This window comes from Xiphophorus hellerii, chromosome 15 (assembly GCF_003331165.1).
Source record: "Xiphophorus hellerii strain 12219 chromosome 15, Xiphophorus_hellerii-4.1, whole genome shotgun sequence".
NCBI lineage: Eukaryota > Metazoa > Chordata > Actinopteri > Cyprinodontiformes > Poeciliidae > Xiphophorus > Xiphophorus hellerii.
In genome coordinates this window covers 16,049,732-16,117,763 of record NC_045686.1, presented here as the reverse complement: position 1 = coordinate 16,117,763, position 68,032 = coordinate 16,049,732, and the positions used below count along the sequence as shown (strand labels likewise).

Here is a 68,032-nt window from a genome sequence, read left to right as displayed (position 1 = left end):
AGGATGGAGAGATGCAAAGAGTGAAAACAAATATTTTCTCATGCACCATTTCCCTTTTCCATACAGAGGCTATAGACCTTGACGGGCCATCCCGATTTTAACTCCCATCCTCGACGCCTTTGCTGCATGTCTTTCCCCACTTCTCTCTGCCTGTAATCTACCGTAATCAGACAGGGATGGCCCTGTCTGATTACGGTCAAATAAAAGCCAATAGTACCCAAAAAATTCTTTAAAGACAAGACAAAACAACAGAAAACAAACACAGAATTTAAATTCTATCTTGCAACTTTTAGATCCATCTCCTCTCCAACACATTTGAATCAAATAGCTGAATTTTCTCATCAGAACATCATTCAGTTGCATCATTCATATAATCTTAGTCATATTAACGGAAGGAAATGAGGCCATTAATATGATTCAGGTGTGTTGGAGAAAGGAAAGTGTAGTGGAGAAACTACACTTCCCTGGCATTAATGTATTGACTTTTAGAACTAAAACTAATTATGCTTAAGCCAACACTAAATGCCCATTCATAGCGTCGGGGCGTAGGCTTTAGGGCTGCATTCACAGTAAAAACTTGTTGTTGTTACAGTTCTACAGTTGCTACAGTGAGTATGAGGCAGTCTGAAGTTTTCAGGGTACAATGATTGGGTAAAAATACCACAGCTTTATGGACTCATCATATTTACAAATGCAACTAGTAATAATCCAATTCATTTATTTTAAAACAGAGAAGAAACACATATTCCTTGTTCTGCTAAATTAGCAAAGCATAAATTATCATATTTTTTATAATATGCACACCATTTATTATTCTAATACTAGACAACAATCTAACAAACAAGCTGCTCTTGGCTTTTTCAATTACTGCTTTAACATAATGTCACCTTAGTTAGAGTGATTGGGGACATCTCCACAGCATGATGCTGCCACCTGCATGCTTTTGTTTGTTTCAATAGCATCACTATCAGGGTATCGGGGTCTTTGCAGCCAAAAATATTGAGAGACACTTTTTTTTCTTGTATGCAAAGACAAAGTATAGTGACCACTGTGTTGTGAGACATTTAGTAATCCGGGAACCATAAGTTTTTAAAACCTGGTATTCCTCGATACAGGAAACCAGCACATGCCTACTTGATTGGACATTATTTGTAATGACCGAAAACAGCAAATCCTTTTATTCACAGACAGATTAAGACTGTCTGTGAATAAAAGGTTAGGAATACAAGTAACAGCTATACTTTCACAGAAATTTAAGATCATAATGGCAAGCATATAAACAAAACAGCAAAATTTACAAAATTGATTTATTGCCTTTTATTCGTTTTAACTTCTCATACTTCTCAATTTATATGTTTATAAATTGTTTATTTTGTTGCCAAAATACTGCACTAATAGTTAAAAATAGAAATTGACTGAAAGTGATTCATGCTGTAAAATGACACGCTAATCTTCATTTGTAAATCCGTCCAAACAGAAAAAAGTCATGACACAACACACGACGGAAGACAGAACAATGACAAATCCCAGTCATGGAGTCACAGCAGGTAGTACACTAACAATAGATAACAAGCACCTGCTCAATCCCTATTAGACTGAGGGGTGTGGCTACATGTGGGGGGGAAAGTTTCTCTCTTATTTAGTTTCAAGTAATAAGAGATAAACGTTCAACAGAACTTCTTTCCTATAAACTAAAATTCACTCACACGAGCAATTATTTATACTTTGATTAATCTTTTGGTGTAATGCTACTAATAGATGCTAAAAGAAAATAGTTACACCGGACTAAGGAACAATTTCATGTCATTTCATTTCTCAGACAGTGGTAAGTTTATCAATAAGCCAAATTTAAAGTTGTTTTTTTTTTCTACATCAAGTCTCCAGAATAACAAACCTCCGTTTATCCATTAATCCACCTGTCACACATCGAGGGAAGAAGCCCTGACGGAGACCAGCTGACAAAATGTCAGCAACAGGTGTTTGTCAAGAGGGACTCACAATGTCGTTCAACAGCAAAGACAAATGAACAACTAAAGAGTGGTGTGAAGAAAAGCGGCTCGAGTTAAAGGCAAGCAAAAATAAAGTAAAGCAACCGGTTGGGTGAGTTGGTTGACAGATAATCCCATACCCGTGACGGACCGGCGGGGAACCCGAGTTTGTTTATAAATTAGAGTTTAAATCAACGAGGGGAAAAACACCAGAGGGGCTCAAGTGAGCGCCGCGTCACAGCTCAGACGGAATGTCTGCAAGTTAAAATTATTCATAGGAATTAAGAGTCGCCTCGGCATTAGAGCTCACCTTGGGACTCCGGAGGAGAGGTGTCGCTGCCATCCTGCTCCGCCATTTCTCCTGACGTCAGCTGAGAGGGATCAGCAGCAGGAACCAGAGGGACCTGATCCCTACACAGGGCTGCGGTGACTGGGGCCCCTCCCACGGACAGGTACGGGCTCATCATTCCAACTCTACCCCACCAAGAAAAACTGTGCTTCTTAGAAATAATAAATACACATAAAAACCATTACAGTTTTGCTTTATGTAGAGAAAAATATTTGAAATGGTTTATGTTATTGCGCTTGTACGCTTTCTGACACTTGGTGAGACGTATACACGATTTACTGTAAATGAAGAAAAATCTAAGGGACATCATCTTTACCCAGGGGGTTTGCAGACATTTTTATAAGAAAAAGGGCCTGGTGACATAGTTCTGGATTAAACGCACAATGCACAAGGGCGCCATCTGGTGACTAGTAGAAGTGATTTCAGAAAACAGTTCGAATTTAACATGGGGAAACCATGTTAAATTTCAGTTTGTTTCAGTTGTGGTTCATACAGATGATACCCATCTGTTTGAATCCGTGAACAAACCACATTCACGGATTCAGAGGCCGAAAGCAGCCATGTTGTCAACACACCTTACCTGCGTGCTTCTTGATATGGGCTGCAGGAAGAGTTTGAGCCCATGTCGCACGAAATCCTAACAAAATACATAACATACTGTTTGTGGTCGTAACTTTTCAAAATTAGGAAAAGTTTCCTGTGATGGTAAACCTCAATAATCCATGTTGCAAGTGTTTACAATTGAAGTTCGCGATAGTACCAGCAGAGGGAGCCCTGTTCTCAATTTAGAAACACTTCATTCATCAAAACAACATTTTGAGTCTTTTGTTGCTTCTGTATCTTTGTTATTTTGGTTTTTTCATAAAGTCGATCCGTACAGTACAGGAGGGAGATGGTACAGATTTTGTTTAGATATGGAAAAATGCTTGAGGTCATTACAGTCCAAAACATGTCAAAGACATAACAAAGGGACATTGCAATTAGACACAATGAGGCCCAATATCACAAACACGTGTCTGTTAATTTAGTCTGCGATATTGGCAAAAATGTTTTACTGTTCCTGGATGAACGCAGTCTAATCTCTCTTAATATCCCTGCTTTTTAACCAGCTAATCAGACTGTGCTGGTGTAGCCCCTTCTCTTTGCCCTCAGCAAAACAGGATTTGATTGGTGCACAGAAATCTGGAGCCATGGCAACCAGCTGTTTGGCGATTTCTCAGATGGAGGAGGTGGAAGGAGGAGATTGGCCTGTAGATATATACTCGGATACTGGCAGACAGATAAACATGTTGTCTGACAGGGTGGGAGATGCAGAGAGCAAACGACTAGGAATAAAAAAGGACTGTACTCATTCAGCTCCCCTGTGTTTTTATTTCAAGGGGTTTGATCTATCTGAGACTGTCAACCCCCCAGCTGTTGTTTCACACAGATCCCCTCCAGACAAAGACGTCCCATTTCTTTCAGCTCCTCAGGTTTTGTGTATGGTCTATTTTTTCCCCTGTTTTACGTTTGTTTAAATTGCATGTCTCAGAATCCCAGAACAAGATTAACTCGGTAGGCTGGTTAAGCAAAAGGTGAGATCAAGGTTTTATGAATCTGGCTGTGTTCAAATGTTTTGATGAAAGGCTGATTGACCTGTCATTAACTGGAGAAAAACAAATATAGTAAAAGACCCCAAACAGATAAATCTTGATATTTATCGCCCACAGAATGCTTGTTTTACTTTTATTCCATGTACTAAAAGGGAAGACCCTTTAAAAAACATATATACATATATTTCTTTGACTTGAATTACAGTTGGACTGCTTGCCAGACATTTCCCACCCGAGGATGCAGATCCCCTGATTAATTCTAGGGTTCTTCATTGAAGGCTGCACTCGGCTGAGGGTGGGGGGTGGTCTGTCAGGGAATAAGCCGATTGAAGAACTGATTGATTTCTAGAGCAAGTCTCTTCATAGGGTCACTTGGATTAGCGTCTATTTTGTTCACTAGGAAATCAACAAGCTTTTAGGCCTTTGAACATCAGGATAGAGATCAAATATGTTTCAAAAACAAGTGAATTCGTTGCAGATAATCAACCAAGAATCCAGATATTTAAAAAAATCTATTTTTACAGGCTACAACACTAATAAAATAAGTCCTTTTTTATCAAGACTTATGTAGGTAACAGTATTCTGTAAATTATCTCTTATTGGTAAAAAAATATTCTTCTACATGTGCACCAAATATGTCCTCTGTTTTGATATGTGTGGTAAAAATATCCTCTTTAATTATCTAAATAATTTGCTAGAAACAGATGGCATTGAAGAGACTGATCTGAGCAGACAAAGATCCCCCAGCAGGATTCTTCCCATGTTGTCTAAACAGACTTACCCTTCCTGTGCACAGTCACATTCACAAACATACACACACACACACATTAAGCAGTGTACAAGTGGTAAAACCAGTCTCATTCCTTTGTGTTTGCCAACAAAACGCCAATCGCAATGAAGTAAAGGTCTCAAAAACAAGTGGCTCATGCTCCAAACAGGTCAGCAAGCACATGGCTCTGTGCTTGTAATGGTGTCATTAATTGTAAATTCCTGATTTAATCCTTTTTCCGGCTGCAGAGGTATTCTAGTCTGTTTATAGTGTGAGACTACCAATGTATTGTTTTGATAATAAGCAAAGAGGCTATTTCAACTATAAACCATTACATAAACATCTAAATAGTATATGTACCGACTGAGTCATCACGGCCCGTTGCAGGACTAAATCACCAAATGTTTGGGTTGCCAGTCACTCAAAACTGTTGCCATTTTCGGACAACTTTCATGCTGTGTCATGTGTTGCTGAAACATCCTGTTCAAGTGTTTCTGCAGCTGTGGCTGATTCTCCTGTTCATCAGTTCGTACCCCAGTTCCTACCCATTCATTTCATCCCAGCCTTTTTTACATTGTGTCTGTTTACAAACCATTTCATAGCTGTTTCCTTTGGTTATGTATTCCAATAGTTACTGTGCTAGAGATACAAAAATCTCATGTACTCCGTATTTCCATTGACAGATACAGTAGTTCATGTCTGTGTTGGGTTTGATCGACTCTTGTGAAATGTGGAAGATTATGATCCCTATTCCAAACAAAGAACTCTTAGCAAACTCCTGCTAGTTGATATTGTTTTTGTCTTGCAATTCCTTACGATACACTTAAGCGGATTGTAAGAAGCTCTTGTGAGTCACCAGGCAGGTAGGAACTGAAGCATGATTTTAAAGTGTCCTGTAGCCAAAGTTCCTTTTTCATACCTGGAAAAAAATCAGGTAGTATTCAAATGGAAGGGTGCAAAATGACTTGGGGGGGACTTGGACACACTGCTTGACTTTTAGTTCTTTACAAATCTTGATCCTTTCTTTTTTTTCTACCTGTACAAATATCTACAAATGGTGAGTAAGGAATTTTCCCATTGTAAGTCAGTATGTCATATACTATTCATATACTATTCTTGTCCTTTGAAAGAGATAACCAGGATAAAGTAGAAATTGTTTCACTGTCAGTTCGAACCTAAACAGGTACAGTTTGTAGTTCTTGTAAGTAAACCAAAACATTAGCTATCAAGCACAACATTCTCAAAGTTAAGAATCAGAATGGATCATGCTACTCTTGCCATTTGCCACTGAATGAAATGTGTTGAAATACTCAAGAAAAGAAGACAATCTCTTAAATACAGAGTAAATATTCAGAAGGGAAGATTTGCAAAGACCTGGACATTTCAGGCTTGGAGTGATTTAAATCTCAGTGGAAACATGCAAAAAGGTCTGCATGCAAATCTAAACACATCTTGATTTCAGGGCCTGGAGTCTATTAAAATATTTTACAGGCCTATTATCACTTGTCTATCTCATTAAAGAAAAACCTTTGGTCAGACAAAAAGCTTAGAATTTAATGAAATTTGACGTGAACATATACGAGGCGGGTTTGGATTCATTGTTTCATTAATTTAGCATGAAAACGTGCTGTCCTGTGCTCTAAGTGCATTTTTATGGTTACAACTTTACTGCGAAGTGAAACTTCAGTGATTTTTCAGGACGACATACAGTACTTCCCTGTTTCTGTGATGTTCATAAAGTATCCCATCCATTCCATCATAAAATCATGAATCTACTTTAACCTGCTTTTACTAAAGTGGCTTTAAATCGGTTCTAAACACAGCAGCCGTACTAATAAAGGTAAAGCAGAAAATGATTTAGCAGACTGTGATGTTGAACGTGCCTACATTTTTTCATGCTTGGAGTTGGAACATTTATGTGTAGAGTAAAAAATAGAATGGGTTCATTGTAGTGAAATTAAAAGGATTTCCCTTGAGATTTCAACCAACCCTCTCAATCCCCCACCAACACACACACACACAGAGATATACACAGGGTCTGTAGAAGTAGAACACGTGTATGTAGTATTTATAATGTAGAGGAAAGAGGACGTCGTTTTAAGTGGTTTGCTGGAGTAAATGTCACGGTCGAGTAGAAATAGAGTAGTAGTAAGTAAGTATCCAGATCTCGTAATGCTACTGGAAATATAACTGTAATCCACTTTGTAATCCACAACTACCTATTTCCTGCTACTTAGTGTTGATCTATCCTTTAAAATGGACTTAAAACACATCAAAGTTTGTGCTTGTAATGTGACAAAATACGTAAAGGTTGAGGGTTATTGGTTAATTTTCAAGGCACTGTATCACAGTGTGTAGCTTAAATGCATAGAATGTCTCAGAGGTAATAGACAGTGAATTGCCTGTCATGTGAATGATGAAGCAGGCCCACAGCAGCATGAAGAATCGTCTCATTTATGTGATGTTGTGCGAGTTCCACAGTGGTGGACATGGATGGTTTGTCCTTCAACTGGGGACCGTTTGGAGATGTTGTCAGTGCCACTCTCCATCTCTCGCTATTTGTCAACTCTCTCTGCGCTGCCCCTGTCAAAAAGCATCTTTTTAATCTTCATTCCCCCGCTTCTCTGTTTCTGTCTCTGTACAGTACTGTCATGATGGATCACCTTATCTACGAGGGAGATGATGGGGAAAACAGGAAAGTAATCTGTAGCAGTAGAAAATGTAGTATTGAAGGAGAGACTGTAAACTGGAAGAGGGGAAAGGACTATATGCAAAAAATTATATTGAGTTCATTTGGGATATTTTGCTTGGGGATGTATCCGTTTCTGTTTCGTTCCCGAGAAATGCTCAGCTCTGACAGTACAGTCTGCCAGCAGCTATCAATAAGGGCACATTTGTCCTTTCACATTATGTCATGGACCCAGACAGGCTCCAATCTTCTGCCAAACAGCTATCATCTTTTCACATCGGCTTTACCCCACGTGAGCACCATGACCGAGCGTGCTGGTCCAGTGCTCGTTGGTGTGCAGCCAGCTTACTGAAGCGAGCCCTCCGAGTGGTGAGGGAGGCTCCTGTCTTTAGCTATTCTCCTCACATTCACCTTGCAGTCCCAATTATTCAAGGCGGCACGCATGCATGAGCGCTGCCTGCCAGGCCCAGCTGTGAAAAGTGGGTCATGAAATTTAAAGGCACAAGCAGCCCCCTTTTCAGCGCTTGATTGTGACGGCACCAGTCTGGCACCGGTCTGGGACAACATTGGTCTCACCACCCCAGTAACATTCAGCAGTGTGTTTGTGTGCAGGTGTGAGGCCCTGTCTGTTTCACAGAAGGTTTTCTTCTTAAAGAATAAATCGGTAAAGATGCAAAATCATCACTTTCACTTTCTCTTGGTGGGAAAATAAGTGGCCACATTTTAACGTTCTATAAACTGATCCATATCCACTATAAACTATACTTCTGTTTTGGTCTCTCTTTGAACATAAGACTTCAATGAACATTTCTACCCAGCAACAGGGTACAGTAGGCCAGTAGGCTAGCCCATATGGGGGGTAGACGTCTCACTGAGGAAAGCTACTCATGCACACACTGAGCAATAATGTCATACCCGGATGAGCTCTTTACAGAACCAGACAGCGTATGGGGGTGTCCTACTAATCTACTGCCAACTATAAAGATGTAATGTGCTCCTTGTGCTACAACACACTCATGTGGAAGAATATCCCACTCCTAAAGCTGCAAATGGATGCATTATGAGTATTCATGAGTACAGTAGTCTGACATTTATACCTTTTAGTATAAATAAATACCAACAGGCCAGAATCGCATTCCTCTGTAAGAAAATTGCACACACAGGAATTTTTTTTTCAAACAATACACAAGTATTCTGCATTTTTTATTTATTTTCATTATCAGCAAAAAACAAACCACACACCACATTACATTTTATAAACAGGAATACTCATTGTGGATGTATGAAATAAAAGTTCAGCTTAAAACCTGAATAGGTTATTCCTAGCATCAGTGATAAAAGCAATAGCATTAATCATTGTAAATGTATAAAAAGGAAAGTGTTTAAATTTATGAAATAATAAAAAAAACACAACTTTGGGCAAAAAAAATTTCCTCTCAACATGCTACTTTAAAAATTCATGCAAATGTAAAGCTTTCTAAAACAGTCACTTTCAAAACACTCTCCACATGAAATCCAATAACTTAGAAAATATCAGCCTCTTGTCCCTGAACTGATCCTTGAGAGAAAATAGTTTAGATGACCTCAACAAAAACCCGAAATGTTTCCCAGTTTCCATTAATGGCTTCATCTGGCAAACATACGATCTTTGTTACACGTTATACCCGGGCCAGTACCCACTGAGAAAAAAAAAAGATAAAATCCAGTTTTAAACAGACATGTTTCTTTCAAACACATTTCTCTGGCATCATTCAACAGTGAAAATGCTTTTGTATACACAACTAATTTCTGGGAAGAACATCAAAAACAGCACCATTTAAATTTTTCCTGGATTCTTTCCAACGTGACACTCACGTTGACTCCACAGTAATTGATCTACAAAGTCATACATCTTAGGCAAGTCAAAAAAAGATTTATTTTTTTTTGCTTAAATATAAGGTTATATTATACTCTCTATGAATCTCTGCTGTTAGCATGCAAATGGGTGTCTCTCTTATGTTTTAATCCAATATTGTTCTGCTTTTTTCTTTAGAAGTTGATGGATCCTGTGGCAGGTGTAAGCCTGGCCTGATCTAACTGGTACATCTACTTTGAAAATTACTGAGCCCAAAGCCATAATGGATGATTGTATCAGAGTCTACAGGTTTGTTAGTGTTGTTGGTGTAGTAAAAGGCCACCATCATTAATTGATACCTTCACCCATTCTTTAAACCTGGTTGCAGTTGCAACATTCTCTGCAAAATGCAAAGGTTTAAACGCCTTAAAGTTTGTATTCACTTAGTTTTAACCTAAAAACAGTCTGTTTTAAAATTCAGTATGAAAATTATGACTCATGACATATGACATTTTGGATGTGATACATTTGGCACATCCTCAATTACAGAACATGACTGATTGGAGTGTTGCCTTTCAAATGGATCTAAAAAGTTACCACACCCCTGTTTGAATGGGAGATTTTTGTGATGCTTAAACTTTTCCACCTTTAATATGACCTTTAAACATCTCAGTCAAAAAAAACAAAAAAAACTTTTGCATTTTAGGGAAATTTTGGTGTTAATCGAAGTGCCTCTGATTAACACTAAATAATATTCAACAATTGCAGTAGGTTTTTCCATGTCACAGAGAAAGCCATGGATTACGTAGAGCTTTTAAATCATCAGAGGGATCTCGATGTCAAAAAGTGTCAATCAGAAGAACACAAAAGACAACTTCACAATTTTGAAGGGCAGTCGGCAAACTTTGCCAGGTCTGCAAATAATGACGGGTGGTGTGATAATAAAACCCAAAGGAGCTGCGATAAAGCATTACCTTGTGGATGTGCAACCACATTATTGTTGTTTTTTTTCTTTTAAACCCAAAAGATTTCAATATTTAAAAGTTGTGTTGCATGTGTTATTGGACACATTGAAGGTGGAAAACACTCTGAAATCATTTATCTTATTCTCATTTTTTTACATCACATAACTGGTGTTTGATTAGGGTGTGTGAACTCTTTACAACCAATGTACTGCATGTTGGCTTCAGGGTTTGACCTCATGACATTTACCCTTCAGCTGTCGGTAGCTGAGGCTTGGTGCTGCCAAAAATCGGAACTCATCCTGAATGTCCTTAAAGGCAACATTATCCGCTATCAGAAAAAAACATGTTAGCAGAGGTAAATGAAGCCAATGAGAATAACCTACAATGTTGGAGCATAAATGGTCACATCAGCTCTCAGACGGAGCACGAAGAACAAGATCAATGAAAGGCTGCCAATCATACAGGTTTTTGCAGTCTCGAACAGAGAACTGCAACACCCATCATGCCTTGCTGAGATGAAAAGTACAACATTAAATAACTAGCAAAAATATTGGTAGTGTTTTGTTAAATATGTCGCCACTCCATTCAGAGGTTTTACATAAAACAATGGACTGAACAGATTCATTATGTATAATTATAATGCTCTTAAAAATCAAAAGAACAGCTTTCTTTCACAACTGATAGCACTGACGTGATGTGGACAAAAATGGTGGACGAAAACAAACGGCTGAAAACCACTTTTGACTCAAGAACAAGTTTTTTTTTAATGTTTTTTTTGACGTAACAGCAGACACTCCAGTAAAAGAAGACAAAACTTAATAATGAAGACTTGTGTTTGTATAGAGCTTCAGCTAATTGTGCACCTATAGTAACTATTTTTTTAACCACCTCCTTTGATTAATTTCGTTCTTGTTTTGTTTTGAAGGTTTTTTTTATTATTCTTTGGAAGGTTGGTTTTTAAAATGTGTGAACTGAACATGTAGATTTAGGTGGTGATATTCTTGTTTTAAACATACTCGCAGTCCGGGCACATTCCTGGTCTTGACATTTTATCCATCACTCAAAACACACACTGTTTTTTCTTTATTTTATTTTATTTTTTTGCGTAAGTAACTGTCAACAGTCTTATGTTATCATGACTTGTAATCCTCTGTGCTTTAAAATGAATGACGGGTGCCAGATTATGGATATTGTAGTGAATGTTGGCAGATTGAGGGGTGTTTCCTAGAGTTTTGATAAACAATTCTGTATTATGACAGTTCATGTTGGGTGAGTAAAGTGGGTGAAGCTGTAGTGACATAGTTTATGGTTGGTAGATACTGGACAAGTAAGCCATTATAGGCCCTTCTTGGTCGGAGCGCTGAGTTTCCTCATCCCCCTTATCCTGCACAGCAACTCACTGACAAAGTTCTGAAGAAGAAAAGTAAAATAAAGTTAGACTGTTCAGAGATACACATTAAATTCAGTGAGGTGACTAAGGAGTCATTTAAATGCTTCCATGAAAATTAATTCTTTGGAGTCTTCAACCTTTGTTCTGTGCTGGTTGGACTTCGCAAAGCAGATCAGACAATTCCTCATTTTGATTAGTAGAAAACTGCCAAATTTCCCAAAATGAGTACCTTAAAGTCATTTTCAGATGCACAAGAATCAACATAATCTGTGTACTTTAATGGACTACAAAGTTAGAAAAACTAAATGAGCTAAAATTATTTCAGATTAAAACACATTAGTACATTTAATTATTTAATGTAATTGATCAAACATTAACTTATTACATTTTTCTCAAAAGAGAACAAAAAATACCTAGAAGACATCTAAAGGATGCTATGCAATGCCAACGCAGAAGCAATCAAAACACCAAATACATTTTTTGTTTTCATGGTTATTTTGTAGCTAGTGCTTCAGAACGTAGGAGCATGTAAGTCCAGATTTGAAACCCTGTGAGTATTTGATGAAATTAGCTTTTTGTGAAGTGCATAATTTTGTAAGGAACAAAGTAAAACTAGATCCTAAGTAAAGATTATTGTGACATGCACTCTCAGAATCAAGCAAGAGGTTATATCAAGGTCTGGTTTCAGTATTAACTACCTTATTATACAGGACAGTGCTCATGATCCAATTCCAGATGTCTCCCCCTTCCTACCTGCATTCATCTTTTACCCAGCAGGTGTTTTTTCATTTAACCCGAACAACCCTCTCAGCCTCATCACTCCCCCTCTCACCTCATGTCTTTAATCTCCTGTTATCTTCCCCACTCTGCCTTCAAGAAGCAATCTCACAGTCCTTTCACCTTTCGTTCACATTCATCTTGTATATCAATTACCCCATGTCTTTCACTTCTTATTTCCACTTGACGGAGAGGAAGGGTGTAAGGGTAGCTGTGTGCACCATTTTTAACCCTGAGAGTGGGTAGGTACAGCCGAAATGTTACGGAAAACACATTTAAATAAAGTCCAAATGGGTACAGAATTGTTTTGAGCATCAAACATTGGTTGTAGGGTTTGTTGTAGATTACAGTAAAGCTAAATATAATTAATGAGTATATAAAAATGTGTACTCTTGTGGAGGTATGTAGTTGAGGGTGTGTAGGTTGCATATCTCAACAACTGTTACTGTAGCTAAACAGCAATGACCTTGTAATAAAACCACACACAGTGATGATGACAGATGGGGGGAAAATTTACCATGTGTGGAATTAATGTGATTGGTTTTTAAAAGCTTTAATCATGCAAATAGCCTAATGCAACCTCATCTAAACCCAGACTCTTATCTCTCTGAACACGTCAGTGTGAATACTGCAAGTAATGAATATTATGAAGTCCCACATCAGGTAGCTTATTTGTGCTTGTGCACGCATAGTTAATTAGGTATTCATTAGCCTACTAGAACATGGTGGATGCAGGCTTTGGCTCTAATGGTTTTTGGGCTCCAAAGAAGCTCACCTCTGTGGGTTTGTAGCAGTCTGTTAGGGATTCCTGTGAAAAGAAGAGGGGGAAAACAGTTGTTAGGAGGAAATAATTTACCGCTGTTTTTAAAATCTCAGCAGATTCTGCACTTTTAACTTTTCTTAACAGAAACTCATATTCTCCATTGGTTGTTGGAGTCTAGCCTTTATTCATATGAGCATATATGTATTTAAATAAATGTTCAAAAGGTTCTGAGATTTTAAGAATAAATTGCTAATTAGCAGACTTGAGGAATGTTCACAAGTCATGTCTCTCAAGTTAAGTCTCAAGTCTTTAGGGACTGAAGGAAGCATCAAATGCATGGCATCTCATCTGCCAATAATATGGTACATATAGCATAATGAGGCCCAAAATGATTTACACCCTTGGCAGATTGAAGTTTAAACTACTATTTTAATTAACCACCATGGTTCTTCTGATTAGAAGTAATATTATTGTTTTGAAGTGACTCAGCTGATAGAAAATCTGCGAAGAGGACAAAACAAGGAACTCATCGCTAAAGAGAAACCATGCAAATCCCAGTAGAAAAAACTGGTCAGTAATTTTTAAGGGTTTGATTGCTGTTAGTATATTTTGAGGGATTCATGTCTCATTAGCTACCAGAAACAAACTTTCTGGCAACGTCTAATTACTCCGGGGGTTTGAAAAAATGTACATCCTGTAAGGATTCTGTTTTAACACAGAGATTTATCAGTGATCTTCTATAAACCAGACAATATCACCTCAAAAACATCACATATTCTGCACAGTAGGCACTTTTGCTTTAAAACTGATACAACATGTTTCAAGTACGTATTTTACATTTTTTGTCTATGAACAGAAATAGTTTATTATACTATTCTTGTCTAAGGAAAATTTCTAACTTTGCTTAGGCAAGACAGCAAAGTTTACACAAAGCCTTACACAGCAACTCTTGAAACAAACTAATAATATCCACATTTTATCTATGGGTATTTAAGTTATTACAACATGTTTATTTTTACCAATAGCCTTTATATTCACATGATATTAACAGTTATATCTTTACTGAATATCCAGACAGCTTAAGAACCAATCAACCACCACATCTCTATAAAGGATTTCTCATTCGCTCTGTGACCAATCATCTCTGCTAAAGACTTGTATGCACACACAACCACATACACACATATACACACACATTTACCTGTAGTTTGCTGGCTCTCTCATCATCACTGTTGACCTCCAGCAAGTCATCAATGTCAATCTCTACCTCTGGCATCTCGTCCTCCTGAAACACAAGAGAACCCTTTGTTAGAGAACAGATGGAAAGGCTTTAAATGCGCAAACAAAATAAGAAAGTAGAACATTTCATTTAAAAAAAATTGCAACTGGAATATTTGTGTTGGCAAGAGGCTTATAAACACCCAAACCACTCTGTGTGCCCGCCTGCTAGGGACATACATCATTTGGAAATGTCATTGTACTGGGGTTGGGCCGTTTAGTGGCTCAACGGTTGGAGGCTGCCTTCAGCTCAACACCACATCAAAGCCCCAATGGTTCATTTTATTTCGCCACAAGGTTTTTGCAGAGGAAGCAAGCAGGGAGGATAAACCTTTCCCTCCCAGACACTGCATGACGTGTTCTACAAATGCTGTCCTTTTGGGAAGCATCAAGCTAAGGCTCTTAAAGGAACTGAGCCTGAGAATCCAGTTATTTTTCCACCTTTGTTTGCTTGACATTTACAACAAACACTTAAGCATCTGCTGCTGTCAAACAAGTCAACGGAGATATTTGATCACCTTCTGCTATCTTCCAAGTGGGTGGCCAGGTTTTTGTGAGCAACCCAGGCAAAACTCTCTGGGGTTATTTTTTGCACGTTGTTCTCTTCATTACTTTGAAACAAAAGCTCTGTGCTCAGAATATGCTCAACTTACTGAAAGCATTATTTCTCTGTCATTTTAATGCATTAGCTCACTGAAGATTTACTAAACATTTTGAACAATTGTGTTTGTAAATTTTTCAAATGCTCATTCATTTTCTTTAAATTTGATGAGAACATATTCATTATATATTTTTTTCTATTCTGCCGTTTGACATTTAAATCCATTTGCCAAAAAGAAAGAAAATGTTTTTTTAAGCTAAAAGGCCATATTTCCATCTTTGTTTCACAAAGATTAAAATGAACCCCCTTACTGAAGCCCACGAGGTTCAATCAAACGTACAGCGGGACGGGAATGTTGCTCACAGCTACTTGCTAACCATCGTTTCATAACAATGCCCGTGAGATAGTTCCTCATCTCTACTGCTAACACAGCAACAGGGATGTTATCCAGGGCTTATGTGTGTGTGTCTATCATACAGCCAGGAGCACAGCGTGGTATTAAGACAAAGAGCATTAAAGCAGGGATGATATTAGCTCCCAGAATTATAGTCAGTCGGCTTCGTTCTGTGTGGGCAGGGTAATAAGAACACACTGAAATCAGTGCAAACCATAATCATTCAAGTAACAATGCAAAAAACATGCATTCTTAAAGTCTAATGCTAAAACCTCGCAAATGCAAATTAATATGACAGAACTATTGATGAGAAAACAAGTAAGCCTGTGGAGCAAATCTCCATAAAACTTGGGTTTAATGGTTAATAGATTAAATATCAGTTGAAACCAGATTTTTGCGTACACTGCATTATCTTTTTTGTCACTGTCTGACATAAAATTCCCTACTTTGCCCTAGTCTTTGTCTAAAATTATTTGTTTGCTAAATGCCAGATTAATAAGAGTTGATTTTGATTTTTATATGTTTTAACCTTTATATTCTGAAGTTTACTTATGATTTCTTAGTACTTGGTAGATTTAACTTTTAAAACATGTTTGATATCCTTTGGCAAGCTTCTCGCAGTAGTTTGCTGGAATGTTGGACCATTCCTCCAGGTGAGCAAAAAACTCTGCCCTTGTAACCGACTTTGGTCTGGAGATTTAAGTAAATATTAAACAAAACTATGTCCATTCATAGTTCAGGCCTTTGAGAAACAATCAGGGAAGATCTTGCTTAAACTAAATCTTCTCATAGGTTTTTAATTGAATTAAGCTTTGAACTTCTACTGGTTCAATTTCTAAGGTGAACTTTTACCCTGGTCAGAAGTGTTCTGCAGCTTTAACAGGTTTCCTTCCAGGACTGCCCTCCTGCTATCTTTCTGTCAACTGAGTCCATTATCTAAATCCGACAGATGATCTAGAGTGAGTTGATGACTCCACAAAGTTTCTCCCGTGGAGTTTCAGGACAGGAAGCAAAGGTCAGTCCCCTCAGTCTTTCTCTCTATCAGTCTGTGGGGTCATCACTCACTCACTGACTTCTGTGAGTCTGATTGTTTCACTTGTCAGCAGGCAGTCATCACCCTACATCCCTGTGATTGGTGATAACATCACACATGGCTGGAATGTGACGCATGGCCGTGAGCAATTGCCAGGCTACATAAAAAATCTTGATATTCAAAGAAACTGTTAAGGAAGACATTGCACATATTTAGTCCTTCACAGTGGAGTGTGAGTAATTATAGTAGTGTGAACCCATACAACTAATCCCAAGTAGATCATTTTCAGTGCCTGCAGCAGGTAAAGTTAATAGTAACTGCAGACAACACAAGTAAATAAGGCAGGCAAACATTTTAAGATGAAGAAGCAATTGATAAAAGTGCACTTCAAACCTTATTTGCTACACGTAGAAGTAGCAGTTGGTTATTTTTTTTTTGCATTTGCATTTGCAAATGAGAGAAATAATGATGAAAGACATGGTGTGTTCAGAGGATATGTGCACAAGGAGCAGTGTTATTTGTAATCAAGGCAACTTTGTGAAGACTGTGCACGAGAACCAGCAAAGAACTGAAAGCCTGATAGAAAAACACAAAGCTGGACTGTCAGCCTGTGAGCCTGGCAATGTGTGCAGACAGCTGAGAGCGCATCTGTGTCAGGCTTGTTTTCACCGTCAGCTCAGCCGCCGGCAGCATTTTCAGTCTGGTTCAGCTGCGGTGAGGTGAATCCAAGCTAATGCGAGCAGCCCAACCCTGTGAGTCAACACAAACTCCATTTAGACTTCATTTAAACAGTGTCTATGAACAAAGGTGTGAGCAATTGCTTTACTTGAATGAATAATTCACTGACATCCCTATTCATAACCCTCCTACGTGAACCAGACCGGCTGGTTTCATATAATTACAGTTCTAAAGTAGATGATTATCCACAAGCTAATACACTCATGTTGATGGTTTCAGTCCATAAATATCCCCAGGTCAAATGGACAGTCTTTATTTCATCAGCTTATTAAAAATTATGTTTGGATTCAGGTGTTTACAGATACGCCTATCTTCAGTGACATAGTTGTTATATGAGCAAATGTTTGTCACTGTGGATTCAAGATTCTGTTTTTTAATCTTTCTGCAGGTGTACAAGCAGACTTCTAGCACGTCCTCTTGTCTTGTCTTTCTGCTTCTTTACATTTTCACTTTTAACCCCATCTCACTCCCTTTCTTCTTCTGAAAGTGGTTGCTCTGTCACATACACTCCCAGAAAAAAGACATAGAAGTTTGTGACTCTGACTTTACAAATATGAACAAAGTTCAAGAGGCATGAATACTTTTTCACCTCACTGAAGGTAAAAGGCAAGGAAATAAGCAAAAGAATGTGGTTCAAAAGAAGCAAACATACGGAATCTAATATTAAATCCTAAAATTGTGATTGGTATAGAACACACAGAGAAGCAAAACAACAATCGGTAAAAGCTAAAAGATTAACTAGAATAAGAAAGACATACAACTCAGATACAGTGAGATGAAGCGAGCACCGATAAGTGGGTCATTGTGATGATGATGATGAGGTGAAGGAAGAGGAGGATTGTGCAACGCTGTAAAATCTCCCAGCTCAGCTTTCTTCCTCTATATTCTGCCACACTGTGTCACATCAAAGTGCCGGGGAGCTCAAGGTGGGCTGAAATCATCCCCTGAAATTAAGTTATTAAGGGTGGAGGAAGTAAAAACACAGAGAATTGACAGTGTGTGATGGGAAAATTACTCTGAAGATTCAAAATGAGGGAAACAGACAAACACTACAAGCAGTTCGGAAGATGAGAGAGACTTTGCCAAGGTTACTGTTAAGACCCTCGTGGATTACTTAGCTCTTGGCCCTCCCCCACTTTCAAACACCTCCCTGTTGTCGTTTGGTGCAGCAGTTTGCTGAAACCATAGAGCGAGAAGGATGTGACTTTACTGGGTGATGCTAGCAGCTGCAGTCACAGCTCTTTCTCACGCTGATTCAGCTACTCCAGAGGACACTACATCAAATAGGAGAACTGCTAGAAAACATAGGATTGGGGTAGAAAAATCCTAAAATTAAGGTTGAAAATATAATTAATTAGCACGACAGTGACCCTCTAAACTTCTGTATTCATAAAATTCAAAGCATTTACACCCTGACTGTGAACTATTAGTGTAGTAACACCAGTTTTCAAGTGGATCTCTAATATTATCTTTTACGTAAAGCATTTCTGTTTTGTGCGCTGTTGCCACTGACATTTAGATACACTATTTCATAAAGTTCCTACCGTCCGACATCAAGTTAGATTGCTTAGTCAGTCAGTTACCGGTTGAGATAAAGCTGCCAACACTTAAACCATTTCTCTCTCCTACTTTTTACTTTTTATTAGAATAGAAAGTACACCTATGTCAGTTCTTTTGTTTCAAACTACCAGTCAGTTGAGATGGCCGCTCATACTGAGGCAGGTTCTTCCTGTTTATGAGGAGTTTTTACTATCCACTGTTGCAAACTGTGACTCAATGCAAGTGATTGTTTACTGTCATTCCGTGCTGAATGACAGCATGGCTTGTTAACCTAATTTCAATAATGAACTGAACTTAATGAACTTCGTTAACTAGGATCAGTTGGAATGGACACGTTTTTTAATTGAAATTAAATTTTTTTGTAATGTGCCTTGAGATGGCATGTTGTGAATTGGCGCTATATAAATAAACTAAATTAAAATTGAACTAAACATTTCCTGTTTTAGGACAGCAACAATCATCAAAAATATTTTGATTGGAGAATTTCCCGAATGAGGTTTTTTTTAGAGAACCTTTATTTCCTTTCTTCATATCTTCATGCATGTATTTTATAGTGCATGTAAATATCTGGTTTCACTTTTTTGTTTCTTTAGCACACACAGCATGCACTCTACTAAGCTTTTATGAAACATTTTTCTGTATGAGCTCAGAGGCAGTTTGATGGATGTTTCACAATTCACAGTTAATTATTCTTAGTGTCTTCTATGTTGTAACTAATCCCCCTCTTAGAGCTCTTCATAAACATCTTCCATCAGCAGCCTCACCAACAGCTCACATCTACACACAGTGACATGCTGTTGCCAGACAGAATCACCTCTGGTTAAAATCCTTGTATCTACTTAAGAGTTAAATATTCCTATTTCATTCTCAATCAGGAATATATCAGACCTGGACATGTAAGGCAGATAGATATAATGTTACTGTACTCGAAATCCAGACAGTTCTTCCCTGAGGCAAATCAATCGACAGCTGAAGCCAATGCAGACCTTTGCCCTCAACACAAAGCAAATGCTCGGCATGAAAACATAGATAGCATTGAGGTCAAAAGCAGCCAGCCATGCAGCAAACAGAACAGAGTGCTAAAGAATGTATTTAAATGAAAGGTTTCTCCGTTTTTGAAAACTGTAATGTAGGTGAAAATAAACCAAACTAGCTGGAAATAAGACCCAGATTTGTTTGAAAAATGAAAGCACTTCCTTACTGAACCCATACAATTTAGTTTTTGCATGAGTCATTTTGCACATGCAAAGGTGGATAAACAACAAATGCACTCTTGAAAAGGAGCTCATCCGTCTGGCTTTTGAGAGTCAAAACAACCATCAGCCTCTTTCTCTTTGAGGCAAATGCAGATGCTGTTTTGCATCTCCTCCTCCAAGCTGGGAGCGCACAGAGTGCGAGTCAATGTTTTTATACAGCCTGTTTATAGACCTCCTGACAGAGAAACCAGTAGTTAACCAGATCTAGTAGGGATGAGGATAAAATGACTGAGAAATGAACAGATTTTAAAAGCGAATTATCGATCAATCAATCATTCAATCAAGTTTATAGTACATTTCACCAACAAAGCAGTTCCAAGTGCTTTACGTCATAAAAACACAAAAATCAACAATAAGAACAGGCAATTGTCAGGATTTCATTCATTGATATTAATTTTATCCAGGCATATCTTGGCTGAAACAGCCAACACAATAACATTTATTCCTCAGCAGCATACATAATTCCATTTCAATGTGCTTCAGGTCACTATTTGATTGGTTGATATCTATTTGATTGAAATCCACATGGAGAGAGTGAGCGTGCTGGAAGGAGGATCACAAAGTAGAAGTGCAGAAGTGTGAAGTCAGTTGCGGTGGACGAGTGCAGACAGTGAAAGGAGGATAGAAAAATTTAGCACAACCAAAACAGAGCAGCCAATAAACACGCTATAACCTTTGTGCTCAGTGTTGATTTTTGAAATTGACACTCGGTGCTGCCAGTGTGTCTCAGCAGCTGGTGGATTTCTGCTGGCTGAGAGGCCTCCTTGTCAACACCTCTGATTTGTTTAGCAGCAGCAGATGCACGTGTGTGTGGGTGTGTGTGGGGGTGTGTGTGTGTGTGTGGGTGCGTATGCGTAAGTGAAATGTGTGGACGTGTGCTCAGACGTCCGACGCTTGATGAGTGTCTATTTTTATCCATCATATCTAAATTTCCAAGCATGGATATTGTAAACAGAAGACTGACCTTTCTTCATTTCTCAGTCCGTGGATCAGTCAGTGCAGCAGTAATCATTTAATTAATAGCTCCAATTCTGATAACCAGAGATGTACGTGGAGTATACAGTGACTTGCAGAAGTCCTCACCCATGGAATCTTTTCCTCATTTTGTCCAGGTACTTCAAAGGACTTTTATTTAAGTGATAAACCAACACAAAGTAGCACATAATTGTGAAGTGGAAGGAAAATGACTCCTGGTTGCATTTTCTTCCATCAAGACACAGTGCAGACTAAGGCCTTCTTATGTTTTTCTTTGCCAAGCTAAGCAAGCTAAGGCAGATGCAAAATGTAAGCAAACAGCAATTTTCAAGTTTTATCAAAACTCTCAATTAATGTAATTGCTTTAGCTTCCCACCACATACGACATGTAGACCAAGTAACTTAGTTTTGGTCTCTCTTAGTCAGCATATCCTTCAACATGTTTATTGTCTCCCCTACGTTGCTCCTTAAACTGGCCTGAAGAGCTCCTGTGAACCTCTTCAGGCCTTCTTTCAGCAATTTCTTTCTTCTCGATACTCTCTAACAAAGGCCAGATTTGTTGAGCATCAAAGGATAATCCACCTGAATTATGGTTCTCTGTAGGCCCTCCAGAGTAATCAGGGGCCTGTGGGCTGTTTTTCTGATTGAAAAGAACATTGCAGCCACTGTCGATTTTGGATGAATTAACTGAACATCATGCGAAATGTTCAAAGCTTGAGATGTTGTTTGTATAATTACATCTTTTCTTCTTCGAGGTTGCAAAGTAACAAAGTGATTAGTATGAATGCTTTGCAAGGCACTGAGCTTGCTTGTTTGTTGTGTGTGCTCATAGCATGATGCATTAAGTAACTCTGTATGTAAAGTAATACTCCTGTCAATGAATGCCGATGTGCGTTTTCCCAGGCATGCTATTGAACCGGTCTAATGACTTGGGCTTGAATTCTACTCCTCTGGTTTTATGCGAGGCTCACGTGGTTGCTCTTGTTCCTCGGTAAAAAACACATGACAGGCACAGGGGAGGAAAAATCTAGACGGGAAGCAGTGAGCGACAGAAAGATGAAAGACATTTCATCTGGAAAGGCAGAAATCTTAGACAGATTTCTGCCCTTGAAGTGATACTTGAAGGTTAGACATCAGCAACAAAATGCACTTTTCTTTGTTCCGTACACATATTCATAAACACAAAAATCACCTGAAGGCATTTTTTACACAAAATGCAGTTTCAAAATTAACCTGTATACCTCATATAATCCATGGACAACAGGAATGGCAGTCAGAAGCAATGGTATCAACCACAAGGAGATGCTTCAACTCAGGAGATTGCTTTTGCTCCATTTAGTCTGAACATGTACACTGACCTGTCAGATCACTGTTACGCTCATCAGTTTATGAAAAGTCACCACTGTGCATCTGTTAAAGAGTAGCCCAGTATCTTTAGCCTAAAAAAGGCCACATGGCCTCATACAAACCCACAGACAGTAAAAGCCGTAGGGCAGAAGCCTTGTATACCAACAGACCCTGAGCTGGCAGAGCCACTGAAAAGTAGGGCATTTCTTCCACTCATTTGCATCTCGAAGGCATACACATGACACAACATGCAGAATGCAAGTGTATAATGGATTTACTGCTGTCCAGTAAGAGTTTATGTTTCACATTATCTTAATTGATTGCTCTTAGACAGACAGATCCATCAGTCCGCTGACACATTCTGCCTTTTAATCACCTAAACTGGACCTCAGCATTAGCAGGCACTCAATTAGAGTTCACCTCATCTATTAAAGAAGAGAAGGAGTGTGGTGGTGGGTGTCACAAACTGACAAGAACTTTTGTCTTCTTTTGTTCAATTAGTATACAAAGTTTAAACATAGGGGCTGATAGAAAATATAAATGTGAGAAAAAGACTATTTGTTCAGAGAAAAACTGCAATGCAAAGACAAAGCAGAATTATTGTCCATCTTCTTGGTAATATACGGGCCCTCCGGGTTTTGTCTTGCTTTTATGTTATTTTGTGAACAGCTTTGAGCAGTGGCCTTCAGTGAGCACTGGACTGGTCCGCAGCCGAGTGACAAGCAGACAGACCGGGGCTTTGCTGTTGAAAAGAAAGAGCTGGACCCAAAAGCAAAACGCTTGTTTTATAGGCCCTTCTCTGATCAAACCCTCACCTTCCCACATGTGCTCATGTGTGAAAAAATCCCATTCTGGACACAGGCGCAAGTCAAAATGAGCTGTAGACCAGGGGTGCCCAAGTCCAGTCCCTGAAATCTACCTATATCCTGCAACTGTAAGATGCCTTCCTTCTCCTACACACCTGAATCAAACGACTCATCAACAGCTTTTAGCACTGGAGAACCCAGCTAAAAGGGCTGGAATCATTTGTTTGAGGCGCGTAGAAGCAGGAGTACATCTAAAAGCTGCAGATAAAAGATCTTGAGGACTGGATTTGAGCACCCCTGCTTTGTGATCCTGTACTACTTGAATATTGATTAAACAAGCAAGATGATGTCAATATTTGCAAAGGTCTTAAAAGTGTGAGACATTCTGAACAGAAAATTGCATTACTAATGGAATCCGTTTAGCTTATTTTATCACATTTCTGCCTCAACAAACAACCTGACTTCACTAACAAACTCAAGCCCCTATAGCATAGTCCCCAATGTACTATCAGGTTTTCTTATGAAACTGATACAGTGGATGACCTTTCAGCAAGAACAGCATAGTCACCCCTACATGTATCTAACACACACATGCTTAAAGAACACTACCGAAACCAATTTGGGTTTCAGCGTAGAGGTATTTACAACAGTGGTTGGAATGTGATGTCCTGCTTACAGTCATGTACATAAAGATCACTAGTATGTAGTAACAACCACCTGCTCAAACACTAGAGGAGGTGATAGACAGCTTTAACATTGCACTGAAAGTACAACTTTTAGACATCATCAGGGACTGCTTTCACTACTGGCTTTTATTGAAATCCTTCCAAGTCCCGGTTCAACTCAGGCTAATAACGCTCTGGTTATTGGAGACCGGTTGGGGAGCCAGAGGGGGATCATCATGGGATATTATCTTATTGGCTAAGTGAATAGATATGAAGAGATGTCCTGCTGGTGTGTGGATGTACGCACTATATGGAAAGAGGTCAAATGGACAGGATATCATACAAGAGAAAAAATATGGAAATATTTTGGCTCATAATTAATCTAAAATTCAATTTGCATTAACTACATCCTGCTGATGGAAGTCTGACATGCAGCCAAGAACTCAGTCAGCTTTGAACTGTTCAGCCATTGCAGTTGGAAACAAGGCTTCGGCTTATTTTAGCTCGAATAAGAACCACACCAGAGAAATAAGCAGGGCTATAAAGAGAGGGAGAAGCTCACAAACAAGATGACAGACATGAAAAGGCATCGGTCTGTGTTAGAGGGCTGCTGTAAATGCAACACTTACGGCATTTTCAGCATGAGGGAGGTAGAAGTTCGGAGCTTCACACACATGCAGAGTTTATTAACCTCATGTGTGAAAAATATTTGCATTGCAATGCTCTCTCTTATTGCAGAAGGGAAGGTATCAAAACCTGTTCTGGCAGTTAGTGTCGTACTGTGATTTTTGCCTGAACTTATTTTCAGTACACAGTGCACAAATCACTTGATATTTTTGGCACGCTTTGTTTTGATAAAGCCCCAGTCTTTTGTATTGGGAGTGCATCTGATAGACCAAAATAAAACCCAGCACAATGGCCAAGAGAAAGAAAAAATATATTTGATTTTCTTAGGGGGTTTGTTCTAATAGAAATGTAAAAAGTGTTGCGTGCGTTACTATTCAGTCCTTTGGGGCATGTCTCTACCTGTAAACCATTCTGTCAAGAATATGCTTTGATTTGACTCATTCCAGTAGCTTTGGATTATGTTGAGTCATTGTTCTGCTGGAAGGTGAACTGGAGTCTCATCTGTTTTGCAGCCTTTAACGGCTTCTCTTTCAGGATTGCCATGTTTTCAGCAACATCCATCTTCCAATTAAAAATTACCAGCTTCACGTGCCTGCAGAGGAAAAGCATCCCCACACCATCCTTCAATGTGGGGATGTTGTTTTCAGACTTCAGTTTTCTTCTCTACATTATTATGGCTAACTATTAATCCCTTAAATGGCTTTGGTGCTCCTCGGCTTTTGTGATGCTTTTTTACTGGTTCAGGTTTTTTTAAAACCTGTAAAGCTTTGGAAGAAAACCTTCACTGAGTAAACAGATGATTTCTGAAGGAAATGGGTTGCACTGGTTCGCATTTCACAGTATCAGACACAACATTTTATTTTCGATGCACAATTAAGCTCTAATTTATGTTCCTCCGTCACATAAAATCGCAATAATTCAAGGTGTGTGTACCCTGCTTCACCCTGTTCTTTTTATAATCTCTCAGTGGTGTAATCTCTGTGTGGATTATACCATTGATAGATGGAGTGATCCACGCATATATAAATATATGCCTGACTCGAAGTGACAGACGTATTGTGTGTGTACATGTGCGTTTGTGCAGACCCTTGGCATTAGGGAGGGGGTTGCGAGGCAGAAGAGGTGATTGGCTGGGGAGGAGAGTCACAGCATCAGCACATCCTCTAACCCAGTGCCCTTCTTTCCATCTTCTCAACACCCCCACATGGCTCTGTATGGCAGCATAGTGTACGTGGGAAACAGGAGAGTTTATTGGGAGGGGAATTTGCTGCTATCCGGACCCCCTACACACACTCTCTCTTTCTCTCTCTCTCTCTGTCTCTCTCTCTTTCTCCACATGCGCACACAAGGCCTCCCCTCCCCCTTTTTAAAGTGTTAAAGAATGCGACGTGCAGACGTGCGAACGCACAGTAATTGGGGTGGCCAATATAAGGCGCAGGGACAGATGCACCGCAGAAAAGTGCATATAGGTTAAAAGGGCTAAAACCGTCGCCACATAAACGTCAAACGACTGAACTGAGACGCACGCACCATCTCATAAAACTACAATAAACCGAGCAGCTGGGGGTTTGCTTTAAAGGATATTGATGAAAGGGCTGTTATTAGTGTCATTTACGAGAAATTATACGGTCTATGTAAATGGATGCACACAGTATTCCCTTTTCGCAGCTGCAAGCTTCCTTGGAGGTGGGGGGCGACGGGTGCGTAAAAGGACAACCATGCGGTTTCTCTGCTGCTGCTTTTCCTCCCCGGCCCATGCATCCCTTGCTCAATGACAGAGACAGATATAGGCTGTAACAAATAAAACTCTCGGAGCTACAAAGGCACACATAGATGTCTGAAAGCCTCAGTATCTATGACATAAAGGAAAATGAGAAAGTCAAGCTCCTTGATGTGAAAAGTTGATGTGTTATATTGTTGTGATTTTGAGTTTCCATGTGAAAAACAGATGACTTGCAGCTCTGATTGACTGACACTACAATCGAAAAATGACACAAAAACATACATAAAATAACCTGCATTGTTTATCCCGGCTGTCTGTCTCCTTGTGCATTTGAAGGGCCCCCCACTGACAGGGTGACCCGTCCTTTACTCACCTCACAGTCATACAACTTGCTGAGCTCCTCGATGATCCATTCTTCCAGCACGAGTCTCTTCCGCAGCTCCTTCCTGTCGTACTTGACCGTCACTTTTCCCTGCTTCTTCTGGACCGGGTCCTCACCGTTGATGGGGCCGGAGCTCACGCAGCCCACACCGGGCGCACCTTGGAAGAAGACGCGGCTGCCTGCGGTGGGAAGAGGGGCACTGGTTTCGGTACTGGCGGCCGACATAGCGGGATGAGAGGGTTTGTTGCTTGGATAAATGTGTTAATGAAGTGGACAGGAGGGGAGAGAGAGACTGCGGAGCTGCACGGCAGACAGGAGAATGTGCAGCAGCTTTTAAACAGTTGCTATTTAAAGCGCAGCGCCGTAGAAAGCCGAGAGGGCGGAGCGAGCGCTGCAAGAAATGCTGGATGGCAGACGTTGGGTTTGAGGTGAAATAAAAAAATAATGACTCCAAAAGAAAGAAAGAAATAGTGGAATATGGAGATGACAATGGAACAGAAACGCAAAGGAGTTTAATTTACTACATGAACGTCGTATTGGCAGGTGTCGGTGTTTAAAAATGAACATATTCAAAAATAAGTCCGGTTAACAGACATGAATCATTTTTTGCAGTGAATCTTTCGATTTCCCTCAATGGTTTTTATTAGCGCACTAGCGTTAAAGACAGTTGCGCCATCAAGAGGAGGCAAGGAGAACAATTTGCTGTCAAATCAGACAATCTTTTTATTTACAGGTGCATATATCAATGAACACCTAAAGGTTTATTCCAACAATGTAGTTCAAAATCTGAAACTCAGATCTGTTACAAAGAGTGATCTATATTGCAAGTTTTTAACTTGCAGCTCATGAAAACTCGAAAGCATAATGAAATTCAGGACGTTCTATTTTAGATTTTGTCGCCCCAGAGATTATTAGTGCCAAAAATAATTGTACAAGTGTTCTTGTTTGTATAGCTACAAACAAACAAAATCTCAGTATCCTTATTTATATCCTTCTCATTTAGAGAAAAAAAAAAAACTTGGCGAAAGAATTTTTGCGCCATCTATTGTCCGAATTAATCCATAACGTTATGATAGGTCAGATTGTGTTATTGTTTGAATTGTTCGTCACTGAGAGATATTTCAATAAGTTTTTCTTAATTAAATCAAATCTCATGGTGCTGGCTCAAAATAGATACACTCCTCATTTTTGGAACTTCAGTAGTTAACATTCAGGAATGGTATAAATTTGGTCAACAAGTAAAGATGATTGACCCTTATTGGAATTTTCACAGGTGTTTTTTCAAGAAAGATGGAGATAAATTAAACATTTTCTTAGAATACATAATGTAACCCTAACCCTAACCCTAGTTCCATAAACTGCACTTATTCAAAGTGTGTTGTTCAAAAAACTAGATTTTTTTTCCAATACAATTTAGTTTATTTATATACCACCAATTCACAATAAATATCTCAAGGCCCTTTTACAAAATAAAAAACAAATCAATCAGATTCAATTCAATTCAATCACACTGACAGATTCAAAGGCAGATGCATTTGAATTTGAACACACCTCTTTTTAGAAGCTCCTAAGATTTCCAAATCTGTTTGTTTCAGACCAATCAATAAAACATAACAGAAAAATTGCTTATATCCCAAACACTTTTATTTCATTTGCTCCATGAAAATGAACATTTTATTGAAGGTTTTTGTTAAGTGTTTCAATTTGCATGTACTATTCAGCTTGTAGCACAGGGAGAACAAAGTGGAATATTAACCTCGGTATAGGACTTTGAAACTTAAACTTGCAGACTTTTATGGGGTTTTTTTGTTGTTTTTTTCATGACCTGGTGAACCGTGGAAATGTTTTTTTCTACTTCAACAGGGTGCCAAGCTCATGTGCCTTATCCCATGTTCTGACTCAGCATAAAGGCTCACTTCAGATAACAGAGAAGCATTTTATAACACGAGGTTTGCACTCAGCAAAGGTACAGTAGTTCCACTCCTACTGGCAGCTGCTCAGTCAGTCATGGCTCTCCTGTCTGAACTCACACCCGTCCTCGCTCTGGTCCTGTGCGTTGTGGCCGGCTTTTTGTTTCTGAAATCTCGGACACCAGAGACCAGTCCGAGAGTAGCAGGGCAAACCACAAAAAAGGAGTTCAGACCCTGGGTGGATCAGGACTTGCAGGATGACACAGAAATAACAAGAGGAGGTAAATTCCAGTTTCCTTTTTACTAGTCAAAGAAAAATAGGATTTTCATGTTTTGCATGCTTGCATTGGATGCAAAAGGCTTTACATAAATTAAAATAAGGGAAAAAAACAAGCGATAATTAAAAATGGACATACAACACTAACAGTCATATTAACAAATAAAAAAATAAATAATGAGCTAAACAAGCATGGGGAAGTTTCTTGTGTTTAAAACCTTCATACATTATGCATAAATTCAATCCACATTACATCACCCAGGTTGAAAAGTACCCATGCATCAATGGAATCTACTGGATTTCCTTAGACATAAACTTTTTAAACTACTTTGAATAACGTATTGAGTATACGATAACTGGTATCAATTGGAACTATTGATACTAGTTCCAACCGATTATAGCTAGATAATTAAAGTTTATACATCTGAAGGGCATCAGAGCTCTGTGCCTTGTTATGGCAGACTATATGTTGTCTGTCTCCTTGTTTATTTAGATTCCCTGATTAACAAATGAATGTCATAGGCATCACGTTTCATTTCTTTGACATCATTTTAGATGACGATGAATGGGTGGAGAACAACAAAGAGGAAGAGCTTGCACATGTTCCCTATTCACCACAGCGCTACTCGGAGGAGACCATGCTGCAGAGGTCCAAGGATTTTTACTCCTTGATGAACCAGAGGAGATCTGTCAGATTCATCAGCCCCGAGCCAGTCCCACGAGAAGTCATCGATAGGGTCATCCTCACTGCAGGCACGGAACATATCAGTTTGACTTTTTGCTGCATTTGAGGATCAACAAAGGCCATCATAACTGGGATCAGTTTGTTTATTAATGTGTTCCATCTCTGTTTAGGGACAGCGCCAAGTGGTGCTCACACGGAGCCCTGGACATTTGTTGTAGTGTCAGATCTGGACACAAAGCACAAGATCAGACTTATTGTGGAAGAAGAAGAGGAGGTGAACTACCGCCAGAGGATGGGAGATAAGTGGGTCCATGATTTGGCCAGGTTAAGGTGAACATATTTACTTACTCCACATCTTTTTTACCATTATGATTATGATTAAAAGGACAATATATGCCACATAAATCACACTTGTTTCTGCAATACAGGACGAACTGGATTAAGGAATATTTGGATGTTGCTCCATACCTGATTCTCATTTTTAAACAGACTTATGGGATTCTACCAAATGGAAAGAAAAAGACCCATTATTACAATGAAATCAGTGTCTCTATATCTTGTGGAATCCTCCTGGCTGCTCTGCAGGTTAGAAATACAAAATATTCTATGAGATACAAATGACACTAAATGAAATGAAAACATTTATTTAATTATTTTTCCAAATGCACAATTACATTCTCTGAACATTTTTCCAAAAACACAGTATAATCTCAAACAAAGAATCTGATTTTCTGTCTGTCAGAATGTGGGCCTAGTAACCGTCACAACGACGCCCCTAAACTGTGGCCCTCAGCTCAGGCTCCTCCTCAAGCGGCCGGTCAACGAGAAGCTGCTGATGCTGCTTCCTGTGGGTTATCCTGCAGCTGACGCCACTGTGCCAGATTTGAAACGGAAAAATCTGGAGGAGATCATGGTGGCCACCGGAACAAATCAGAGAATATAAAATGTGGAAAAGTGTTCAAATGTCTTTTGAAGAACAAATGCTTTTAAAATTTTAAAACTACTTATGGCTGCAAAGAAAAAATAAAATTGGTTTTAGTTGGTATTTTTTGTATCCTCAGTAGTTTAAATGGCACAAAAAAGTGTATTAATGTTGACGTATATTCTCCACTCAAGAATACTCTCAGTCATCTATGTAGGAAACTATATGGTATTGCTCTTCTATTTTGTTTTTTAATAAAGCAGTAAGTAAAAAGTGTGAATGCTGATATTTTTGTTGTATTCCCAATTTTTGCTCATTAAATTTGTATGTTCAGTAGGTATAACACTTAACTCTGTGATTCTTAAGACATCAGCTAGTGGTTCTGTTTTCTAAACCATTATTGCTTGCTCACTTGAAACTGCATGTCAAGGCAATACTGTGGTAAAATGAAATAAATGTTTAATACTGCTGCCCACGACTACCAAAGAGTGGGTTGAAAAGATAAATTGGTGTTGGCTCACTAAACATGTAATATTTGGGTTGAAATAAATAATTATTTTCCATCCATTTTCTGTACCTTAACTTTTTAAAGATCACAGGCAGGGAGTGCCTATTTGCATCAATTAAAAGGTGAGAAGTGGGGAACACCCTCAACATGTTAATACTCAATTCTGATTTGTTGCTGAGATCCAACTTGTTGTGATATAACTGACATCATTTAGATGTGACCACTATCAGACTTTATGTACAGTCTACAGCCCTGAAGTGAAACGCCTGCACAGAAGATGATACAATGTCACATGCAACACATTGTTTGCAGAAGGTGGAGGCTTCTTTGCACCTTGTTTTACATTTGCTCTTATCACATTTCAGTGTTGCTAAGTTGGATGAAATGCAACATGACGGTTCAGATTTAGGTTGCATTAGGTTGCATTGAAAAACATTGGATCTGAATTATATATGAAAAAACTGGATTTGTGCATATTATGTGTGTCCATGCTATCCAAAAAATATTGCCAAAAATGTCAGATTTGGTCTACTTTTTCCTGTTATATAAATGTAGCAATACAAATACACACACTCAACGAACATTTAATGAGGCTGATCAAACTTACAAACATGCTTTTGGATTAGGACATGAGTACCCAAGAAAGAACCTATAAATGCACTTAAAGAACATCAAAACTAAGTCCAAAAAGGCCCCAGCTGGAACTTAAAACAAGCAATTAAAACTGTATGTCTATTAGCTATTGAATAGAGTTGAATTTGGATAATAAAACTCTACACTGAATGAAATATTGCCTTTCACAGTATGAATGCGAAGCAACAATTCACCAATTCTAGCTCTAAAGGATATTTTTAGATTCGAAAAGTGAAGGAAACCTTTTTCTGTAGTGTAAATTTAAGACATGATCACAATCCATAAACAGTAACTTTATTACTTGTCATGATTTATCCATCTAGCTACGGAAGAGGATAAGGGCCACCGAAAAAAAAAAAAAGAATTCTGAGATTAAATTCTTTATCTTTATTCTTTATCTATAATCTCAGAATTCTGACTTTCTGACTTTAATCTCAGAATTCTGACTTTAAACTCAGAATTCTGACTTTAAAATCAGAATTATTTTTTTTATTTTTTTTCGGTGGCCCTAATCCTCTTCCGTATCTAACTGTGTTGTTGCCTATTTAAAATCTATTTCAAGCTGTGCATAAAATGTTATTTTACTGTTTGTACTTAAACCAGACATATTTAACTAAAATATAGGACAGCCCCCAACTTTTAAACAGGGACCTGTGGGGGGAACCAATGCGCTGCCGTTGTGTGTGTCCTGCCCTTCCTGAAGAGAAGAAGAAAAGCCACATTGCGCAGGCGTACACCACGTACACCGAGGCATCGAGCTCTCTCGGCTGGATGCTAGCAGGCTAGACAACCTAAAGTCTGTCACATTTTGGGGCTCTGAGGGGGACAAACACGCAACGGTGGGGAACAAGGGCGACCCCAGCGCCGCTTCGAAATGGCCGGACAACAGTTCCAGTACGATGACAGCGGCAATACGTTTTTCTATTTTCTCACGTCCTTCGTCGGACTTATTGTGATCCCGGCCACATATTACCTGTGGCCCCGGGATCAGAACGCTGGTAAGGCCCGGTGGTTGGCTGTCTGTTATCTTATATCGCTCGTTAACCTAGTAACCCTGCCTACACGATTGCTAAATGCTATGGAAACATATCAACTTGTAAAAAAAAAAAATTAATTGAGATTTTCTTATTTTCACAGCCAGGAAATATGTCATTGTGCAAACAGAAGCTAACAAACGTCAGAAATATGATGCACATGTCTTTTTTTTCTTTCTGTTTTGGCATCCAAACACCTGACTTTATAGCCCGTGTTTGGATGTAATCATGAAGCCAATTCCTTATTTAATGTAAAGCTGCAATTTAGTAGTAGTGTTGTTTTCTCAGCATCTCAAGTTTGTCTTTTTAAAAGTCTTATTATGGAGTATTCTTATCTTACTCCTGGTATCTGTTTGTATACAACAGAGATGTTCTGACGTAACCAAATCTGACAAAGCTCACCAGTTTGTTGCTGTGTTACAGTCCTTCTATATTGATGCCTAAAATGATCCATTCTGTTAAATTAAATCTTACCTATACCTCTGTGTTTAACATTTCACCTCTTTTTGTTATCTAACTGATGTAGTTCAGGTAGTGTTATCATTCAGATAGTGCTGATGTGTCCATAACTGCTCCCTCTCCATCTTCCTTTCAGAACAACTGCGTCTGAAGAGCTTGAGGAGGGTACATGGCCGGTGCCTGTGGTATCGGCTCAGGCTGATGAAGTCTCAGCAGAGCATCGTCCCGACACTAAAGTGAGTGCAGACACCTGGGTTTGATGGTTTTTAAGATGAGCTAAAAGCCTGACGCACTGCAGGACACCATTTCTGACTGGTTTATGGAAGCATTTTGTAGCACTATGGCCACAGTTTGGAGCATTTGGCTCTTCAGATCAATTTACTTGCTTTTGCTGTGAACTTCAGTCACATGCGACAGTAACTATGTGGGGAGGAAAGTTCTCATACATGAAAATCCAAGCAACACTTACAGGAGGGGAATGTCTGTCTTACATTTGAATCAAACATATTCAGTTCTGGAGTAGAGGTCGAGAGTTTAACACCTTACTTTTGAGATGCTTAATATTTTAAATCTCCACCTTGGAAACCTCATCACCCAAGCCCCTTAATAAAAAAATGTCCAACATTTTAAGAGTGTTCTTTTTCTCTTGTCTGTGTAACATCAGATGTTTTTCAGTCAGTCAGTTTTAATTTTTTTTCTATTTACTTTAGTTCTAAGCGATGATTTGTTGATATAAAGTCCCCACTGTAAAATATCCTTTGTTGGACCTTGGTGTTGTCTTTTTTTTTTCTAAAGAACTGCATAAGATCGGATGACATGTGCGTTTTTCTATTACTGTGCAGTACAGCCACCGAAAGATGAAAAGCCATGTTCTGAAAATGCCTTTTTGTTCTTTTAAGAAATCATTCCCTCTTCTCACGGCCAGCCACCCGCTGGAGATTTTTTTTGTGCTACATGCATTTTCTCCACAGCTGGTGACATTTTACTAAGTACCCATTCTATGACTTTTACACTCCACAATTATACAAATATTCTCCCTAATAACTAGTGTGTGTGAATATTGTTCTTTGGTGCTGTTCGCTCAGTGCGTCAATATTTTGTGATGTGTGTTAAAAGGTCAGGCGTTGGATGGTGTAGTTCAGCTCGCCAAGGGGGAATTATATGAATGACCTTTTATTTTGTTTAAATCTCTTGGTGATGTTTGCTGTCTCTCTAAACATGTTTTGTTTCCTGACATGTCCCCATGTTTTCTCAGAGCTGTTTATGTTTAATCTCTGTGAGCTTTTATAGCAGCTTCTCAACAATTTGTCTTCTGCCGCCCACATTAAACTTTTCCTCTGTCATTACAGTCACATCCTGTTTACCCTCTAAAATCTAATATTTGGTTTTTAGGATTTTTGTGGGATACTGATTTGGCCTGCATGTTTCCAAATAGCTTCTCGTTACAGTATCACTAGATATAAAATTAATTGAGCATTTATATTCGACTGTTGTAATCAGAGTGTTGAATTTTGCATGCCAACAAGCTATGTGGCCTGGTGGACGAAGTCACATTCTCACAGATGACAGCTTCCAATGTGGTCACAGAGAGAGTTGGAGACGTCAAAAGACACGAGAACAACATGACTAATATCATCATTACTATGTTTAGCAGCAATATTTCTGTTGTGCAGCTTTCATGAGTGCTGATGAAGATTTACGGCATGCTTGTCTGTTTCTTCAAATTGAAAAGTCGCATCACTTCTCTCTGCTCATCACTGTTTCACAATCTTTATAGGAAAACATTTTGCGTATTTGTGCCATCTGAGCTGGTGTAAACTAGTGATCCGTTGTTATGGTAACAAATTCTGGGCATATATTTTCTTACTTTTGCCATTGTCATGGTATCAAGTTCAAAATCTATCTGTAAATGACAAAACAATAAGGATGCCAGAACTTTTGTGACCTTCTGCTCAGTAGAGATGAATCGATTGTAATTAGTTTTCTATTTCTATTTCCTGATGACAGGTTTCCTCTCTGATGGGAAAATTGCTGCTAGGGATGTTAAGGAGTGACTTTGAGTTGAAAAACAAATTTTTGTAGCAGATCTGTTGAATTCAGAAGCGGTGCTTTTACATATACATGTACTCATTTTGTTTTCTTTGTCACTCTCCAATGTATTATCTGCTAAAATGCGTCTTTATAAGCTTAAAGCAGCTGCTCAGTTTGGTCTCAAGACTGTTTGTTAGCTTTGATCCAGAATGGATCAGTTTGCTCCATTAATATTTGGACCAATGAGTGAAAAGGAAAGAGATTGTGAAATCCTTATTTTCCTATTTTCTCAGAAGACGAGAGCACATCTCTAGTGGCCAGATTACGTTTGTATCATCCGGAGAGACGAAAGACCAGTTGGGGATTTGTGGTTATCTTTAGGATTCTTTCAGACACCAATGGAGATTCAGTTATTTATCCCAATATTGACAGGGTGAGCAATTGAGTGACAAATAAAATGTCGTACAGCTTGACTAAAACTGTAAGATTTAAAAATTCTCATCTAATCCTCTGTCACAATTGTTACTACCCTTTTTAAGCATTTTAACACTCTAGTTTCCATCCCTCTATCCCAACAGCATGAAAAAAGAAAACCATGCTTATTCTTTCTTGGAATAAACAAGGGTTTGATGAGTGATTTGTGTTTGATCCCTTTTTTTTTTTTTTAGAAAAGTGGCCTTGCTTTTTGGGTGGGCTGTATTCCTTCTGCTAGCCTACAAGGTGTCCAAGCTGGACAGGGACTACCAGGAGTACAACCCTTATGAAGTCCTCAACTTGGAACCGGTAAATTCCATCCCAACAATTAGTTTGTCTTTTTCACAATCACTTTAATAATTAGAGAGTTATGCAGCATCCAGAAAATCAAACCTAGGTTTGTCTTGAAAAGTGAACATCTTGATGTGAACTCGTTGGTGTGATTGTGTTCTTGACTCCAGGGTGCGAAGGTGCAAGCAATTAAGAAGCAGTATCATCTACTGTCGCTCAAGTACCACCCTGACAAAGGTGGCGATGACGTCATGTTTATGAGAATTGCCAAAGCCTATGCTGCGTAAGTGGGTTTTTTAAAATTTATTTAATTACTTAGTGATTTGGTCAAATCAACATTGTCAGTGTTTTGTATTTGTTGAACATATTCTGTCGTTTGGTTGTTTCTGCAGTCTTACCAATGAACAGTCGCGACAGAACTGGGAACTGTACGGTAACCCAGATGGTCCAGGAGGTAAGTTAAAGCTACCTGTGTCGACCCCAATCTTTGCATTGCTATGCCGATACCCACAACTTTAGAAAACTCCTGGTTGGTGCATTTCCTCCAGAAGTTGTTTTATTTATTTATAACGAACCCTTTTGATTTTATGCCATACCACAAAATGTGCAGTGAAAATAGCAAGCTTTTTAAAACTGAAAACATATGGATTAACTGCCTCCTCCAGCATGAAAATAAGGGGCAGCTCTTGGCATTAGGTCTTGTGCTACAAAAACTTTTAATAATAATTGCATAATGTTACATATGAGGTTGAACTGTAAATAAATTAACACTGGCCATAATTTGGTCATTAGTGAAATCCTCAAATAATAGACTATAACATTTCCATGCAACTTAACAAGTACTTATTTAACTATATGCATTATGGTTTCAATGCACTATTGATTCACTTGGATAGTAACATCATTTTCACAATTTGATTAAATTAAGATAGAATAAAGTTAAATGGGAATGGCTGACTGCCCAAAATTTGCACATTAGCAAAAACATGCCCAATATTTAACCTGTTAAATATTGAGTCATGCTTTTCCATTAACAATGATTCCATGAAAAATGTACTAGACAGACTTCAGCTTTAACTTCATAAAGTGTTTTTGAAAATAAACCTGGCAGGAGGTGTAAAAAACACACAAAAAAACTTTTTTTCTGCTTTGGTCCATTTTCTCTCTCCTCTTCCAGCCACCAGCTTTGGTATCGCTTTGCCTGCCTGGATTGTGGACCAGAAGAACTCCATGCTGGTATAAATTTTATAGCTAGAAATAACACTTTTTTTTATTCCATTCATCTGATGTCACACAATGACCTATACTAACAGAGAGACTTCTTTTTCTCCAGGTGTTGTTGGTCTATGGCCTTGCTTTCATGGTCATCCTTCCTGTAGTTGTGGTAAGCTTTAAGCACAATTTCTTTTTAAGTTAGGTTTTGTACCAACTATAATGTTCTTCTAATTAACTTTGCTTCATTTTTGCCTACTTGCTTTAGGGCACATGGTGGTACCGCTCAATCCGATACAGTGGAGACCAGATCCTCATCAGCACTACACAACTTTTTATGCATTTTATATACAAAACACCAAACATGAACATGAAACGTGAGTTTAATCTCGACTGAAAGTATTTTCACATACATAGTTTTTTTTTTAAAGATTTTTCATATTTTTAAAAGTTTTGAGGCTCTGGTACTTTGTTGGTAGATCTTTTAACATTTAACTTCAGGTGTGTCACGTAATAGCATTTTTGTGTCATCCAGGATTAACCATGGTCCTGACTGCAGCCTGTGAATTTGACCCTCGCAGCAATAAAGAGGCAACCATAAGACCCACAGACAACGTCGAAGTGCCGCAGGTAGAAATGCATCTTTTCTGGAGATTCAAAGACAGTCAGGAAAAGTTTTTGGTCTCTGGGCAGAACTTTAGTGTTACTTTTGTTTTAGCTGTGTGCAGAAGAAATAAACTTTTACTTGCTTTGGCACATCCTCATTCCTGTGAGCCTGTGCTGCTGGTTCCCATTTAAATATGCCCCTTCCTCCCCATGTTCTTGCAATGAACTGCCAAATTACCAATTTGCATATGGAAGGAAGAAAGAAAATCATCTTATTATAAATACAACACAAGTTCAGTTTTGGATAATCTGAAAATAATACAGCCAAAAAAACTTCAAACTGGCATTTTAAGGGCTAGAAACTGGAAAAATCTGTGGATTTTTGTTTATGATGAGGATTGAAGTTTGTAGTGTGATTTTTATTCAAAAGGAATATTGGAAAACGTGTATTGATCCGATAGTTCTACGGTAATCCATAAAGAATAATATGAATCTCTGTTGCTCTGAATTTTTGTTCTTCCTGAATCCAGGCCAACATAAACATCATGTTTGCTTGTTTTGAGAAAGAGACAGACTGTAATCACTACAATGATCAATTAAGGGGTTAAGAATTGAGAAAATACTTAAATATTCATGTATAGTGGGAAGCGAGACCCCGTCAGAATCTTTTACCACATTTTAGCTAAGCAAATCTCTACAGTTTATTATCTACCTCAAAGAATGTACCTAGGATTCAGTATTTTTTGCCTGTGCATTTGTTGCAGTTGATCCGTGAATTAGGGAATATCAACGTGAAGAAGAAAGAGCCTCCGTTCTGTTATCCGTACAGCTTCAAGGCCAGGGTGTTGGTGCTCTCACATCTGGCCCGCATGGAGGTGTCGGAGGATTTAGAGGAAGGTAGGACTGATCAGTTGAATTACATTTTAAGTCTTCAGTTCATCCATTGTTCTTTTAAATTCAAACACTCGTGAAGCTTTTTGTTTGCATCCCTTTTTGTGGTGGTGCAGTTTTGAAAATATAATTTTGGGTATAGCAAGCATATGTTTATAAAAGTCTCTGAAGTAGCAGAGGTGTTTGAGAATGAATTCTTGAGGGTTCCAGGAACTAAAACAGCCCCACAAGCTGCAGTGCGTTTGATAAACTGGAGGAAATTCAAACACACGGAAGGAAAAGTTAATAAAAATCCAAGACATGGAGAAATAAGCTGTTCACATGTGATTTATTGTAAAAGTGGTATACACTTAGAAAGATCATACATGTTCTCTGTATTTCTTCACCAGATCAAAGATTTGTGGTGAGGAAGAGTCCAGCTCTTCTTCAGGAGATGATCAACGTTGGCTGTCAGCTCACCATGATGGCTAACAGCAGAGGAGGTACACACAGCGATGGTTGCAACCCCTACTCAGCATCACGGTGCCTCCGTTTCCTTTCTGCTAGAAATAATCTGCGCACACTTGCTTATTCGTCTCTAGGTTTCCCCGCTCCCAGACTGGTGACCATTGAGAATTGTATGAAGCTGACCCAAATGATCGTGCAGGGCCTGCAGGAGACCAAGTCGCCGTTGCTGCAGCTGCCTCATTTCGAAGAGGAGCATCTTCGCTACTGCATTTCTAAAAAGGTAGGCTCTAACACAGGAAAGGAAAAGTTGCTCAAATCTGAGTCATGGGTTGCTTTATTATTGTTCTTTTTTTAGATTATTTATGATGACGGTAGACAAAATTAGAAATTATTTTTAGCCTTGAAGTACAAAACCAAAAGGATTAAATATGATTACTTCAACAACAAAAAAAAGTTAGCATCAAAGTAACATCTGTTTATGGATTATTTTGTAGTTTACTAATTTAGTGTATTTGAGTTATTTATTTAGTATGAAACCCTAAGGACTTGTTCTCTTCCTGTCCTCTGATGCGTCCCTGTGCAGTATAAGGTGCGGACGCTGCAGGACCTGGTGAGTCTGAAGGACTCGGACAGACGCAGCATGTTGCGTTTCCTTGGGGAGGAGAAGTACGACGAGGTCATGGCTGTTCTGGGCAGCTTCCCTCATATCACAATGGGCATCAAGCTACAGGGTTAGTCCAGACAATTTTTCATCTACATTTGCTTCATGGGAACTTGTCTTCAAAGTGCTTCTGGGTGGAAAATGTGACATTTTAAGTATAGATCGGTTAAGTTTAGCTGCTATTCTCCTTTTTCTTTATGTTTGCTAGTCCTTGATGATGAGGATAGCAGTAACATCACCGCGGGCTCAATCGTCACAGTAACAGTCACCCTCACCAGGAAGCGTATGGCAGTAAGTATTTCATTTGGCGAAATGCTGAGACTTAATAGAAAGAAATGCTTTTTGTGGTTTATATACTACTTCTGGTCACCAGTAGAGGGTGCAGTTTGCTATATTTAAGGCTTTAAAAGTGTCATGTCGTCCTACTGTTCATTGTTTGCAGGATATGTTTGAGAAGGAGCAGGAAGCATCAATATGTCACGGAGAGGAGACAGCCAATACAGAGGAAGCAGTAAGGGTAACCCGCCATCTTTCATCTGCAGACGGAAAACTTCAGCATTTGTTAAAATCCCACCATAAATAAATGACAACTTTTAATCTTGTCTTAAATTCAGAATCAGGGAGACACGAATAAAGCCAAAACTAAAGTTTGGCAGAGCAAGAACAAAGGGGCCAAGAAGACAGCCAAGTCCAAGAAGAAGAAATTAACCAAGAAGAAAGCGTTGCCTGCTCCCGTTAAAAGCAAGCAGGCTAATGGCAATGTGGCAGGAAATGTAAGCATCTAAAATCTTGGCTAAATGCGACTCTTTGTAACAATGACAATTGTCTTGGTTCAGTTTATTGAAATGTTTACAATGTCTCAGGAAATGGCAGTTACAACATCAGCTGCAGCATCCACGACGAAGGAAGAAGACGACGAAGCTTCAGATAAAGGCAGCGAGTCGGACGAAGGCGAAACCAACAAGGATTCTCCCAGCGAAAGAGACGAAGAGAGCGACAAACAAAGCGACACCGAAGTCGACGAGGGCGGTGGTGGAGACGACGAGGAGGTCAGTGTGACGCTTTTATCGACACTAAATAAGAGAACGTGAGCTTGCCTTCAACTAAATGTTGTTTCATCCAACCTTTCAGGAGTGGGAGGCGCTGCAGCAGAGCATCCAGCGGCGAGAGCGGGCGCTGCTGGAAACGAAGTCGAAGGTGACGCACCCCGTCTACAGCCTTTACTTTCCAGAGGAGAAGCAGGAGTGGTGGTGGCTGTACATCGCCGACCGCAGAGATCAGACGCTCGTCTCCATGCCCTACCACGTCTGCACACTAAGAGACTCAGAGGAGGTGAGACCGTGCTTCTGAAAAGGTGTTGTGGAAAGTCAGCGCATTTTCCTCTCACTACTATTTTCAGTATTGGTGCGATGTTTTCAAAATAAATTTGGAGGAAGCGCAAAATGTGAGGGGGGGGAGGGTGCGCACTACTCAGATGTTGTTTTGTTACTCATTCTGCTGCAAGTTGGCTCAATTTTGACGTGCAAGACATAACCGGTAAAATCCGGTTTAGGATTTTCAAAAGAAAAGATCCGGAAGTAGTTCATTATTTCTTGCGCGGCCCGGTACCAATTGGGCCCGGTGGTTGGGGACCACTGCATTATAAGATTCAGATAAACAATTCATTTCTTTTGTTAAATAAGAAAATAAACATTTTGTATAAAATGCATTGACATAACTTTAACGTAGCATTCCTTTATCATTTGTCACAAAGGATGCATCTGCAGCTAAACAATACTTCTAACATTAACATGTGAACACTCAAGCTTTTTCTGTTTGAGTTAACATCAATACAGTGTGGGCTAACCTGTTTGTTGTTTTTTAATTAACCAATTAATAATTGGGTAGCAAAAGGTGCATAATAAGACTTTTTATTTCTTTTAAACAAAATTTTAACCAAGTGAAGCAAAAACGTAAGGAGTTTGGGGTAAAACATATTTACAAAGTTTTTTTTTACATTTTTTTATCTTAAATGCAAAATGTATGTTCTTTTTGCACACTTCTCTTTGCAAATGGCCATTTTTTGATCACAAAATTGCTGACAATTATTTCAACAATCGCTTCATCACGATTTATTTTTATTTTTTTCTTAATTTGCTCAAACTTTCTGATCGGTGCATCTGTAGTTTCTGTTACACCGCACCCATCAACATCACATCGTGTTGCTAAGCCGGCCTTTGCACTCAGCATTGCTCCCTCCGAGGAGTTTGCGCATGTTTATCCAGAACAGTTTTCACCAACAACAGCCCAGATTGACAGGAATGTAAAAGCTTAATGAGGGCTCCGTGTAACACTGCGCGGCCAGCTGTCGCTATGGGAGCTGCCCCCTTTCATGCATGACGGGTCACTGGGTACCAATCAGTCACCTCGATAGATTCTCCTATGCTTGCATTGTGGGATTTAAGGCTCTGCGTATGTGGCAGATGTGTTTCCGGCAGCCCAGACTGGGGCTGTTCACAGCAGCCATGTTCAACTCGCTCACGATGAATAATAAAAAGCTTCATTGTGCTGATAATTAGATGTTTACTGTATGTATTTGCACAAGCTGCTAATCACAGCCTGATGTAGAATTGGTAATATTTATAGTCAAGCCCTGTCATCACGATGAGTTGGTTAATTTCTGACTACACACACCGCTGCCCCCTCCTTTCAGAAGACCATTTGTAAGGTGAGCTTTTACAGTGGAGCCATCTTTCTCTCTCTAAATGACAGCAATGCAGTGGTTTTATGGAAACTTCATTTAAAAACTGTTCAGCTTCAGTTTGCTGCAGCCTTGTGCAAAATCACATTTAATGTTAAATTACAATCTTAAAGCAATATTTTTCTTTCTGAGTTGACAAGAGGAGCAGGGCCAGTTGTAAACAAACACTTTAGGTGGATTGTTTTGAAAAGACGACCATCAAAATAGGAACTCGGCTGGAAATGGACTGACTCTAAGTACAGATGCCAATAACCTGTGGGTTACAAGTCCTCTGTATATTTTCTTAATGGAAAGGATTAGAAGTGGCTGGATAATATGGAGCTTTAAACAGAAAAACGGCAAACACTGACGTTGTTGCTGACCTGATCTTACACCTAAGTAGTCCAGATTAGCCTAGCCTAGTTAATCCGACACCTGTGACAGATCACCGGATTAACTACAGGTTTATCAACAGATAATGGAGAGGAATAACCCAGTAAAGAGTTTAGGGGAGTGTGCTGGACCAAATTTGGCTCCATCACCTGCCAACAAGTTGGATGTGTATCCTCTTTGGATGGTGACCAGTAGTTAAAGGAACATAACATGTTAGCTGCCCAGTTATAAAAGCAGAGGTTAACAATGTTGGTTAGCCTCGCTTCAGGTAGTCTCACCAGTGTAGATTTGAAATTCCAACGACAAGGCATCGAGTCACCCATGACTCCGGTGTGTTGGAGATCATTTACAGTTTTAAATATTGGATTATTTTTGCACTTAATCTGAGGTTCTGTGTTTATCTTGAAGCACCCCTCTTAACCTATAACTTACAGTTTTTTTTTTAATTTTAATTATGTGACAAATTTAAGTTGAATGAGTTGTTGTTTTGTTTTGGTAAATAACATTTTGGACATGTGAAATGAGGTTTGATTTATTTTGAAGAGTTAAGATCAGATTTTAGAATCCATTTAGTCAACGATCACGTCTGTTTTAAATGGCCGCATCCTTTTTAGGCATTTGATGCTTCCTGCTTAAACACGGTTCTTCTCTAAAGTGTCTTTAGACCCGTATCTCCGCTTTGGGAGAGCAATAGTTATTTGAAAATTGACCAGCATTCAGTACAATTAAACGTGTTTCAACCTTTGTTTCTTCTTTTGTTTTTGTTTTTCAGGTGGAGCTAAAGTTTCCAGCCCCATCCAAAGCAGGCAACTACCAGTACTCAGTCATCCTCCGTTCTGATTCCTACCTGGGTCTGGATCAGTTCAAACCACTTAAGGTGATGAGATGTTTATTCATATGTTCGTAGTGTGTTTTTTATTTTCTTGCTGTATTTTACAGCAAATCTACTTTATCTCTTCAGTTTCTATTTTTTTTTTTCTATTTTAAAACAGGCAAGAATTACAACAAAAACTACAGCATTTTTCTGGTATTGAATATTGTCAAACAATTAAAAATGTATTAAAAACTAATACAATTCTTTGCAATTATAACAAAAAATGATGGTGGTATTTGCTACTGGATTTCTGTTTAAATGAAGTATTATAATAATTGGGTCATGTATGTAAATTTAAGCACCAAAGAGCATTGTAACTTGATCATAAAATACGTGTTGGTTATTGAGTTACATGTTAGTATCAAGCACATTACAGCTAGGGACTTTGAAAAAGTTATCCAAATTTTTTCCCACATCTGTTATATGTGATATTACTTTATTATGTATTATTAATATTTTAGTGACATGTTTATTGAACAAACTGACTTGCATGTTGCAGGAAAAGCTAACAGGTGTATGAAAAAATAAAGGTTTTATATAACAGGCATAAAAAAAAAAGAATAATAGATTTAATATTTTTTTCCCAAATTATTTGATATATCAGGAAATCTATTAAAAGCACAATATTTTTCCCAATAAAAAGTAAAAAGCTTTCAAAAATAAGAGTAGTTAGCAAGAATCCATATTTTTGTCTTTCATTGTTCTCCCAAAAATACTGATCCTGTTCTGTCAAAGTTGTACTTTAACGCAAGCGCTGCCTAAGAGTAAAGCAGATAATTCTCAAAAATTACCAACAAATTACAACTTTTTCAATATTTGAATATTACTGGCTGTTCAGATTATGTGGATTCTGGCTGGACGAGCAAACAGACTAGAATTAGTCTACACACTTCTGGGGGTGCACGTTTCTCTTCATCGTCTCGACATCAGTAAATTTATTGTTGAACTATTTCTACGGGCCTAGTTAGATAAGAAAACTGGTTTCCTGTATTTTTATTTTGTTTTATTTTAAAAGCTGTCTTTTTTCTACGTGTGTTTTCTTTAGCTGGAGGTCCACGAGGCCAAGGCCATGCTGGACAACCACCCGCAGTGGGACATCCCCGACACGGAGGAGGAGGACGAGGAGCAGGAGGACAGCGACGGCATCGAGGAGAGCGACGACGAAGACGAGGACAACGACTGACGGGGCGGACGTGAACGCGTCGGGGCCGTCCCCCTGGAGCGACCGCTCATCCACTAGTGACGAGGAGAAGCCGTGCCTGCCATAAACAAAAACACACGAATGAATAAATCACTGAGGAGAATTTCTACACTCAGAACCCGCCACAATTTTACTTTTACAATGTCATAAACTGTGTCCCCTCGGGGCCTGCTCCCATCTCCCTCCTTTCTATAGAGACTTTGTGTTTCATCGTCCGCTGCAGGCGGACATTTCTGTGAATACTAACAGGCCTGAGTGCGTGAGTGAGTAAGTGAGTGTGTGTGCTGTGTAAAGTGTATGTGTTTGTACAGGTATGAGAGACAAAAAAAACAAACTTTGGACTAAAGGACCTATTATTATTAAATGGGTTCTTTTCCTCGAGGCAGATAAATAACAGCTGCATTCATTTGCAAAACTAACAGAAACAAACAAACTCTGTAAGGACATTGTCCTCCTCTCTCTCGGTTTTAAAATCCTCCTGCGCCGATATTTTCCACACCTATGAAACTTTCTGTTGTACACTTCATCTGCAGAGGCGTATATTAAAGAAGCATTTTCTCTTTTGAGTGCAGGGGTTGCACAAGTTTTTATTTTTGCCGTTTTCCTTTCCTTCCAGCATCACAACTGTATTTCATTTGTACTTTTTGTTTTTTTAATGAATTTGTATATTGGTTCTAAACAAGTCAAATGAAATGACTTGCAGTGTTAAAGAGACCTTTATTTTTCTCCATTTGTCACGTGAGGAAGTAGAAATGCTTCAGTCAAGCAGTCAGGTTTCAGCAGATCGTATGCTAAAACTCTGACTTTCTCCCCTCTATTATTAAGTGCATCAAAACAAAGATTTCACACTCGTGCTGCACTTTTTGTTTGACTGCAATAAAAATCTGAAAGTTTAGAGTGAAATGGTTTGCAAAAATGGGGATAATCTTGGAATTCTTTTGTCTGTATGCTTCGAAACTACTACCTCAATCGAAGTACCTTTTTTTTTTTTTTCTTATTCGTATAAACCATAAAAACCGTGATCGGTGCATAAAAAAAATGAATGGGTTCAGCCATTTGAATTGACTAAGAGAGTGATCTTTACTCCTGGCTTTTTGGAGTCGTGCATTACTTTGATTTCCTCTTGTTTTCTTTCCACAGTTGTAGCACATTCCAGTGTAAGTCATTGTCCTATAAGGGCCTTATGAATACATCTGCTGAATCACAGCGTACGCATCCTCTGGTGGTTCCCATGAGCAGATCAGATTTATTTTCCCTGTAAAAAACGAAACATCTGAATTGTTTATTTAGAGTAAAATATAGCTCCACATTGTTGGGGCTACATATCACTCTTCATGAGGAGTTGGTTATTTTCCTTTTTATTTTGTGAAATATTTAGAGGGTTGAATGTGATGTCTCTACCACACACACAACTGAACAAATGGTTGTTGGAATTTAATTTACTTTCATACTAAATAGCGTTTTTCTTACCATAAAGCAGAACCAGCTTACTTTTGACTCTTGGTTTTAGACATTAGGATTGCAAAGCAAATGGAGCTGTCTTTCATTTAAAGTTTTCTTTTTTATTCTTTTGTCGCAGTTGAGCTACAACATGTATTCAGACTTGTTTTGTTGTGTTTTCATCTTTATTTGTAGATGTTTAAAGAAAAATCGAAGCTTCTTAATGCAGTTCTGTAAAGTCTAATTCTGCAGTTTTAGTTCTTACAGTCTTTCCCTAAGAAAATCTGTACATTTGTTTATTTTATTTTTTTCCAGAGTGCATTTTGGTTTTGTCATGTTAAGCGTGAGAGATCTGAATTTCTGAAATATTCAAGACCATGCTCCGTCACTGGAGCACAGGCGCTTAGACGATTCACCATTTTGTTACAAGTCAGAGCAGGTGTAAACCAAAAGATACTCTTCCCTCTGCAACAGAATGTAGCATCGGTGAATTGCGCTGCGTGGGAGGAAATTTAAACAAAACGCTGCAATGAATCTCCACCGTCCCTCCCACAACCAACCGCATCCAGGTGACTGGCCCACAGGCCGCCTCAGTTTGGACAAGCGACTACCCAAATGACTATTGATCTGCCACTTTTGTTTACAAAGAAGCTGTCATTGTAAATGGGGAAAAATATATATATATATTATTTGTATTTAAAATCATTTCAAATAAAAACTTTTAAATGAGTTTGCTTGTGATCTGGTCTTTACTTCCTTGTGTTAGAAAATATTCCTTGCGCTGTTGAACTACAGGACTTATGGTGTACAGTTGGAGATTAGGTTTAAAATATCATGGCAGGTCTTACCAAATGTTCATTAAAACAGATTAGTACCTGTTTAAATCATTATTTTTCCTTCCACTCAACTTTCTAACAACTGTCTGTCAACTACTTTAGGAATGAGGAGAGTGTCAATGTATTTCTGAATGGAAGCTGTCCAGGCAGTATTTTGATTACCCAATACTCATAACTCTAGAAAGACAGAAATTGAATTATTAACTATATTCCATAATCCACAATCAACCCAAAAATAAAGGCTCAATCTCTCTGTGTCTAATAATTTAGATTCACTCTTTGAATTGAATTACTGAAATTAATTTATGGTTGATATTTAATTCATTATGTCTCAAATGTGGGGAAATAAAATGGGAACTCAACGGCTTCGCAGGTGTGGGAATACCCTCACGGTACGTTTTGCAAATTTATACGTGAGTTTTTCCAAGATAAAACAATTTGGTTGACATATCCTTTTTAGATAACAACTCGGCGTCTGTCGAAAAAAGGGCATTCTGTAACCGAGTGTTACAATAACATGGAAATGATGCTGCTGTTGAACCATATTAACCTCATAATTCAGCCACTTAAAACTCTGAAGCACTTCGATTCCGAAGTTGTTTTCTGGGAAGGTGAAAACGAGGATGCAGCTTTTGAGCAAGATAGGAAAATCAGACACGCAAAAATCCCCCCATAAACGATTGTTTTACACTTATCAGCCTGCGTCCAGGTGAGACCAACTCTGGTCAACGCTTTCGCATTGCGTGTTTTCTTTATCTGTAGAAAGGTGACACTGCGGTTCGTTTCCCGCCCACACAGAGTCCGGTCCGGCTTTCAGCAGCTTTCCTGCCACATCTGCAGAGGACGAGAACCCGGGCTCATCCAGCCAGGCAGACCGGGAGCCCTGCGCTCTTTTGGCGGCTCCTGCTGCTCCATGCTCCGACTAACAGCCCTTCACCCAACCGGCCTGCGTTGCGCTGCCTCGGAAGCAACCACATGGAGAAAGGTGAATAAAAATAGCATAGTAGAACCAAAAGCCATGATGCATTTTTGTTTACATCGACGGACACGCTGCGTGGAATGTAAATTAATTACATTAAGAAACATGAAAGGGGAAAATAACTTACTTTGTAATCTTTTTTATTCCCGTGTGTATTTGTTAGACTGACTGAAGTTATCGTTTTCAATCTGATTAATGTATGCACCGCAGCGTGCAAAGTAATTTAAAGACATTATATCCAAGGCAATACTATACTATTTTTTTTGAAAATCCTGGCAATTGCTTTTACATATCTAAGTAGGTGAACATTTATCATTTTATTAAGTCATATGCACTGCCATTTGCTGTTTTCTCTGCTTTAAGTCCATTCAGTAGAAATGCAAAGTCTGGTCTTTTCAAAATACGAGTTGACGTTTGTTTAATTTCAATACACAGCACCCTCCCACAATCACAGCAAAGAACTGAGGGAGAGGAAGATCATTTTAATAAATATTTTAAATTACAACATTATTTTACCAGGCCTCGGTAAAATACATTTTTATATATATTTTTTTATTTTATATTGGTAAATATATGTATTTCTAATCATTAGATTAGAAATCTAATGATGTCTAATGACCAATAAATAATTATACATCTTGGTGTGAGTTGATTGAACCTTTCAGCTTCTGACTGACAACAAACAGTCTAAAGCCTCATGATTATACACACTTATTTTCAACTGATATAGTTAGGCTTGTTTGTCAGATTAACAACCTATAAGCTGCATAAAACATTTCCAACAAGTCCACATTTCTGTATTCAGTTTTATTGTAATATTCTAGTCTTAGATGTTAGGTTTTCATTAGCACAGTGATGCACTAGGTAACTAGTAGGTGATTGAACAGCTAATGGCTGCCTTCCTTAACAAGAAGTAGGAGATTGTACCTGTGAAACCCCTCAATGCAAAGCAATGATGATCACTGTGCTTGTTTTCTCTGCAGATGGTACAAGCAGAATGACTTCAAGCAGCACTTTAAAAAGCACTCCACTCAAAAGTCACCAGTCTGCTTTCTTAATTTAGTCAAAATGATTCAATTCCATTCCAGTTTATTTATGAAGCGCCAATTCTCAACAAATGTCATCTTGAGGCACTTTACGAAAAAAGTCATTTCAATTCAACCACACATACACTCCATTTGGTCTTAGTTGTGAAAACAGTGCATTAAGTTCAGTTAACTATTCAAATTAGTTTTAAAATGTTTCTATCCAAGGAACCCCAGCAGAGTGCATTGGGTCATTGACTGCCAGCATTCACTGGTATTCACAAGCATGTCGTGACATTAGACAATCACTTACACTCAAATGAAACAGAAGAACTGAGTATTTTCTGTGTTAATACAAATTACAACCATAAAAACTGAAGCAGTAAAGTTAAAAAAAGAGTACTTTCAGTGTCAAAATGTTAAGCTAACGTTGTGGGGTATACTAACCTTAGCATTCCAAATTCGGTAGCAAAATCTAGCAGCGCAGAGCAGAGTGGAGCACAATTAAATTAGAACTCAGTATTACATTGTTAGAAAACTGTGGTTGAATGGAAATGTGTTTATTCAGAAAACATAATTGCACTATTATCTCTCACTGCTATTTAAATCAGCTAATTCCACAAAATAATTTTTTCATGATAATATACTGTAGCTTTCCATCTTCTCTTATCAAACTTTATTTGGTGATAATGTCTGATGCTTTTGTGTTAATGCGTATGTAGTAGTTCTATGTAATTATGTCCTGTGATTAAACAAGTTAGAGCTCTTTGAGCATTTGAACAACAATAATGAGAGAAATCCAATTTAACCCTGAAGAAAGACAGAAAAAGCTAAAATTGCAAAGGATTATCCTTAAAGTGCTCCAAGGATGATAAAGCCCAGGCCTCGGTAAAATAAATAATAATTAGCAGAAAATACGATTTGCTTACAGCATGGGATTTTGGCTTCATATTTTCCCCGATTTCCTCATTCCCATCCCTGCTTGCTTTTGTTCTGTCATATAAAAAGGAGAATAAAGCTTTGCTTGTTAATTTTAACCAACTCCCTGGACGCCAAATTCCATTCACTATTTTTGTCCTAAAGACACATTGTTTCCGACACTTTGTCTACCATTAGCCTCCCATTTGTTTGTGACCTCTGAACACATGCTGTTATAATAACTTCTTTCCCATCTTTCATTCTCATTGTTTTTATTTGTTCATTTTCTGTCCTTCATCTTTTTATTTGATGTTAAACTAATTAAAACACAAAGGAGTGAAAGGTTTTCAAATTAATTTGTAGAAGCCTTAATGAATTGTTATTATTTCCTCCGTCATTTATTCAGTGTGATGAGCATCGTCCTTCCCCTTCATGGACTGTGAGGGTTTGAGACTGCGTGGTGACCGTGATTTCACTACCGCCGACTCCAACCAGGAACTGGCTGCTCCGCCTCCTTCACCTCCCATGACCTGGCTGCCTCGCGGCGTCCTGGGCAAGGGTGTTCGTTTGCGACTGCGTCTAGATCGCCATGACCACCGGGGACGGGGCTGCTGGCACCTAGTCGACCTGGAGGCAGAGTCAGAGCCGCTCGGGAAGAGACTGAAAAGCCCAGACCCTGAGGCCTGCATACAAAGTAAGGAGATTGCATCAATACAGCACCAACTGATATACCTAAAAAACATCTTTACTTCTTATGACTTCACTTTGACTCAATTTAATGCATGTTCTTGTTTATGCGTGTATTTATTCACACCTTCTTGAGTGACTTTTGGAGCAGGGTCTGATTTAATCGACTGCTGTCATAGCAACGCCCTGCCTTTGCTGTAAATAAAATTCAGAGGGGGGTAATGGGCGCCTGCTCCAACATTACACTGATTAGAAAGCACAAAAAATCCACAAAAAAAAAACAAATCGGTTTTGTATTTATCTAAGAGTGGAAATTTGAGAGTTGAAATTCAGCTACATAAATTATATGCGTTTATTTCGAAGTGTTTATGAGTCAGTGCATAATTAAACTTTAGTTACATATGTGTGAGAGTGTGTGAAGTTCAGTGAACCATTTGCATGTGCCGTTTCCTTTTCCTGCACATAGGTGCAGAAAGATGCTAATCTCTTTTCCCTGAAGCCAGTGATTAAGTTATGCTAATAACTGTGGATGCATTGCTGTGACTGTGACACCAACAGCTTCCTGACATCTCTTCTAACTCTCCGCTTTGCTAAAACAAACCAATGTCTTTTAATTGTGAAAATAAAAGATTAGCGTAAAGGTTCACCAATCTTTTTAATTGCCTAATTAACCACAAACAAATTAGTCTTTGGTCATGTGATGCATTGTGGAAGGTCACAGCTCAGAGATGCACATTTTATTTGCTTTTGCAAAAGCACTGCTGTTGTTGCTCATCGTTAATGAGGTCTCTCCTCTCATATTAGCCCATTTTTAACTGGGAGATGATTATCTGTTCTCGCCCGTTCTGCCTCCATGTGTAATGTGACGTGCTGGAATGGGGCAGGACTGATTGAGGATTGATGTTAGGATCTCAGTGTGCAATTACTATCCTGATTAATGGATGCCCTCGCTGTGCACACACACACTCACAGGCCTCCTACGGTATCAGTCAGTGGAGAATTGGCATGCAGGCCATTTTCCTGTAAAGACAGTCAGGAGTTTAAGTCTCTAAACCATGTATTTTATAGTCATCAATTTTGGTGGTAGAGCAGCTTGAGAGCTGGAGTGTTTCTAGTATTGAATGATGCAGTGAGTAATGTCCTTCTTTAGGGCCCCACACAGCTACACTCACCCCCCCGCCACTACATTACTCATCACTACATATGGACATATACACACATACCTGACGGCGACAAAGTTGCTTCTGTGACAGCAGCAGTAACTTTTAACCTTCTACCTTATTACAAGCGTAAGGAACTTAAAGAATTGCTGATCTGATATATATATATATATATATATATATATATATACAGTACAGACCAAAAGTTTGGACACACAGTTGTGTCCAAACTTTTGGTCTGTACTGTATATGTATATATATATTAATTTATACAGTATATACTGTATATACTGAATATATGTGCAGATTTATAGCTGGCTAATGTTAGATCATTAAATGTTGATCAATTTTGATAGATATTTAGACAGTTTTAGAAACTGATTGTTAAAATGAAGTTTTCTTAAGTCGCACGCAGGTTTTAAAGAAGCCCTGTCTCATAGAGTAGACATAGACTGTTACGTCCACTGTATGCTATAGAGTAGACATAGAAAAGTTTGCCAGAATAATTCAGAATTTAACCTCAGTTTTATTGATAATTTACATTTAAATGTAACCAACATCATCAGTTAGAAAGAAGAGCAGGACATTTGTAACCTGTAAGACAAAATAACAATTGTGGAGGCTGTTTTTTTCTCTGCAGGGAAACTACAGAGCCTTGCCTGGGGTGTTATTTTCCCCTTTGTGATTCTTTGCTTGTATTTTTTTTATTATAAATACAACAATATCAGCATGCGGTACTTAAAACAAAAGAAGAAGAAGAAGAAGCCTGCACAGAAAAGGAAGAATGTGAGCTGTGATGGCAGCTGGATTTTTTTTTTTAATCCAAAGCAGTGCGATCTTTCTGTTGTAATCATTTGATGTTTACAGGGAAAACTGACATTTAACCTGACCTCTCCAAAAATAGCTTTAAAATGTTAGCAAAGACTCCTAAAAACTCTCTATAAAAAAGCATTTCATTCTTTGTGAATAAAGCTGAGATTTCAGTTTGCAACCCAAGCGCCTTGCAGCACAAAACACGGCGCGGTTTCAATCCCTTGTAAAGGCAAGAAACACCCCTGCAGCAACTGTAATTACATTATAGCTACACACACACACACCCCTGCATACAAACACACACCCGTCACTTTGAGCCTAGCACGTCTGCCGGCTGCCACGAGATGTTAGAGGCGTGTTGCTATGACTACTGAAAGGGGACACACAGGAAGAGGGGGTTAGAGGAGAGGTGAAGAAAAAGAAGGGGTGGGGGCATTTGGGGTGGAGAGGGCGGAGATTGTGGGGGGGTGTAGTCCGAGACTGAGAAAAAGAAAGAGAGAAGGGCTTGTGGAGTTACCGGTGTCTTGACAGCAGTGAGCGAGCGAGCAGCTGGGAACAAGCCGAGCTATCAGGGGAGTATCCGGAAACCTGCAGCTGGTTGGAAGCATCACTCGGAGTCCGGAATTACTAGACAGCTGTGCGCGTGGTAGGTAAGGCTCAGGATGATTCAGGGTCAGCTTAAAGCATTTGTTTTTATCTGTTTCAGTCAGCGAAAAAGAAAAGGGAAAACAATTTGGCACCACCTAATGTGGTCCGTCTGTTTGTGTCACTCCCTGTCTGTTTATGCAATGACAAATGATGTACGTGTTTCACATTTTGTTTGCGTTGGAATCTATTAAATAGCTTTGGCATTTATGCAGATACAAACACACACAAAAAATGTTTTTGTTTTTTTTTGCCTCAGTGGAGCCAGAGTTGAAATTGAGAGAATATTTCAGATTATTCATCAGGTTTCATGAATACAGCAGAGGTGCTGCAATCTAAGACCACTGAAATGCCACTGAAATGAATGGCACTGAGACAAACACTCAAATCTACTGACAGCACACTTCATTGATTGGTAAATTGTGTGGGTGTTCGTGCTTCGCTTTTATTTCCTGTGTTTGTGTAAGACTGGGTGTGTGTGTGTGTGTGTTTATGTGTGCATGGCTTTGTCTGTCTCTTGCAGAGCAGTAATGATATTTATTGCAATCTTTGCAGTTGGAGCGGGGGGAGGGGTGCGGTTGAGTACAAAGCTTTATGTGGCTTTGTTTCTACTATTTCCTATCATTTCTCTTTACATGTTTATGAAAGCGTGTCAGTGTGTGTGTGTGTGCGTGGAGGTTCAAGTCGCATGTCTAGGTGCGATTAACAGGCTCTCACTCGCTACTTTCAGTTTATGCAAAGGAGCATCTTGCTCTTCCCCAGGTCGGATGAGCACCCTGTCTGCCGGCTTGGAGATGCAAACTTCAACCCTGGAAGCCCAGTTCATAGTGGCACCCCAGGCTAAAGTAACTGGCCGGAAGAGAGGACGGCCTCCTATCCGGAAGCTGGATTTCCAGAGCCACTATGTGGATTCTTTATCGCCCTTGAAGGTCCCAAAGAAGAGAGGAAGGAAACCCGGCTTTAAGGTAAATTAACAACATGTTTGTTTAAAATTACAGCTGTTGGAATTATCATTTATCTTTCTTTGAGAGTTAAACAATTGTTTCTCAAGCTGTGGGGAAATACCACTGCGGTTATCTGTGTATCTACACAGGATGTAACTATGTAAAGAATCTGTGATTTTCACTGTTCAAAGGCTGTCCCTCTCAGAGGCTGCATGAGAAATTACTGAACATTAAGAAACTGTAAAGCAATGTATGTTTTTTTGTAATAAATTAGGTTCACTGAGAAAGTATACATTAGTTTTCAGAAAATATGTTGAAGCAAGCTGTTTTACAACTGACAATCCGTGAAAGATTGATCTACAAATATCTTGAAATATACTGAAATTAATTATTTCTGAATGCAGCTAGTAAAAGTCCCAGATTCAGACTCTCAGAGCAAAAGAATATGGCATAAACAAATTAAAACATTGTGCATTTCTGTCTAAAGGACAGAAAATGGTATATTTTGGCCATTTTATGGCCTGCATAATTATTTCCAGCTGACTGGCAGACAGTGACATGCTCCACAATGAAGGTAAGCCACAAAATGTCAATGCTGGGTGTTAATGGAGTGCTGTATGCAAGCATGTTAATGGAAAGTTTAGTGGAAGAAAGCATTCAGTTGAAATATCTGTCACTTTTGTTTGTGTTAAAGGCTCCATGAAGTAAATAGTAATGCCTAAATTCTCATATATGAAACTTTTAGGTCAGGCTTGCACATTTTGCACAATTCACCTGTAATTATAAAGCATGTTGAAGTGCAATGTTGGTACAGTAGAGAAGAACTGAGGAGGAAGCCCTTCTGCACAGAGGACTTCCTCTTGATTTAGCAACAGTGTTAAATAAGATTATGATCAAATTAATTTGTAATCACAGCACAGCCATAGTATCAGTACATTACATCAGACTTTCACACGCAGAACAATTTCTGGAGCATGTAAACCAGATTAATAAAAAATTTAAATATATTTAAATTTCAATTTTTAAATTTAAAAATGTAAATAGATTTTCTACCCTATGCCCACTTTTCCACATGGTGTTTTGGATCTAAAATCAAATATATACAGTACAGACCAAAAGTTTGGACACACCTTCTAATTAAAATGGGTTTTCTTTATTTTCATGACTATTTATAAGGCAATAAATCCCACTTATTAACCTGACAGGGCACACCTATGAAGTGAAAACCATTTCAGGTGACTACCTCTTGAAGCTCATCAAGAAAATGCAGAGTGTGTGCAAAGCAGTAATCACAGCAAAAGGTTGCTACTTTGAAGAAACTAGAATATAAGGGGTATTTTCAGTTGTTTTACACTGTATATATACAGTACAGACCAAAAGTTTGGACACACCTTTTAATTCAATGAGTTTCCTTTATTTTCATGACTATTGACATTGTAGATTCACACTGAAGGCATCAAAACTATGAATAACACATGTGGAAATATGCACTAAACAAAAAAGTGTAAAACAACTGAAAATACCCCTTATATTCTAGTTTCTTCAAAGTAGCAACCTTTTGCTGTGATTACTGCTTTGCACACACTCTGCATTTTCTTGATGAGCTTCAAGAGGTAGTCACCTGAAATGGTTTTCACTTCATAGGTGTGCCCTGTCAGGTTAATAAGTGGGATTTCTTGCCTTATAAATAGTCATGAAAATAAAGAAAACCCATTGAATTAGAAGGTGTGTCCAAACTTTTGGTCTGTACTGTATGTACGGTATATTTGTATTTCTGAGTCTTAAATGGAAAATTTAAAAACTTTTTGGTATCAAATTCATAAACAAATAACAAAATAACTTTTCTGTGATTGATTTCCATTTGTTAACTTTTGTGAAAAATAACGAACTGACTTGGAGACTTGACTTGAATATGGAGATAATTTTAGAGCATTGTTCTCAACCACTGGTAGCATTATCTTTATGCTACTTTTTGACTAGAAAACTTAATAATAATAATTGTTATATACTAGTCCCACCGTCCTCTAACTTTGGGTCGGTCCATCTCTATTTATCCTGTGAGCCACAATGTGATTTGTTTTTGAAAGTTTCTTTGTCATCATAAAATCTCTTCTGTCAGCTTTTTTCATTAAGAATTTATTATAGAGCTCCATTTTTTCTATTTTCTGGAAATTAGAACACAGCAGAAAGAAACCTAGCACAAAATCATGTCATTTAGATGAAAAGCAGAATGTTTCTTACATATTTGAGTTCCTGTTTTTGTGGCTAAATCTACTGACAAACTCAGAATAGGTTAAGTAGTGCAGCATGAGAATACAATAAAAAAACATTTTTCTGGAGATTGGATTAGTAGTTTTATACAACAAAAGTAGCAGACATGCCTTATTAGGAGCAAGTATTTGTGAGAATGGAAAGCATTCAATTCCTTTGATTGCATACCTCTTATGACCTAGACTGATTAAAGACCTGATCAGTGGTACAGTGACTTAGTGGTAAACTAAAACAAACATTTTCCTAACAAGCAATCTCATAGTAATGTACAGAGCTGTGGGTGAGAATGTTTTGCTGTACTGCATTTCAGTGTAGAAATCCAGCTGGAGACAAGATAGACAAAGAGGGCCCTGAAGAAAAAAGTGATGAGAACCGAAACGGTCATTGGGGAATCCTCTGTTCAGGATCTGTTTCCGAGCCGCTTAAAGAGCAAGACATGGTCAGAGGCTCGGCAACCCTTCTTCAGGAACATTTTGAACTGCTGCCATAAAGCAACATGTATGGCAACAGAATAAGCAACATTGTCTTAGTGGATTGTGAAGCCACTAAGTGCAAAAACTAGATTACATTTTAAAACAGCAGCTGCTTCATCGTTAGAGGCTAGTATTGAGGTGTTGTTACATTATACCCTAGGTGTTTATACATTACTATGTGTTTTGTGTAGAAGTAAAGACAGTAATTTTCATTCATCCAGTCTGCTCTATTTTGTTCTTCAGAGAACTATTGAATCTATAGAAAAGCAGAATTAATTTCCAAACCTGTACGTGTGTCTACCTGTGCAGCTGAAGCCCAGGATGGTGATGTCCTCACTCGCCAACTCTCCTCCCAACAGCACGCCAGAACCTGAGATGGGGTCTCTCCCACAAGACGCTGCTATCGTCCCCCACTCTGCCACACCACAGGTCCTAACAGGTACACACACTCTCATCACAAATATAAGCTTTTCAGTATAAACAGGTCTGACCTACTTTTTTTTACATTTATTACACACTTGGAGCTCTCAATACTTTTTCTTTCCTTCATCATTCCCCTTTACTGATAGGAACTCTAATTGGGATAAATGCATTCATCTTTTATGCAAACGTCATCTGTCTGCTTTGATCTGTAAAGGCACGAGTGCCTGTCTGTCTGATTACAAATAAATTCAAATGCACCCATGTTCTTGCATAATTTAATTTAAATACAACCTTCAAACACAAGCATGATTTCTGCTTTTTCATTAAGTCATTTAAAGTAGATTTGAGGATTTTTTTATTTTTCAATTATAACTGACAAACAGGAAATTCTAATTTTATAAATCCATCTGTGTCCCTTTTTATTAAAAAACCCCTATTTGAATATTGCCTTGGGTATATTTGACATTGGAGGGGGAATCACATGTTTTGAGGACTGGCCTTTGGCTCTTCGTGTTTGATGTCAGAGTGTAGACTTCCCGAGAAAAAGCACACATGTGCAAAAGGGCTCATGCATGAATCAGTAAGCGCCCTGTGGTGTCACCCAGATACATATGTAAATCATGTGTGTGTGATTAAATAGAGAAGCTCTTTAAAACATGTCATGTACTTTTAACTGCAATTTGTAGAAAACAGGCAATTGTGAATTGTTCATCCTGTAATAAAAAGGATTTTGATATTTTTCTGTTTCGTTAAAGTATTTAGGAATTGCCAGTAAATAAAGACGCCAGTTCTGTTCTTTGTGTGTACAGTACAAATATGAGAAGTGTGCGTGTGTTAGTACATAATCTTTCATATTCATTCTCACAGATCTTATCTCATAATTGATTTTTCTGAATACAATAAAATACGTTTGACCTTTGCCGGAGCACGCTGTTGAGGTAATCCAGAGGCGTCTCTGTGGAGTGTTTCCCGTCTTATAAATCCGCCGCCTGGCAAATCCATAACTGCCTCGCTCGGGCAAAACCAGAAGGCATCTGCATTATCGACAAGCTGAAAATTGGTCGACACAAAGGAAACAAATACAGAGGATTTACTGTCTGTGGCTCTTCCATTTTATATCCACACAAAGAATGGGCTGTGATAGCTGCCCTGGAGATTAGCTCTTTATTTTTAAAGAAAAACTGCTGTCTGATGTTGTAGAAAGGAAAGTAAGATAACCATATTTTAGACAGAGACGAAACTCCATACAGAAGTACAATGGAAAAACTATATTCAAATATGTTTGAGATAAAGAAATAGATTGATTTCTGTATAAAAAAGCCATAAAATAAATTAATTTGGTCATGCATATTCTTACACAGAAGAAATTACAAAAACACAATTTTAGTATCTTTTTCTATTCCCCAGAACTATCACTGCCCCATAAAATTGAATCAAGTTTGATATTTAATTGAAAAAAAAAAAAAAACCTCAAAGGAAGACTTCTCTATTCTGATTCTTCATGTCCCGTTGGGAACTTCAACCAGTTACTGTTCAGAATAACGGTCCAGCTCATCAGTCTGTTGAAGGGGTCTTTGTTCTTTATTCTTCTTTACTCATTTTTATTATTGTGTAAACCAAACATGACCATGTGTTAAAAATATGTCTCTGCCAAAAACAAACAAAAAACTAGCTTTTTCTATTTCTAGGAGAAAATTGGCACATATACAGTACAGACCAAAAGTTTGGACACACAGTTGTGTCCAAACTTTTGGTCTGTACTGTACACTGACTCAATAATAACCTTTGCAAGACTTGAGAATGAGATTTGTTTTGAGATGTGAGCACAGATCAAGGTCAGTAACCCAAATTGGTGATTTGGGTCAATTTATAATTAGTTTGTTTCCTCAATTGACTTATTTACACACATTGGGATTTAAATTAAGTTTCTCCTGTTAAGTTTTTTCTTCCGTCTTCCAGGTTAGTTCATTTTAAACCAACTAAATGACAACATTACTAAATAAGTAAAATGTTGACTCTATGCAACTTCCTGTTTTCCTTCTCTCAGCAGACACACCCCTGCCTGATGATTTCATATGTGACCCGCCTGCAGACAAGCGCTACACCATAGATCTGAATGACTCTGCGTTCAACATAATGGCATCGCAGTACCAAACCAAGCCTTCTTATATTTACCGTAGTAACAGCTGTTCCACTCCAATAGGTTTATGCAGACAGGTTTCAAGTCCGGCGACTTTTCAGGATGGAAATAGAACCGGTGAGACAACTTAGGCTGTTAATGGGTTTTTAAAAACTCATTATGAGTTTTTTTTTTACTCTTATAGTGTTGTTTTGAAGAAATAATAAATAATTATCGTTTTACTTATTCTTTCAGCTGTACATGTATTAGTATAAGCAGTAACAAAGCATTTGATAAAGGATAAAGGGGAGAATAGTGATTTTTTCCCCCCTTTATTCACTCGCATTTGTGAAGTTTATCTTGATTAAGTCATCATACATGTTTTATTAATTGTCTACAAAGATTTTCCAGACTAATTACTAAACAATTTAAGCATTTGTGCATCATTTTTAAAGTCTGGGTTCGTATTTCTTATTTTGAATTCTCTGGCAGTGTTTCTCTCTATTTCAGAAGGTGAAATGCAAAACAGAACCAACTCTCCCTAGTAGATGCGAAATAGCTTTTGCCTTTCTTTATTCCTCTATTTAAACGTGTGACACATTGCATGTCTCTTTCACTTCTGTCTAGCTCTTCAAGTGTATTAAATCACAGTTCAACTTCCTTCCTGTCACTTGCAGCCAAAGCTGTTTCCTTTGTTCAAAATGTGCTTCATTTTAGATTTCTTTATTAATGTTAAAGATTATTTAAAAGAAAATCTGAGCAATTTAAGACTCACATTTGCCTAGAATGTACTTTGTTTATCCTCCAAAAAAAACATTGGTGTTTTTAGTGTTTTCATGATACTTAGGCCCATCATTTTTGCTTTTTTTGTGTCCTCCATGTTAAACAGCCCTCACTCCCTTGCCAGACGCTGGAGAGGGCAAGCGTCTTCCTGGGAAGGACCCGTCCAACTGGGGTGTAGAGGACGTAGTGTGGTTCATCAAAGAAGCTGACCCTCTAGCCCTGGCACCCCATGCTGAGGCTTTCAGGAAACATGTGAGTACGGACTTTTAGTTTTAGGTTTTCCAGTGTAGTAATAAGGAGTTTTTAACGAAGAAACCTCCATATATGTTTCATAAACTGTCGGATAGAGGATTACTTTTAATCAGCAATCACAAAAGTTCAGTTTATCCATTACCTGATTATTTGTTATTAAAGGAATAGTTTAGGATTTTTGATGTGACCTTTTGTTATAAGGTAATAAACAGTTAATATAATAGCGTATAAAAATAATGCTTCTAGCATCTTAGTTTAGTTAAGACCAAACAAGATTTACTCTTTCAAAATGACTTAAAACTCCAAAAGATTATAATGGTTTTTGGATATACTACTTAATGAACCTTTAAACTGTTTTGTGGGCAGCTTCTGTTTTTTTTTTACACAGGACTCAATAATTATTTACACAGGAAATGGAGGCAGGGGGCAGTGTGTCACAAATAATCTTACAGTGTAAAAAGTACAGACAGGGAAAACATGTCAAGCGTTTCCAGTCCGACATAAAAGTAAAATTGTGTTAAAAGGAAACATATTATAGCACTTTCAGCTAACATTATTTCATAGATTTTAACAATGTCTGGAACCCCTTTAGATGTCCTCAGTAGGTGCTTCAAACAGGAAAACCATCGCTGGCAAACAGTGTCCTACATCCATTTCCTGTTAAAAAAAAAAAGGCCATTGCAAATGTAGCAACTGTTTAAAAGTTTACAAAATAGCTTTGCCATAAACCAGAGATCGGAGAGTTTTAAGATGGTAGAAATCCACTTTGGTTTTGGTCTCTTTCAGCCTATTGATCCAGTAAATCTGGAACATAATTATCTTCTTAAGATGAGATGTTAACTGTGGGTAACCTTTTAACAAGACCTTACTTCAGAATTTATGAGCCATCTCTTTAAAGTGTTAAAGGAGCATTTATTTTAATCTGACTGGTATTGTTTGTGTTTCAGGAAATAGATGGAGACGCACTCTTATTGCTGAAAAGTGAGATGATGATGAAGTACCTGGGACTGAAACTGGGACCTGCGCTCAAACTCTGTTACCACATCGACAGGCTCAGACAGAATCGCTAGTAATTTCCTGTAAGAGAACTGAAGGCTGAAAAAAACATCACCTCAATATCCTGAATATGAGGTGAAATTGAAACCTTGGTGCTTTCACTGCATCTGAACCACTTTTTGTCGACTGAACATTTTATATGTACTTACTGGGACTATTTGCAACTTTGTTTACTTACCGGCAATACTTGAGTCTCTTTAAATAGCAAATAGTTTTGCTACATGCAAATGTCAGCTAACATTAACTATAAGCAGCATTAATTTAAGCGAACCATAATTACAATAATAGAGTGCTCCACTAAAGGTCTACAAAGAAAAAAAATTATCACAGTGTTTTACCTCATTATCATTTTTAAACTCAGCAGTATTGCTCAGTTCTTGGGCTGCTTGTTTTAATACATTTTCTTTCAAATATATATATTTTTTCCCCCAGGCTGGAATTGTACAAAGATATTTTAAAATTTTTGATTTGGAAATTGTCTGACAGGGAACAGCTGCTGGTGTATTATCCAGGTTTTCCTGTTGTCTGACAAGTTCACTAACAAGTGATGATAGACAAAGAAAATGATCTGTGAACTTTTTATTTCCACAAACTACTGTATAGCACAATGGATCAGTGGTACTGTATTTCTCAAATAAGAACTCCCTTTAAAATTTGAAAAGAAACAAAAAAAGCTCATGTAACTTGGTGCTGCCACTACATCTACACTCAACATACTAAATCATATCTTGTGTTAATGTCTAATTCTATCCTAATAGCTTGCCATTTTTGTTACATGGTACCTCATTTCATGCCATTCTGAGCATAAATGCCTCCGCTGAAGGAGTAATTGGTCATAAAATTAAAAAAGAGGCTAAGTAGCATTGAGAGTTTTCTCATGTGATGCTTTATGACAAACTTCTGGTTAAACTTAATCTTATGCTGTGCAAGACAAACTTGTGAAATATGTGTTAAACTTAAAGTTAACTTTTGATTAAACATGTTTTTTTATCTTGCTATATGGTTCTGGTTATTTGTATTTAGGTAAGGTACAGAATGGGTAATTATGACTTCTCAATGTTTTTATTGTCCACTTTCCCAACAAACCCTATCAAGCTTACTACATACAGTAGATCTGTTGTAAAACAAAGAGGTCCTGGGTTCTGGGGTGGTGGATTGAAGAGTGATTTGAACTTTCCATTGGTTGTAGTTTTATTTTATAACCTAATCCTGCCTTAAACCTCTCCATAGCTTTATCTCTGACCTATCTGGTGTGTTGCTTGGTCTTCATAATGCTGCTTGTTCACTATTGTTCTCTACCAAAACTCTGTTCTTGTTAGAACATACCTAGAACTAAGTGCACACAGGTGAACTGCATTAACTAAGTAGGTGAGGTCATGAAAGGAATTGGGTTCACCAGATTGTATTTAAGGGCATAACATTAAAAAGAGGCTGACTTAAAAAAGGCTATGACATACGTTTTTATTTGTTAAAAAAAAGGTGAGAACGACTTTCTTTTCCTTTCACTTTGACTGTTTCTGATCATTACATAAAATATCAATAACATTAATTGAATTTTGTAGTTGTAATGTGACAAAATTAAGTCCTCCGATTCAATTAAAATTTTATGAAATAGCAGTTTAACTAATAACTTATAATTCCAATTACTAGTATAAAAGTATTTTTTTACCCCCAATTTTGTCAGTAACTTTTGAGTAAAGCCAAAAACAATAGCTGTAAAAGAACTTTTATTTTGAAAGGAAACTTACGTTGTGTTGCGTAGAAAGTCGTTATTTCCGGTATCCCGCACGTACAGTTAGCTTCCAGAGGTGAACATGGGAGACGTGTCGGAGAGGACCTTGCAGGTTGCCGTGGTGGTTTCTTTTGCCGTGGGCTTCTTGACGGGCTGGCAGGCCAACAGAATGAGGAGAAGGTTCCTGGACTGGAGGAAGAAGCGGCTGCAGGATAAACTGTCGGAGACGCAGAAAAAGCTGGACTTGGCTTAAATGGTAATATGATGTCAGAGTTCAGTTTATGTCTTTGATCTATGAGAATTACTGATTACAAGCATACATTAGAGAGGCATTTTCCCCATTTAATTACACATTTTTTCTTATTTGGCAGGTCGGCTGTGTGCTCCGTGAAGCTGGTTCATCCCGGTTGTCCTTCATTTTTGGTCTTCCCACACCCTGCACAACAAGTTCGATCATGATAGCTGCCAAGCTCTCTTGAAGACTTCTATCAAAAGAAACATATCATGTGGACATGTAATATTTAGAAGTTTGTCGTTTGTTTGTATAGCAGTGAGACTTTTTCATATAATGCAAATAAATTATATTTTTCTTCTGCTTTCGTTACTTTTTGAAGGATAGTATTTCACGAGGTTACGCACAGTGATGTGTGACTAATGGTTAAATATTTCCTGATTTACCTCTTACTGAACGGTGAAGTTTGTGAGATTTTTAAAAAGTTGTGGTAGTAACTAGTCACCGTGAAAAACCGAATAATACATGTTTCTGGTGTGATTGTGCCATCTGCTGGATAGTAAAGGACATTACAGCCAATACTGATTAATCATCCATTCATCAATATATCTAGTATCAGAGCAAAATGTAAGAGACTAACAATGACAACAACTTAGCCATGCAGTGGTAAAATCTGGGAGTGAGGTCAGCAGATGCTGAAGAGCAAAGTATAAAGAGGCTGGCAACTTTTTTACTGAATCAATAATTATGACCTATATTTTTATAAGAATAATTATAAACATTCAAGGCAGTAAGGGTTTTCCAATTAACTCATTGTTGGTGTTTATGAGCTGTGAGAAGAAAACTGGAATATCTATGGAAAACCCTCAAAGGGAAAACTATATCTCCAGAGAGAAAGATTGAGATGTTGAAGTGACCAAATGTCTACTATGCAACTCAGCAAAGCCCTGCTCTTAAATTTTCTGGAAAAATAAAATATTTCACGTTGCAGTGAGACCTTGCTCTTCTTCCTACATAATTTATGAGAATAAAACATCAAAACAATTTCGGATGTGCAATGCAGTGAAAATTCTGCAGTATTTTAAGGATAACACACTTTAACACATTCGAAACAGCATATACATGACTAATATTTTGTCAAAATTTCTCTGCAATTTCTTATTGGTCATTACGTTTTCATTAGTTCTGATTGATAGAGATGGTGTGCATCTCGGTCGGTTGTGTGGTAGGAAAAAGCCCAATGTGTTAGTCCTCTAATATAAAAACAATCCAGTTGCAGCTCAGGAGAGAGCTGCAGGCTGCTCTTTGCAACTGCTTTGCTACTATCACCTTCTCCAACCCCATTTGGGTCAATACCTGACACTGTCTTCAATTAAACATCAGTTAAATTTAAAGTGATGTACACAGATAAAAAGTTGTATAATTAACTTCAAATGTCAAAGTACAGACCAAGGGAAATGAGTGAACAACTTAAATACAATATAAAAATAATTTCAGTATTTTCACAAGCCATGATTCAAATAACAGAAAAGTCATGTGACGTTCTGGGTCACATTTACCCTTATGTCCTTACAACTTATCCTTAGAAAAATATTTAAAAGGCCTGGGGAGTTGTTTATCTACTCTTGTTTTAAAGCATATAAGTAATTATGTCAGTTCTGAAGAAAGTAGGATTTTTTTATTTTATTTTTGTAATGAACAGCCATAGGGCAGTGGTTGTTGAACTCCTCCTTCTCCTGTTATGGAGATCACTCTGAGCCTGTCTGTAGGGGGAGCTGGTGCTCTTTAACAATCTATGCTCAGGTTTTGCCTGCAGCATTCCAAGCTTTGACTCTGAAATTAGATCTTTTGAGCAGATCTCTCTTTTTCATCATCACCAGATGAGCAGCCCTATTACTATGTCTCAACAAGCTTTTGACACAACCTTAAAACGTCCTTTTTTTCCTGTTGCACTACATCAGCAACTTGAGAGGCAAGTGAAGAGGGGTTATCAGCAGAGGAGATGGAGCTTAACTCCTCCAAGAACATGTATATATATGTTTCAATTTATATACATATATTTTCCATGGTGCCTTGTATGTCCAGGGAATAAAAGTGGCATAAAATGATTTTTTGAGGAGACTTTAGGAGATGATCCAGCACTTCCTATTAAGGTAGAAAAAAGTGCAAATTTCTAGGGGTGACTTCTAATTAACTCAATTGGTTTAATTAAAGCCTAACACTTAGATGCAGTATGGGGTATATTCTGCATAATGTGAATATGTCACATAAAATTGTGTGAAGATGTTGTAGACAGCTAGTAGGACTGTTCCCCTGTGAACCCTTTTTGACATTTTCTGAATAGAAAACCTTGCATTGTCCTGAGAGTTGCCTGCTGCAAAAAAATAAATAAAATAAAATAAAAAAATCTTGTTTAGAAAGGCCTATTGCAAAAAGAAAACCATAAAAAGAAAAACTTCTGCCTGCAAGCTGCCTTGCATCCATACTTAATATTATATGTGGGGTAAAACTAACACTGGAAATCACAACGGACACGCTGTGAAGGATGGTGGTGGCATCTTTAACGGAGAATGTAAAGCTCAAAGATCATAGAATGGTTTCAATCAGAGCACATCATAGTGTCAAAAGGCTCAGTCAAAGTCTAGACTTAAATCTAATTGAAAATCTGTACCGGTACTCAAAATTGAAAACTGATGCTTGCAGACGCTCTTTTTCCAGTCTGATTGCGACTGAGTTGTTTTAGAAAGATTAATGAACATAAGGTCTGATATCGAGATTTTGCTAAGCTCGTGAAGACATACCCCAAAACTAATTTCTGCTACTCTCGTGTAAACATGAGGAATCACAAGCTCAGGATTATAAAATCAATATCATTTATGTAAAAATAATCCAATGACATAAATTTCATCTGTTGATATGGATGTATACAAATGTATAATGATTTTTGTCATTACACAAAAAGTGAATTACCAGAGTTTTGAAAAGTAAAATTGAAAGGATTGGCAGCAGCTCAGCAGGACTGAGAAAGTGTGGCCATGTGTGCCCCTTGAGTGGAGAAATGTGAAACTTTATTTTTTTATTTTTTTGTCTTGGATTCTAGACAGAGTTTTATTGTCCCTCAGTGTCTAATGTTGCTACTAAATTGTGATGAATAGCTTTCTGGAGTGCAGTGCGAGCGCATGCTTGTGTGTCGACGCCAACTGTCTCTTCCTTGTTTATTTTGAGACAAGCTGTGCATTATTGTGTGCAACAGGCAGCGCTGGTGCGTGGGGCTCAGATGCATTTTCAAAGCGAGGCGAGGCGGCTTAGTGACTCGAGGAGATAATGCGCAGCAGTAAGGGTTCACATTGACTGCTGTGATTGATCTGATTTTCCTAATTGGCACAAAGACCTTAGAGCGTGTGTCCTTCGTCTATATTGAGTGTGCTCAGGGAGTGTCATGTTTAATAAGCTCCTTGATTGGCTTTCTGGTTGTGTGATTGTGCCCTCTGGCCATCGGGGGAGTGGAAGGGAGCAGAGGAGAGCAGAGCAGAGGAGACAAGAGAGTAGAAAAGGAGATTTTTACAATCCAAATGTCAAAGGAAGCAGATAAATAATGAAAGGCTTCTGCTGTGGTAGTAATAAATAGGTGTTATGTGAGATGGAAGGAGGTGGAGAGAAAAAGATTGTAATGTGATGACATCTACCAGTCTCGTTGTGCTACTGCTTCTGAAATAATGGACAGCAATGAAGATTTTTAAGCAGTTAATACACACACTCACACACGCACGCATGCCTGTAAACAATTTGGAAAGCCTAGATGAGGATTTCATGGCTTTGTAAGCCTCTTTGTGAGGAATGCTTTGCCCTGATTGCATTCGGAAAGGAGGCAGGTTCTGTGTCTCAGAGATGAACGTGTTTCTGTGTGAATTGTGTGTATCAGCCTAAGAACAACAGCATAACCCTTGTGAAGAGTCCTGCTGAACATTACAAGAGAGTGGTATTAACCACAGTGAAACACATCCTGCACATACATGGGTTGAAAGGTCATTCAATGAGTAATGAAGAATCCATTACTCTGTAAGAAACATAAGAACTCTGATTTTAGTTTGTAAATGCATGCAGCTAGAAAAGAGAATATAGATTTTTAAGATATATTTTCTGATCTGATAAAAAATAATGACCAGTGAAGCAAATGGGCAGGGATGACCCAAGGTTGTTTGGGGCTTTTGTTAGGATCTTGGGTTGTTTCAAGGTTTGTTTATTATTCTGTGTTCCTTAGTTTCTCTCTTTGATTTGATTGCTTTGGTCTCTGTTTTATTTTAGTTCGGTCCTTCTTAGTGATTCTAGTTTATTTCTTGTCTCTAGTCATTCCTTGTTACTCTGGTTTTATTAGATTCCTTATGTCTACTCATTCGTTATTTCCTAGTCCCCTGCGTACTCTCCCTCGCCCCCTGTGCCACTTTCTCTCTCTCTCCTCAGCCTGCCTTCTGCTCTCTGCCCTCACACCTGCAATCAGTTAGCCAATCAGCCCAG

The 68,032-nt window shown here is 38.3% G+C and overlaps 4 protein-coding genes across 5 annotated transcripts; 3 read left to right on the top strand and 1 right to left on the bottom strand.

Moving 5' to 3' along the window:
• Positions 1 to 8,577: 8,577 nt before the first annotated feature.
• Positions 8,578 to 26,843, bottom strand: ppp1r14c (protein phosphatase 1, regulatory (inhibitor) subunit 14C). The gene is made up of 4 exons (XM_032585336.1): positions 26,493 to 26,843; positions 14,318 to 14,401; positions 13,129 to 13,161; positions 8,578 to 11,596 (listed from the first exon to the last, which is right to left on the bottom strand). The coding sequence occupies exons 1-4, from the start codon at positions 26,724 to 26,726 to the stop codon at positions 11,522 to 11,524; spliced, it is 426 nt and encodes a 141-aa protein (XP_032441227.1). The 5' UTR covers positions 26,727 to 26,843; the 3' UTR covers positions 8,578 to 11,521.
• A 1,463-nt stretch (positions 26,844 to 28,306) lies between these two features.
• iyd (iodotyrosine deiodinase) lies at positions 28,307 to 30,862 on the top strand. The gene is made up of 5 exons (XM_032585335.1): positions 28,307 to 28,692; positions 29,244 to 29,441; positions 29,544 to 29,703; positions 29,802 to 29,958; positions 30,116 to 30,862. Exons 1-5 carry the CDS (start codon positions 28,509 to 28,511, stop codon positions 30,314 to 30,316), a joined length of 900 nt encoding a protein of 299 aa, XP_032441226.1. The 5' UTR covers positions 28,307 to 28,508; the 3' UTR covers positions 30,317 to 30,862.
• Positions 30,863 to 32,162: 1,300 nt separating this feature from the next.
• On the top strand, positions 32,163 to 45,635 carry sec63 (SEC63 homolog, protein translocation regulator). Of its 2 annotated transcripts, none has more exons than XM_032585084.1 (20): positions 32,163 to 32,434; positions 33,066 to 33,165; positions 35,629 to 35,743; positions 35,896 to 36,008; positions 36,118 to 36,179; positions 36,903 to 36,961; positions 37,059 to 37,109; positions 37,206 to 37,314; positions 37,473 to 37,567; positions 38,308 to 38,440; positions 38,824 to 38,916; positions 39,016 to 39,161; positions 39,465 to 39,612; positions 39,751 to 39,833; positions 39,985 to 40,059; positions 40,157 to 40,315; positions 40,406 to 40,591; positions 40,674 to 40,874; positions 43,427 to 43,531; positions 44,574 to 45,635. In XM_032585084.1, exons 1-20 carry the CDS (start codon positions 32,311 to 32,313, stop codon positions 44,709 to 44,711), a joined length of 2,295 nt encoding a protein of 764 aa, XP_032440975.1. In that variant the 5' UTR covers positions 32,163 to 32,310; the 3' UTR covers positions 44,712 to 45,635. The 2 variants fall into 2 exon arrangements, with proteins under 2 accessions (XP_032440975.1, XP_032440976.1); XM_032585085.1 differs by having other exon boundaries at positions 39,985 to 40,053; positions 44,574 to 44,711.
• Positions 45,636 to 50,359: 4,724 nt separating this feature from the next.
• Positions 50,360 to 62,551, top strand: scml4 (Scm polycomb group protein like 4). Its single transcript, XM_032586092.1, has 6 exons — positions 50,360 to 50,621; positions 53,995 to 54,197; positions 57,230 to 57,359; positions 59,391 to 59,600; positions 60,352 to 60,497; positions 61,445 to 62,551. Exons 1-6 carry the CDS (start codon positions 50,360 to 50,362, stop codon positions 61,565 to 61,567), a joined length of 1,074 nt encoding a protein of 357 aa, XP_032441983.1. The 3' UTR covers positions 61,568 to 62,551.
• Positions 62,552 to 68,032: the final 5,481 nt, after the last annotated feature.

What these genes read in the sequence shown, in the direction of transcription:
- scml4 (XM_032586092.1), top strand. Translation starts at nt 50,360, where the DNA reads ATGGACTGTGAGGGTTTGAGACTGCGTGGTGACCGTGATTTCACTACC. An exon ending in CCCTGAGGCCTGCATACAAA is followed by an intron (nt 50,622 to 53,994) that starts GTAAGGAGATTG and finishes GCTCTTCCCCAG; the next exon opens with GTCGGATGAGCACCCTGTCT. An exon ending in CACACCACAGGTCCTAACAG is followed by an intron (nt 57,360 to 59,390) that starts GTACACACACTC and finishes TCCTTCTCTCAG; the next exon opens with CAGACACACCCCTGCCTGAT.
- sec63 (XM_032585084.1), top strand. Translation starts at nt 32,311, where the DNA reads ATGGCCGGACAACAGTTCCAGTACGATGACAGCGGCAATACGTTTTTC. An exon ending in AATGGGCATCAAGCTACAGG is followed by an intron (nt 39,613 to 39,750) that starts GTTAGTCCAGAC and finishes TATGTTTGCTAG; the next exon opens with TCCTTGATGATGAGGATAGC. An exon ending in ATGGCAATGTGGCAGGAAAT is followed by an intron (nt 40,316 to 40,405) that starts GTAAGCATCTAA and finishes ACAATGTCTCAG; the next exon opens with GAAATGGCAGTTACAACATC.
- ppp1r14c (XM_032585336.1), bottom strand. Translation starts at nt 26,726, where the DNA reads ATGTCGGCCGCCAGTACCGAAACCAGTGCCCCTCTTCCCACCGCAGGC. An exon ending in GCAAGTTGTATGACTGTGAG is followed by an intron (nt 14,402 to 26,492) that starts GTGAGTAAAGGA and finishes CTTGTGTTTCAG; the next exon opens with GAGGACGAGATGCCAGAGGT. An exon ending in AGAGAGCCAGCAAACTACAG is followed by an intron (nt 13,162 to 14,317) that starts GTAAATGTGTGT and finishes TTCTTTTCACAG; the next exon opens with GAATCCCTAACAGACTGCTA.
- iyd (XM_032585335.1), top strand. Translation starts at nt 28,509, where the DNA reads ATGGCTCTCCTGTCTGAACTCACACCCGTCCTCGCTCTGGTCCTGTGC. An exon ending in CATGATTTGGCCAGGTTAAG is followed by an intron (nt 29,704 to 29,801) that starts GTGAACATATTT and finishes TCTGCAATACAG; the next exon opens with GACGAACTGGATTAAGGAAT. An exon ending in TCCTCCTGGCTGCTCTGCAG is followed by an intron (nt 29,959 to 30,115) that starts GTTAGAAATACA and finishes TCTGTCTGTCAG; the next exon opens with AATGTGGGCCTAGTAACCGT.